At 43.3% G+C, this 72089-nt stretch overlaps 2 protein-coding genes across 18 annotated transcripts; both read left to right on the plus strand.

Annotated features, from left to right (window-relative positions):
* The first annotated feature begins 4540 nt into the window (after positions 1-4540).
* Positions 4541-54846, plus strand: LOC110500597 (thyroid receptor-interacting protein 6). 16 transcript variants are annotated; one of them, XM_036957998.1, is made up of 10 exons: positions 4541-4681; positions 5050-5257; positions 50068-50204; positions 50442-50555; positions 50727-51302; positions 51472-51568; positions 51723-51892; positions 52089-52267; positions 52891-53011; positions 53155-54846. In XM_036957998.1, exons 2-10 carry the CDS (start codon positions 5059-5061, stop codon positions 53284-53286), a joined length of 1725 nt encoding a protein of 574 aa, XP_036813893.1. In that variant the 5' UTR covers positions 4541-4681; positions 5050-5058; the 3' UTR covers positions 53287-54846. The 16 variants fall into 16 exon arrangements, with proteins under 16 accessions (XP_036813893.1, XP_036813890.1, XP_036813891.1 ...); XM_036957995.1 differs by having other exon boundaries at positions 4583-4755; XM_036957996.1 differs by having other exon boundaries at positions 4583-4755; positions 51475-51568.
* On the plus strand, positions 6473-10115 carry LOC118936379 (thyroid receptor-interacting protein 6-like). 2 transcript variants are annotated; one of them, XM_036958008.1, is made up of 6 exons: positions 6473-6812; positions 6973-7063; positions 7217-7386; positions 7581-7759; positions 8404-8524; positions 8669-10115. In XM_036958008.1, the coding sequence occupies exons 2-6, from the start codon at positions 7033-7035 to the stop codon at positions 8798-8800; spliced, it is 633 nt and encodes a 210-aa protein (XP_036813903.1). In that variant the 5' UTR covers positions 6473-6812; positions 6973-7032; the 3' UTR covers positions 8801-10115. The 2 variants fall into 2 exon arrangements, with proteins under 2 accessions (XP_036813903.1, XP_036813902.1); XM_036958007.1 differs by having other exon boundaries at positions 6517-6812; positions 6970-7063.
* Positions 54847-72089: the final 17243 nt, after the last annotated feature.

Here is a 72089-nt window from a genome sequence, read left to right on the forward strand (position 1 = left end):
ATTTGTTTCCTCGTCCATCCATTATTGGAAAATTGCAACTCTGTGTTGTGGTCTGTCTATATATGCTTGCCAATTGATTCTTCATGAGATGCACCTTTGAGCAATTTAGACAACTGGTTGATTGTTGGTTGAACTAACACTTTACATTCCTTCATGAGTGAGGGTCAATTTCACCTGCACAATTCATCAATTCAAGTTTTTGTACAAAAGGTCTACTAGAAATGTGTAAAACTATGCTTGACAGTTTATGACAAATAGTTCAACAATTTTGCATGTAATGGCTTATGCAAGGAACTAATGCCTAGATGTTTTGAGGGGTAAGACTATTCAACAGAGAACCATCTACTATATTTTGATCAACATGACATGAGCAATTGATAATGTGGAAAAAATCTGACACTTGTACATTATATATTGCAATTTGTTCAAAGGAATAAGAAATTTGCTTTAATGGTGTGCACAAGTGACTAGATGATTTGGAATTTGTACAAGTAGTATAAAGAATTGCACTTTTTTGATCTAAGAAATGCACCAAAGCGACTGAGAAAAACTGTAAAAACCTCAAGGCTCCAACCCTTTTTTTCAATTTTCACCTAAAATGACATACCCAAATCTAACTGCCTGTAGCAAGGATATGCATATTCTTAATACAACTTCAAAGTAAACACTTTGAAGTTGGTGGAATTGTGAAATTAATGCAGGAGAATATAACAAATTAGATTTTTAAAAAATCTAAAAAAAAACTTTATAGTCTTTATATATATTTTTGGTTCCATCTTTGAAATGCAAGAGAAAGCCCAAAAAGTATTATTCCAGTTTAGGCAACATTTAGATTTTGGCCACGAGATAGCAGGAATGTATGTGCAAAGTTTTAGACTGATCCAATGAACCATTGCATTTCTGTATTTAAAAATAAAATACAAATTCAGGTCTGCCCAAATGTGCCTATTTGGTTTATTGATACATTTTCATAACTGTGCACTCTCCTCAAACAATAGCATGGTATTCTTTCACTAATAGCTACTGTAAATTGGACAGTGCAGCTAGATTAACAAGAAGTTAAGCTTTCTGCCCATATCAGATATGTCTATGTCCTGGGAAATGTTCTTGTTACTTACAACCTCATGCTAATCACATTAGCGCACGTTATCTCAACCGTCCTGTTGAGGGGGTCACCGATCCCGTGGAGGTTAATGAGAAACCGGCATCTCCATGCTTGCCACTTGGGCTGAGAACATCCTCTTGTGTTCATCATGGGTTTTTGTTTAAGTTTAGCCTTAGGACTTTGATTTGTGTCCAATCCCTGCCCTCATAGCACCATAAAAACTGGTAGTATGATTTTACGGTTTTGAAGCTTCTCTTCCAATTACAGGACCCTTAAAATACCAATTGTTTCTTTTGTCCAGAATCATGTTTTGTTTCAGTATTTGATTATTCTCAGAGTATAGGTCAATGAGCACAATGATATGAAGGTCCCTGTTTTGAGCCCTGTGAGTTGAATTTTCCACTTTATTTATTTCAACTCATGTTGTACTGCTATTGTCACCAAGTCTATGTTTATCTGTGATATTGAGATTAACTGTGTGTAATTGTTTTATGTTCCACAGCATCGTACAGATAAGTGCAGAATAATCTTATTTGTCCTTGAGCGGAATAGACTGAGCAGGTGTTTGTACAATTTGACTCGAGTTTGAAGTAGGTGTGTGTAAATGATTAGCTTTCTTCTCGAATGCCGATTGTAGTATGTGATCAATTCAATAAACCATCCTTTTTTCCAGCATACTATGCCATGTGTACAGTTGAAGTCGGAAGTTTACATACACTTACATTGAAGTCATTAAAGCTAGTTTTTCAAACACTTCACAAATTTCTTGTTAATTAACAAGCTATAGTTTTGGCAAGTCGGTTAGCACATCTACTTTGTGCATGACACAAGTAATTTTTCCAACCATTGTTTACAGACAGGTTATTTCACTTATAATTCACTGTATCACAATCCCAGTGGGTCAGAAGTTTACAAACACTAAGTTGACTGCCTTCAAACAGCTTGGAAAATTCCAGAAAATGATATCATGGCTTTAGAAGCTTCTAGTAGGCTAATTGACAATATTTCAATCAATTGGAGGTGTATCTGTGGATGTATTTCAAGGCCTGCCTTCAAACTCAGTGCCTCTTTGCTTGACATGATGGGAAAATCAAAAGAAATCAGCCAAGACTTCAGAAAAACAATTGTAGACCTCCACAGGTCTGGTTCATCCTTGGGAGCAATTTCCAAAAGCCTGAATGTACCACATTCATCTGTACGAACAATAGCACGAAGTATAAACACCATGGTAACACGCTGCCGTCATACCGCTCAGGAAGGAGACGCGTTCTGTCTCCTAGAGATGAATGTACTTTGGTGCGTAAAGTGCAAATCAATCCCAGAACAACAGCAAAGGACCTTGTGAAGATGCTGGAGGAAACTGGTACAAAAGTATATCCACAGTAAAACGAGTCCTGTATCAATATAACCTGAAAGGCTGCTCAGCAAGGAAGAAGCCTCGGCTCCAAAATCGCCATAGAAATGCCAGACTACGCTTTGCAACTGCACATGGGGACAAAGATCGTACTTTTTGGAGAAATGTCCTCTGGTCTGATGAAACAAAGTTGGAACTGTTTTGCCATAATGACCATCGTTATGTTTGGAGGAAAAAGGGGGAGGCTTGCAAACCTAAGAACACCATCCCAACCGTGAAGCACGGGGGTGGCAGCATCATGTTGTGGGGGTGCTTTGCTGCAGGAGGGACTGGTACACTTCACAAAGTAGATGGCAACATGAGGATGGAAAATTATGTGGATATGTTGAAACAACATCTCAAGACATCAGTCAGGAAGTTAAAGCTTGGTCGCAAATGTGTCTTCCAAATGGTGAATGACCCCAAGCATACTTCCAAAGTTCTGGCAAAATGGCTTAAGGACAGCAAAGTCAAGGTATTGGAGTGGCCATCACAAAGCCCTGACCTCAATCCTATAGAGAATTTGTGGGCAGAACTGAAAAAGTGTGTGTGAGCAAGGAGGCCTACAAACCTCACTCAGTTACACCAGCTCTGTCAGGAGGGACGAGCCGAAATTCACCCAACTTATTGTGGGAAGCTTGTAGAAGGCTACCCGAAACGTTTGACCCAAGTTAAACAATTTAAAGGCAATGCTACCAAATACTAATTGATTGTACTGTATGTAAACTTATGACCCACTGGGAATGTGATGAAAGATTTAAAAGCTGAAATAAATCATTCTCTACTATTTTTCTGCATGTTTCACATTCTTAAAATAACGTGGTGATCCTAACTGACCTAAGAAAGGGAATTTTTACTTAGATTAAATGTCAGGAATTGTGAAAAACTGAATTTAAATGTAGGTGTATGTAAACATCCGACTTCAACTATATGTCTTTTGATAGACTGCTGTACTAGACCCCAACCTTAAACCTGTTCAGTATTATTTCACATGACAACCTATGAGAAAGCGACATACTTTGAACATTACAATAAGTTTATTTGATTTTTGATGTCAACATTCCAGACCTTAATCAATGCAAAAAATTAAGTAGCTATCATTTTACAGTACATGTGTGACATTGTAAGAAATAGGTCTTTAAATGATCCAACAGGAAGAAGAGGGGCTGCTTGGTGATGGTGAGGAGGCGGGCTAACATGATGTGAAGGTCTTCCAATAGAAGTTCCGGCATCCTGCCTTGCGTTCCCGTTGGTTGAGGGGTAGCTGGCGCACCACCTCCGACCTCACCCAGAGTGCTGCCTCCAGGTCTGGTAGAACCTCGTTTTCCCCTGCTACTGTGGTCATCAGGTCCAACATCTTCAGCAGGAGGATGTGGGAGAGGTCCTGTAGAGTAGAAAACAATAGAATAAAAAACAACTACAGAAACCACTACCTGACTGGCACCATGGATATGGCCATGTATATTTGATCTTCTTTGTTGCTAGACTCCATAACATGATGGTTTTCTTGGGACCACTTATTCTGTCAGTTATTCAAGGACCAAAACATTATCAGAAGCTTCATCAAATCATTTAACAAGTACAAGTTATGGTCATTTAATCTGACCAGTCCTCTTGAAATGGTATCACTTTTGAGCTGACTATATTACAGAATATCTTTCAAGAATGAATAAAAACACTATGCACATTTACCCTGTTTATACCTGGTTCAAACATGCATCCTTTTTTGTTGTGGGACAAGCCATAGATCTCGCACCTGTGGTATCGTGCACGTGTTTTGTTCTTTGAGTGTGTGTGTTGGTGCACTCTGTGGAACATAGTGGTATACTACATAGCTGGATCAATGAGTTAGCCAGCCAAATGTAATGAACATCCAGAAATAACTTGATTTTCTGGTTCATTAAGGGAGTTAAACTTTGATGTGTTTTTTTCTGTTGCTGAGTCAATTAGACCAGGGTTTCCCAAACACGGTCATGCCCCGCCCCCAGGTGAATGGTTTGGCTTTTGCCCTAGTACTACACAGCTGATTCAAATAACCAGCTCATCAAGCTTTAATTATTTGAATCAGCTGTGTATTGCTAGGGCAAAAAGAAAAACATGCACCCAGGGCAACCCTGAATCAGGCCACGCACATTTCAAGTTTCTTTCCTGAGAATACAGTTCTTTCTGAATAATTATTCAAGGTAGCTGGCTAACTCCTTGATCCTGCTTTGTGGTATACCCCTCTTGTGTCTTTGTCTGCTGGAATTCCCTTATGGTTGGTAATGGTACTCTCTTGCTGCTTCTCAACTATAAGACTATTGTTAATCTGCGTATGTGAGTTGACACAGGACATCCAGGTTGAAGCATCATTGGGTCCCCAGTGCTTACCTGTGACCTAAATAAGGCACCTGTTTAAAAAAAAAAAAAAAAAAAAATATATATATATATATATATATATATATATATATATATATATATATATATATATATATATGAGAAACTTATTAATACCAACATATTTTAAAACACCTGCACAACAGTTTAATCACGACAACCTATTTTTTTTCAGAACCCTGACATGTCTGGTCCTACCTGGCCGACTCCAAAGACTCCTGGTAGTCCGGAGAGACCCGTCCCCCAGATGTCCGACTCTGAACCAGCCGTGTACAGACAGCCGCCCAAGAAGGTCTCCTCGGACGCCAGGTCCAAGTATGTGGTCCATGACCAGAACAGAGGAGGAGGAATGGCCACTAGGTACTTGGCTACTGGACCCACAGGTAAGAACATGGTGATGGGCCTTACATTACACTGGGCTTGTCTTGTGTGAAACCTTGCTATAATGAGAACTTGTGATGGATTTTTGTGAAAATCAGAAGTCCGTTATTCTGTAGCTCAAGCCTTGGAGTAGAACGTTGGACCTGACACACTACTGAGTACATCAACCCCTTTGGTGATTAGTTCTTGATGTAAATAAACATCTTGAAGTAAATGTTTGTCATGTGATTAATGTTAAGTGTGTACCCTGTGGTTATTAAGTCTTGTTTGTAAATGTAAAGTGCACTGTTTTGTATGTGTTCTACAGCTGGGCCCATGCAGCACCTCCACCAAGAGGACCCAGGGTTTCACCCTAAATCTAATGACCACTACTACCAACCACCTCCCCACCGGCTTGAAGAAGACCAATCCTTGAACCTTCACATGGACCGCTACCAGCTGATGGTAGGTTGTAATTGCTTCTGTAGCCTGGAATTCCCACTGACTATTAGTCCATTTCACCATAGTGTTTAGTGTAGTTTCTAGGCAAAGATTTGTAGTCATTTAATTTTGTTATAAAGCCAGAAATTACTCATAATATTAAAATGTATTTGGACAATGGACAAACACATCTGGCCATTATTTCTTTTTTGTATACCTATTCATCTCCTTCTGTTGACATTTTATTAAGGAATCCATCTTATGTGATCCTGCTCAATTTTTTTTTAAAGCAACTTGCACCTCCTGAGAAGCTGATTGGACACCACTCCAACATTGAGGGAGAGATTGACTCGCTCACCTGCATGCTGGCTGATCTGGACAGCTATTCACTAAACAGCACACAGGTAGGCTACCTGACTACATGGGACTGTGAGGAATAAAGGATTCCTTTTGAGACTTAATACAGAAGCATAAGACTTTGTTTACGCTTTCAGACAGCTATGAAAACTGTATCACTGGTTCCTCTGGATATTTAGGCCTCGGTTGTTAGTTACATTGTAAGTACTGGATTAAAAAATATATGTATTTATGGTCTCTTTCCATTCTTTTGCAGCTGTACGACAACGTGCCTTACAACAAAACCTCAGCCCAGCCAGGAGCCCCATCTCAGGGATGGCCGTCTATGGGTTTCCCTCCTCAGTCCACGGACCATCCTGCACCCCCAAACCCCAGTGATCCCCACCAGGGTCTCCAGTACTTCCCCCAGCCAGACTACACTGACGCCCAGGTCTCCAAACCCTACCCCCAGCATGTCCCTGCCTCCTACACTACCGCCTCCACCCCTACTGGCCCGAGGTTCAGTGTCCAGGTCAAAACAGCCCAGCCTATCACCTACTCCCAGACTGGTAGGCAAGCCGAGCAGGGTTACACCCCTCCCCCACACCGCCAGCACATGTTGCGGAACTCGCTCCAGAATCTCGCTTCCGAAGCCCAGGCGCAGGACTCCGACAGGAGCTTCAAGGGGAGTGTCGCAGGGTCTGGCGTGAAAGCCTCCAGAGTCCCACTCCCAAAAGAGGCCCAGAGACTCATCAATCAGGGTCAGGCTCGGCACCAAGCTCCGCCTATCAGCCCAGTAAGGTACTACTGTTTGTGGTTTCTCCAAGATAAACTATGGTCTTTTTTGAATACTTGTATCTCCAGTCTTTTGGTTTCACTGATCTAAATGGGAAAGGGAAATCTACATGCTGAATGTTATTTTTTATATTTCCTGGAAAATGTTCATCTATTTGTTCAGCAGGGGACAGCAGCTCTGAGACAAGAGGAGTTGGATGGGCTCACAAAGAAGTTGGTGTATGACATGAATCATCCCCCTACAGAGGAATACCTTGGTACGTTCCTCTTTCTAATAAAATTGTATGTCCTTTGTCAATAACAGTCCAGTCAACACATCTTAATTTCCCCTTGGGCGACACAGTTCATTTCAATTCCACAATATGTCCCTCCCATTTTCCTCATCTCTTCTCCCCTTTCAATACTACCAGGTAGCTGTGCATGTTGCGGTGGCAACGTCCTTGGCGACGTTAGCGGCTGTATCGCCATGGAGCAGGTGTTCCACGTGGAGTGTTTCACTTGCATCACCTGCCACGCCCCTTTCCGGGGGCAACCGTTCTACGACCTGGACAAGCAGAGCTACTGCAAGAGCTGTTACATTGTGAGTGGCTGTCACTGACAGTCCTCTTTATGTATTGAGAAGTCTCTTCTCCCTCTTTTGTTCTACATTTCTTTTTTTGCAGTAATCTCTCAATTCATCAGATGCTCTTTTGTTCTTTCTCCGTATCTATTGGATTCTCACACACACACACTATTCTGTCTGAACCTGTGCTGCCCCTCTCCCTCCCCCCTCAGAGTGTCCTAGAGCGCTGCTTTATGTGCTCCAAGCCCATCCTGGACCGTATCCTGCGGTCCATGGGCAATGCCTACCACCCGCGCTGCTTCAACTGTGTGGTGTGTGGCTGCTGCCTGGACGGTGTGCCCTTCACCGTGGACGCCACCTCCCAGATCCACTGCCTAGACGACTTCCACAGGTCAGCAACATGGATAGGAAACGCTTACTCGGCGCCAGATACTGACTGTACTTTATTTTTTATTTTTACCCAATTTCATGATATCCAATTGGCAGTTTTGTCCCATCGCTGCAACTCCCGTACGGACTCGGGAGAGGCGAAATCACAACCCCGCCAAGCCCCACAGATTCTTGACACACTGCTCACGTAATCCTGAAGCAAGCTGCACCAATGTGTCAGATGAAACGCTGTAGAACTGGCGAGGGTGTCGGCGTGTATGCTCCCGGCCTGCCACATCCTTATCCCATCGCTAGATCGCGATTGGATAAGGACATCCCGGCAAGCAAAACCCTCCCCTAACCCTGGGTTGGACGCTGGGCCAATTGTGTGCCTCCTCACGGATGTCGAACCCGAGGCTGTAGTGACATCTCAAGCAGTGCCTTAAACTGCTGCACCACTCAATCAACTCATGTCTAAACCCTGAACTCAAAGCATAATTCAAAGTTTAATTGATCAAGTCTCCCATTGATCAATTAATTTCTGAATGACACTTTACGAGTAATGCGTCTATTGGACAGATTATTATATCTGATTTTAAGTTTTCCACCCTCGGAGCTCTAATGTTAGCGTTGACATGGGTACTTCCTGCATCCTGTCCCACACAGGAAGTTTGCCCCTCGCTGCTCAGTGTGTGGCCAGGTCATCATCCCCGAGCCGGGCCAGGAGGAGACGGTCAGTATAGTGGCGCTGGGCCGCAACTTCCACGTCAAGTGCTATGTGTGTGAGGTGAGAGGTCACTGTGTTAGTAAAACGGTCACTCAAGTTGAATGATATTTACAGTTTGGAAGGCCATGTTAAATGTTCACAGCCCCCTCAATTGAACCGAATCCAGTGTTCCTGGATTGACCCTGTGTGATATGTCTCCTCCAGGAGTGTGGTCTGCTCCTGTCCTCTGAGGGTGAGGAGCGAGGCTGTTACCCCCTGGACGGTCACATCCTGTGTAAGGGCTGCAGCGCCCAGCACATCCAGAACCCCTCCGCCAACATCTCCACTGACCGCTAACCAACTATGGAAAATCCCCTCTTACCTTTAATTGATGACCCGCCAACCCTTCCATTACTTTCACCTGCTCTGGGGTAAAAGTTGCCCTAAGGAACAGATCTGGGATCAGTTCTACCCCCTCTGATACATAACCTTAACCACAAGGAGGAAATGTTAACCTGACTTGAAATCAGTCTCGTAGGGCAACTTCATCCTCATAGTTGTTCGTTATTCTTCAGATGCCCAAAGCTGTGGAATTAGTAGTAGGCCTACTACTGAATCTCAACCTGACAGTCTTCAATGTCAAGTAAAATTAAATAATGACTTCATAAGGTTTATAGGTACAGGGTATTGAAACGTGGATGGACGTAAGTTCAACCCATTTTCCTTATCTTCTGCTTTACACTATCCTCTATCCCTACTCCCCTCAGTCCCATACCAGTACTGTATAGAGCCCCTGACCTGCAGGCAGCAGGGGTTGCACCACTGCTTCTCACCCACACGATCCTGCGTGTTGCACACTCTCTCACACACACACACACGATCCTGCGTGTTTCACACTCTCACACACACACACACGATCCTGCGTGATGCACTGTTTCACACACACACACACACACTGTCCTGCCCAACAAAGGTGGGACATTGAAGGAGCTCTATGTAAAATGATTGTGGAGGATGATAAGGAGGTGATATTGAGGAATACAAAGTCTTCCTGGCTGTGAGGTAACTGACCAGTCCAGATAATGGAACACATATGGAGACCAAGTGGGTGTGGTGCAGTGAATAGAGTTTTTAGAAAGTAGACGGAAGGAAAGATTGACTTGACTCAACTTGTTCTTTTCCCAATGCTTTGATCTCATTGGATGTTAACACAGCCTACATACTGTCTTATAATATCTTGCACCACATGTCAGAACAGAACATCAATATTTTATTCCACAGGACAGTGATTAGTATAATGATAATTGGTACTGCATTTTAGGGAATGTTATGCTAGTCCAAACCCCCTCTTTTAAAATGTGAATGTGCTTTTTAGATATTTTTCCTTGTTTAACATTTGGGTTGATTTGTTACTTTACAATGAAGAGGAATAAGGCACAATGAAGTATGCTTGCCATTGTCTTACTGAGAAACCGGGTTCTCCATACTGGCCACATGGGCTGAGAATGTCCTCTTGTGTTCACTTTGGGTTTTTGTTTAAGCTTAGCCTTAGGAGTTTGATTTATGGTTTGCACGATTTGAGTTTGAAGTGTATGATTAGCTATTTTTCATCCCTAATGACAATTGTAGTATGTGATCAATACAATAAACCATCCTTTTTTTCAGCAAACTACATCATGTGTATGTCTTTTGATAGATCGCTGTACCTATTCAGTATTATTACACAGGACAACCTGTCACAAACCTACCAGATGAGCTAAATTACTTCTATGATTGCTTCAAGGCAAGTAACACTGAAACATGCATGAGAGCACCAGCTGTTCCGGACAATTTTGATCCCGTTCTCTGTAACTGATGTGAGTAAGACCTTTTAAACAAGTCAATATTCACAAGGCTGCAGTGTCAGATGGCTTACCAGGATGTGTGCTCCGAGCATGCGCTAACCAACTGGCAAGTGTCCTCACTGACATTTTCAAACGGTCTATGTTTGAGTGTGTAATACCAACATGTTTTAAGCAGACCACCATGTACCCCATACACTAAGATAACCTGCCTAAATGACTACTGACCGTAGCGCTCACATCTGTAGCCGTGAAATGCTTTGCAAGGCTGGTCGTGGCTCACATCAACACCATTATCCCAGATACCCTAGACCCACTCCTAATTTGCATACCGCACCAACAGATCCACAGGTGACGCAATCCCTATTGTACTCAACACTGCCCTTTCCCACCAGAACAAAAGGAACACATATGTGAGAATGCTGTTCATTGATTACAGCTCAGCGTTCAACACCATAGTGCCCTCATAGCTCAACACCAAGATAAGGACCCTGGGACTAATTACCTCCCTCTGCAACTGGATCCTGAACTTTCTGACGGGCCGCCCCCAGGTGGTAAGGGTAGGGAACACCACATCCACCACGCTGGTCCACAACACTAGGGGCCCTCAGGTGTGCGTGCTCAGTCCCGTCCTGTACTCCCTGTTCACTCATAACTGCATGACCAGGCACGTCTCCAAATCCAAGTGTACCAATGACAGTGATCACCGACATTGAGACAGCCTATAAGGAGGATGTCAGAGACCTGACCGTGTGGTGCAAGGACAACAACCTCTCCCTCAATGTGATCAAAACAAAGGAGATGATTGTGAACTACAGGAAAAGGAGGACCGAGCACGTCCCCATTCTCATCGACAGGCTTTAGTGGAACAGGTTGAGAGCTTCAAGTTCCTTGGTATCCACATCACCAACGAACTGTCATGGTCCAAACACAGTCTTGAAGAGGGCACGACAAATCCTATTCCCCCTCGAGCCTGTAAAGATTTGGCATCGGCCCTCAGATCCTCAATGTTCTACAGCTGCATCATCGATAGCATCCTGACTGGTTGCACCACTGCCTGGTATGGCAACTGCTCGGCCTCCGACTGTAAGGCACTACAGAGGGTAGTGCGTACGGCCCAGTACATCACTGGGGCCAAGCTTCCTGCCATTCAGGACCTCTATAACAGGTGGTGTCAGAGGAATTCCCTAAAAACTGTCAGAATCCAGCCACCCTAGTCATAGACTGTTCTCTCTGCTACTGCACGGCAAGCGGTACCAGAGCGCCAAGTCGATGTCCAAAAGGCTTCTTAACAGCTTCTATCCCCAAGCTATAAGACTCCTGAACAGCTAATCAAAGGGCTACCCAGACTCCTCTTTTACGCTGCTGCTACTCTCTGTTTATAATCTATGCATAGTCACTTTAACTCTACCTACATGTACAAATTACCTTAACTTACCAGTGCCCCTGCACATTGACTCTGTACCGGTACTACCTGTTTACAGCCTTGCTTGTTATTTAATGCTGCTGTTGAATTATTTGTTAATTTTATTTAACTTTTTTTCTTAAAGCATTGTTGGTTATGGGCTTCTAAGTATGCATTTCACTTCAAGGTCTACACTTGTATTTGGCACGTGACAAATAAAAAGTTTGATTTGAAAAGCAGGACATTAAGTTTATTTGATTTGACGTCAAGCATACACCAACAATCTAGACCTTAAACAACACAACAAATTAAGTAGCTGTCATTTACAGTCCCTGTGTGACACTAAGAAATAGGTCTTTGAGTGATCCAACAGGAAGAAGAGGGGCTGCTTGGTGATGGTGAGGAGGCGGGCTAACATGATGTGAAGGTCTTCCAATAAAAGTTCTGGCATCCTGCCTTGCATTCCCGTTGGTTGAGGGGTAGCTGGCGCACCACCTCCGACCTCACCCAGAGTGCCTCCTCCAGGTCCGGTAGTACCTCGTTCTCTCCCGCGGCTGTGGTCATCAGGTCCAACATCTTCAGCAGGAGGATGTGGGAGAGGTCCTGTAGGGAACGAGTAGAAAACAATATAATGTAAATTAAACTGCAGAAACAACTACCTGACTGGGAACATGGCAATTACCTTGGATATTTGAACTTCTTTGTTGCTAGACTCCATAACATGTTTTTCATGGGATCCCTAATTCTGTCAGTAATTCAAGGATCAAAACATTAGAAGCTTCATCAAATCATTTAACAAGTAGAAGATATGGTCTTTTAATCTGACCAGTCCTCTTGAAATGGTATAATTTTTGAGGAAAAAGCCCATCCAGCCAAACAACTACCTACCTCATCTTTGTTTTCTGCTCTTTCGCACCCCTGTATTTCTACTTGAACATCCTCATCTGCACATATATCACTCCAGTGTAAATTGTTAAATTGTAATTACTTTGCCACTTTTGGCCTATTTATTGCCTTACCTCCTTAATTCATTTGCACACACTGTATACAAATCTTTCGATTGTGTTCGTGACTACGTATGTTTATCCCATGTGAAACTCTGGGGTGTTTTTGTCTCACTGCTTTGCTTTATCTTGGCCAGGTCACAGTTGTAAATGAGAACTTGTTCTCAACTGGCCTACCTGGTTAAATGTGAAAAAATATATATACATATATTACAGAATATCTTTCTTTTTTTTAAATATTTTTTTCCCCAATTGGTAGTGTCTACTGTCTTATCACTGCAACTCCCGTACGGACTCAGGAGAGGCGAAGGTCGAGAGCCATGCATCCTCCGAAACACAACGCAATCTAGCCACACTGCTTCTTGACACAACACACATCCAACCCGGAAGCCAGCCGCACCAATGTGTCGGAGGAAACGCCATGCACCTAGCGACCTGGTCAGCGTGCACTGCGCCTGGCCCACCACAGGAGTCACTAGTGAGTGGTGAGACAAGGATATCCCTGCTGGCCAAACCCTCCCGAACGACGCTGGGTCAATTGTGCGCCTCCCTATGGGCCTCCCGGTCGCGGCCGGCTGAGGCAGAGCCTGGGATCAAACCCAGAATATCTGGTGTCACAGCCTTAGACCACTGCGCCACCTGGGAGGCCTTTACAGAATATATTTCAAGAATGAATAAAAACGCTATACACATTAGCCCTGTTTATACCTGGTTCTAACAATCATCCTTTGTCCTTGTGGGACAAGCCATAGGTCTCACATATGAGGAATTTGTGCGTGTGTTTTATTTTTTGAGTGTCTGTGTTGGCGCACTCTATGTAACAGAGTGGTAAACTACATAGCTGGATCAATGAGTTAGCCAGCTAACTTTGATAAACAACCAGAAATAACTATTCATTTTCTGGTTCATTACAATTAAGGACCTTAAACTTAGATGTTTCTTGTTGAGTCAATTAGACCAGGGTTTCCCAAACACGTTCATGCCCCGCCCCCAGGTGTATGTTTTGGCTTTTGCCCTAGCACTACACAGCTGATTCAAATAACCAACTCATCAAGCTTTGATTATTTGTATCAGATGTGCATTGCTAGGGCAAAAACAAATAAAAAAAAAAGGGAAACCGTGAATCAGGTCATGTCCATTTTTAAGTTTCTTTCCAAAGCACACAGTTCTTTCTGAATATTTAGGCAAGTTAGCCGGCTAACTCATTGATCCTTCTTTGTTGTATACCCCTCTGGTGTCTCTGCATAATGGAATTCCCTTATGGTTGGGAATGGTGATATCTTCCCAAACCTATTGTTAAAAAAGTATGTGAGTTGACATAGGAAATCCAGGTTGAAGCCTCTCTGGGTTTACAGTGCTTACCTGTGATGTAAATATCCAAACAGCAAGTATGTTGGTGTGGCAGTGACAAATCTTCTTTCCAAAATAGGACAGTCCAGCATTTTTATTTTTATAAGAACCTTATTAATACCAACATGTAAGTGTTTTGTTATAGTTTTAAATTGTAACAGTTTAATCACTGCAACCTTTTTTTCAGAACCCTGACATGTCTGGTCCTACCTGGCCGCCTCCGAAGACTCCGGGTAGCCCGGAGAGACCCGTCCCCCAGATGTCCGACTCTGGACCAGCCGTGTACAGACAGCCGCCCAAGAAGGTCTCCTCGGACACCCGGCCCAAGTATGTGGTCCATGACCAGAACAGAGGAGGAGGCGGAATGGCCACTAGGTACTTGGCTAAAAGATCCACAGGTAGGAACACGGTGGTGGGCTTTACATTACACTGGGCTTGTCTTGTGTGAAACCTTGCTATTATGAACTTGTGATGGACTATTGTGAAAATCAGAAGTCCGTTCTTCTGTAGCTCAAGCCTTGTAGTAGAGCGTTGGACCTGACACACTACTGAGTACATCAACAGCTTTGGTGATTAGTTCTTGATGTAAATGTTCGTCATGTGGTTCATGTTAAGGATGGACCCTGTGGTTATTAAGTATTGTTTGTAAATGTAAAGTGCACGGTTTTGTATATGTTCCACAGCCGGGCCCATGCAGCACCACCACCAAAAGGACCCAGGGTTTCACCCTAAATCTATTGACCACTACTACCAACCACCTCCCCACCAGCTCAAAGAAGACCAATCCTTGAACCCTCACATGGACCGCTACCAGCTGATGGTAGGTTGTAATTGCTTCTGTATCCTGGATTTCCCACTGACTATTGGTCCATTTCACCATGGTGTTTAGTGCTGTTTCCAGGCAAAAATTTGTAGTAATTTTGTTATGAAGCCATAAATCGCTCATCCCATATTCAAATGTATGCGGACAAACACATTTTCAGATTTCTATATTTTCTATCTATCCATCTCTTGCTGTTGTGACATTTTATAAACTCACCCATCTTCATGTGATCCTGCCCAAAAAAAATCAGCACCAGGGACGTCCTGAGAAGCTGATTGGACACCATTCCATCATCGATGACGAGATTGACTCGCTCACCTGCATGCTGGATGATCTGGACAGCTATTCACAAAACAGCACACAGGTAGGCTACCTGACTGACGACATGGGACTGAGAGGAATGCATAGAGAATATATATATTAATGGTCCCTTTCCTTTCTTTTGCAGCTGTACGACAATGTGCCTTACAACAAACACATCACAGGGGACCGCTACAAACCCTCAGCCCAGCCAGGAGCACCCTCTCAGGGCAGGTTGTTCATGGGTCTCCCACCTCACCCCCAACACCAGTATCGTCCTACACCCCCATTCCCCAGAGATCCCCTGTACTTCACCCAGCCAGACTACGCCGATGCCCAGGACTCCAAACCTTACCCCCAGCCTGTCACTTCCTCCTACACTACAGCCTCCACCACTACTCGCCCGAGGATTAGCGTCCAGGACAAAACAGCCCATCAGACTGTCCCTCATGGCTGGTACCCTTCCAACCCTGCTTCCCAAGCCCAGGAGCTGCACTCTGAGAGGGGTTACAAAGGGAGTGCCGCAGGGTCTGGAGGGAGAGTCACCAAGTGCCCCATGTCCAATAGAGGCACAGAGACTAAAAAATCAGGGTCATGCTCGGTACCAAGCTCCGCCTGTCAGCCCAGTAAGGTGAGTGTCTGGAGTTCAAACGTCAACTGTTTGTGGTGCCTCTAAGATAAATTATGATCCTTTTTGAGTACTTGTATCTCCAGTCTCTTGGTTTCACTGATCTAAATGGGAAAGTAAAATTCTCTATGCTGATTTTTCTGGAAAATGTGCATTTATTTGTCCAGCAGGGGACAGCAGCTTTGAGACCAGATGAGGAGTTGGACCAGCTCACTAAGAAGTTGGTGTATGACATGAATCATCCCCCTACAGAAGAATACTTTGGTACGTTCCGCTTTCTTTCTAATAAAATTGTATGTCCTTGGTAAATAACAGTCCAGTCAACACATCTGAATGTCGCCTTGGGCGACAAAGTTAATTTCAATGCCACAATATGTCCCTCCCATTTGCATCATGTCTTCTCCCCTTTCCCTCCATACTACCAGGTCGCTGTGCACGTTGCGGTGACGACGTCCTTGGCGACGTTAGCGGCTGTATCGCCATGGAGCAGGTGTTCCACGTGGAGTGTTTCACTTGCGTCACCTGCCACGCCTGTCTCAGGTGGAAACCGTTCTATGCCCTGGTCAAGCAGAGCTACTGCGAGAGCTGTTACATTGTGAGTGGCTGTCACTGACTGTCCTCTCTAGGTATTGAGAAGGCTCTTCCTCTTCTTGTTCTACATTTCTTTTTAGCAGTAGTCTCAATTCATCAGTTGATCTCTTTTGCTCTTTTTCACCGTCACCTCCATCGATTGGATTCTCTCTAGCGCACACTATTCTGTCTGAACTTGTGCTGCCCCTCTCCCTCCCCCCTCAGACTACCCTAGAGCGCTGCTCCAAGTGCTCCAAACCCATCCGGGACCATATCCTGCAGTTCATGGGCAAGGCCTACCACCCGTGCTGCTTCAACTGCGTGGTCTGTGGCTGCTGCCTGGACGGTGTGCCCTTCACCCTGGACGCCACCTCTCAGATCCACTGCCTAGACGACTTCCACAGGTCAGCAACACAGATTGAACACACTTCCTCTGTGCCAGATACTGACTGTATTTTAATTTTTTCACCCCCAATTTCATGATATCCGATTGGTAGTTAGTCTTGTCCCATTGCTGCAACTCCCATACAGATTTTTTTAGACCTTATTACTGGACCAGCTAATTATCTACTAGCTATTTAGTCATTGTTAGCTACTGCTAGCTGTCTTTACCTTTTTTAGCTCAGACACCAGCCGCTTCATCCTGGATAGCACGGATAATACCTGCCAGTCTGCACAGCGCGATATCAGCCCTGAGCATATCGAACTGCTTTTTTACCCTCACTACATCACTGGATTCCTGCTGCAAGCTCTGGACCATTACACCAGATCATCGCAGGTAGCTAGCTTTTACCGATTTGTTATTGTGGCTAACGCCCTTGTCCAGAAGCTGCACGAGCTAGGCCCATCTCCCGGCTAGCAAACGAAGTACACCAACTACAATACCTCTCTTGCCATTTGGCCTGGACCCTTTATCGACACGGAGCACCGCCGATCCATCACGGCTGGTCTGCTGAAGTAATTAGGCCGATGTGCCTCTGCGTCGTGGATGTTGAAGACCCATCTGCTATCCCCAGCCCGCTAGCTTCCTCTAAACCTTGTCTCCCGCTCGCCTAGTGTAGTAACGACTACCGAACGGCTCCCTGTTTCGTCTATTGCTGCTCATTGGACCCTATGATCACTCGGCTACACAATTGATGCCTGCTGGACTGTTCATTAACACGGTACTTCATTTTGTTTACCAGCCTAGAACTCAGGCCCTGTGTGTAGCTAACTGACCGTCTTTGCCCCTTCATCGCCATTTACCCTTTGTCTTACCTGTTGTCTTTGCTCTCCTGTGATTGCTTTATGCCTCATGTCAATATGCCTTGTATACAATTTAGGGCAGCTCTCATCGTTTTATCTTCTTAGGGCTATGCTCCTTTTCCCCCAGAATTACATGCCCAAAGTAAATTGCCTGTTGCTCAGACCCTGAAGCCAGGATATGTATATAATTGGTACCATTGGAAAGAAAACACTTTGAAGTTTGTAGAAATTATAAAATAATGTAGGAGAATTTGTCTTTTTGAGACCATGGTCTTACAAAGGCAAGTATAAGGGCATACTCAATTCTAGCTCCCAGTATGCAATTCCTATGGCTTCCATTGGGTGTCAGCAGTCTATTTTCAAGGATTCAGACTTGTAACTTCCAAAATGAATAAGAAATATCAGTTGTACTACAGGGACAGTTTTGGAAATTTGTGTTTGGGCATGCCATGAAGACAAGACGCACCTGCTAAAATCGGTTTGGACATACTACTTTCCGTAAGAAATATTATAGTTTACATTTTAAGGTATCTGAGTAGTAAATAAATGTATTTTGACTTGTTGAAACAAAGTTTAGGGGTAGATTTTCAGATTCCTTTCTCTGCAGTTGAACGAGTGGGTTACTCAAATCGATGGCGCCAGCTAAACTGACCTTTTTGGGATATACGTTATATCTGGCACCCTTTGGATGACAAATCAGAGGAAGATTTTCAAAAAGTAAGTGAATATGTAATCACTATTTGTGAATTTATGAAACCGATCTAAAATATTTAGATGTGGGGCGCCGTCCTCAAGCAATGGCATGCTATCGCTGTAATAGCTACTGTAAATCGGACAGTGCAGTTAGATTACCAAGAATTTAAGCTTTCAACCGATATAAGACACTTGTATGTACCTAAATGTTTAATCAGAATTACGGATATTACATTTTGAATTGCACGCCATCCAGTTTCACTGGAAGTTTTCCTGCTAAGCGGGATGCCTAGCCCTTTACTGCGGAGCCCCTATTCCCTCAACATGTCAGATAGCCCTTTTGTCCCATCCCCCACACATGTGGAGACCGCACCTAGCTTAAAACCTGTTATGCCACCCCCCCCCCTCCCGTTCAGCTGAAAAGGTGGCGCAGGGAATTCAAAAATATTCTTTAGAAATATTTAACTTTCACACTAATAAGTCCAATACCTCAAATGAAAGATAAACATCTTGTTCATCTACCCATGTCCGATTTGTAAAATGTTGTACAGCAAAAACACAAATATTTATGTTAGACCACCACCAAATCAAAGGGAAAACGCAGCCATTTTTTCCAGCCAAAGATAGTCACAAAAGCAGGATTGGAGATAAAATGAATCACTAACCTTTTGAAAATCTTCATCAGATGACATTCATATAACATGTTACACAATACATTTATGTTTTGTTCGATAATATGCATATTTATATCCACAAATCTCGGTTTACATTGACGCCATGTTCAGAACTGCCTCCAAAATATCTGGAGGAAGTATAGAAAGCTACGCCAGATAAGAGATACTCATCATACATTTTGACTATGTTCTACATATAATTAAAGATACACTGGTTCTTAATGCAACCGCTGTGTCAGATTTTTTTAAATAACGTTACGGAAAAAGCCTAACATTGCAATAATCTGAGACAGCGCTCAGACGTAGAAGTATTTCTCCGCCATGTTGGAGTCAACAGAAATACGAAATTACAACATAAATATTCCCTTACCTTTGCTCTTTCTTCAGAATGTAGTGCAAGGAGTCCTAGTTCCACAATAAATCGTTGTTTTGTTCCATAATGTCCAATACTAGTGTCCAAGTAGCTGCATTCACTATCACTTTCAGCTCACGTGCCCAAAAACGGACTGCTGGTCCAGGATAACTTGCACGAAAACTTCAAGGAAATATTCCAGGTCGAATAAACTGATTCTCTACTTAGTTTGACCAATCTTCAGGATGTTATTATAATATATATATATATATATATATATATATATATATAATAATCTTCCAACCGGATCATACGTTTTCAGCTGGAGCCAAATGGAACGGCGGTAGCACCCACAGAGAAATGCGCCACAGGAAAATGGCATTCTGTCGGGACACTTACTATTTCCTCTCCCATTCGGTCAAAGTTCACAGCAAATGCTCCATTCCACTTTCTACTGAATGAGGACATCTAGTGGAAGGCGTAGGAAGTGCTACCAGATCCATATATTTTTGGGAAAGGAGGGGGCGATGACGTCAATGTTGCCCCACATTCAGAATTTCACTTCTTGATTGGAAGATTGCCTGCCCTATGAGTTGTTATACTCACAGACATAATTCAAACAGTTTTAGAAACTTCAGTGTTTTCTATCCAATAGTAATAATAATATGCATATATTACAATTTAGGACAGAGTAGGATGCAGTTCAATATGGGCACGCAATTCATCCAAAGTGAAAATACTGCCCCCTATCCTCAACACGTTTTAACTGGCGCCTGCAACCTCATCTTCACTCAATGCCTAGGTTTACTTCCATACCCTTGCCTGTACACTATGCCCTGACTCCATCCTACCACACCCAGAAATATGCTCCTTTTAATTCTGTTCCCAAAGCACTAGACGACTAGTTCAAATAGCCTTTAGCCGTACCCTCATCCTATTCCTCCTCTGTTCCTCTGGTGAAGTAGAGGTTAACCCAGCCCTGCGTGTCCCCAGTCGCTCATTTGTTGACCTTCTGTAACCTTCAAAACCATGGGGTAATTCGGGTTAATTCATGTTTTTCATCAAAGCCTCCTCCCTAAGTTTGCTTTATTCACTGCTTTAGCACACTCCTCTAACCCTGATGTCCTAGCCTTGTCTGAATCCTGGCATAGGAAGGCCACAAACTTCTGAAATTTCCTTCCCCAATTATCGTCAAGATAGAACTGCTAAAGGGGGTGGAATTGCAATCTACTTTAGATATGCAGAGTTCTGTCATTCTTTCCAGGTCTATGCCCAAACAGCGTCTACTTTAACATTTATTTATTTGACCTTTTTAAAAAAAATAAAAAAAATAAAAACTTTTTAGCTAGTCAAGTCAGTTAAGAACAAATTCTTATCTTCAATGACGGCCTCGGAACAGTGGGTTAACTGCCTTGTTCAGGGGCAGAAGGAGAGATTTGTACCTTGTCAGCTCAGGGATTCGATTTTGCTACCTAAGTCCCACACTGTTGCCGCTTGTTATAGACCCCCCCCCCCATCCTCCTCCGCTCTAAGTTGTGCTTGGGCACTATATGTGAAATGATTGCCCCCCCCCCCCCCCCCCCCCCATCCATCGTCAGAGTACGTACTGCTAGGTGACCTAAACTGGGATATGCTCATCTAAGCTAGATGCCCTCAATCTCACACAAATGATCAAGGAACCTACCTTGATATAAGGGTACCCTCATAGATATCATCATGACCAACTTGCCCTCTAAATACAGCTCTGCTGTTTTCAACCAGGATCTCAGCGATCACTGCCTCACTGTTATGGGTCCGTGGTCAAATGACCACCCCTCATCACTGTCAAACACTTCAGCGAGTAGGCCTTTCTAATCGACCTGGCCCGGGTATCCTGGAAGGATTTTGACCTCATCCCATCAGTAGATGATGCCTGTTTGTTCTTTAGAAATGCTTTCCTCACCATCTTAAATAAGCATGCCCCTTTCAAAAATTGTAGAACTAAGAACAGATAAAGCCCTTGGTTCACTCCAGACTTGACTGCCCTTGACCAGCACAAAAACATCCTGTGGCGTACTGCACTAGCATCGAATAGTCCCCGCGATATGCTACTTTTCAGGGAAGTCAGGAACCAATATATAGTCAGATAGGAAAGCAAAGGCTTGTTTTTCAAACAATTGCATCCTGTAACACTAATTCCCCCAAATATTGGGACACCAGTCTATGGCGAATAAGAGCACATCCCACCTGCCCACTTCACTGAGGCTAGGAAACACTGTCACCACTGATAAATCCACGATAATCGATAATTTCAATAAGCATATCTCTATGGCTGGCCATGCTCTCCACCTCGCCACCCCGACCAACAGCTCTGCAGCAGCCCAAGCCCCCCCCCCTGCTTCTCCTTCACAAAAAATCCATACAGCTGATGTTTTGAAGACCTGAAAAATCTGGACCCCTACAAATCAGCTGGGCTAGACAATCTGGACCCTCTCTTCCTAAAATTATCCGCTGCCATTGTTGCAACCCCTATTACTAGTCTGTTCAACGTATCTTTGGTATTGTCTGAGATTCCTAAAGATTGGAAAGTGGCCACGGTCATCCCCCTCTTCAATGGGGAGACACTAGACCCAAACTGCTACGGACCTATATCCATCCTCCCCTGCCTTTCTGTAGTCTTCGGAAGCCAAGTGAACAAACAGATCACCGACCATTTCGAATCCCACTGGACATTCTCTGCTATGCAATCCGGTATCCGAGCTGGTCATGGGTGCACCTCAAGGTACTAAACAATATCATAACCACCATCGATAAAAGACAGTACTGTGCAGCCGTCTTCATCGACCTGGCTAAGGCTTTCGACTCTGTCAATCACAGCATTCTTATCAGCAGACTCTAATGACTGCCTCGCCTGGTTTACCAACTACTCAGAGTTCAGTGTGTCAAATCGGAGGGCCTGTTGTCCGTACCTCTGGCAGTTTCTATGGGGGTGCCACAGGGTTCAATCTCGGGCCGACTCTTCTCGGTGTATGATGTCATTCTTGCTGCTGGTGATTCTTAGATCCACCTCTATGCAGACGACACCATTCTGTATACATCTGGCCCTTCTTTGGACACTGTGTAAACAAACCTCCAAACGAGCTTCAACGCCATACAACACTCCTTCCGTGGCCTCCAACTTCTCTTTAATGCTAGTAAAACTAAATGCATGCTCTTCAACTGATAGCTACTCGCCCAACTAGCATCACTACTCTGGACTGGTTCTGACTTAGAATGTGGACAACTATAAATACGTAGGTGTCTGGCTAGACTGTAAACTCTCGAGACTCATAATCATCTCCAATCTAGAATCGACTTCCTATTTTGCAACAAAGGCTACTTCACTCATGCTGCCAAACATACTCTCGCAAAACTGACTATCCTACCGATCCTTGACTTCGGCAACGTCTTTTACAAAAGTCTCCAACAACCTACTCAGCAAATTGGATGCAATCTATCACAGTGCCATCCGTTTTGTCACCAAAGCCCCATATACTAGCCACCACTGCGATCTGTATGCATTCGTTGGCTGACCCTCGCTTCATATTCGTCGCCAAATCCACTGGCTCCAGGTCATCTAACTCTTGGCTAGGTAAAGCCCAGCCTTATCTCAGCTCACAGGTCACCATACCAACACCCACCCCTAGCACGGAATCCAGCAGAATTATTGCACTGGTTATCCCCAAAGCCAACACTTCCTTTGGCTGCCTTTCCGTCCAGTTCTCTGCTGCCAATGACTGGAATGAATTGTCAAAAATCACTGAAGCTGGAGACTTATCTCCCTCACTAACTTCAAGCGTCAGCTGTCAGAGCAGCTTACCGATCGCTGCAGCTTTACACAGCCCATATGTAAATGGCCCATCCAACTACCTACCTCATCCCCATATTTGTTTTTGTTTTTCTGCTCGCACATCCTCATCTGCACATCAATCACTCCAGTGTAAATTGTAATTACTTCGCCACTATGGGCTATTTATTGGCTTACCTCCTTACTTCATTTGCGCACACATTATACAGATTTTTCTATTGCGTTATTGACTGTACGTTTATTTACCCCATGTGCAACTCTGTTGCTTTTGCCTCACTCCTTTTCTTTATCTTGTTCAGGTCGCAGTTGTAAATGAAAACATGTTCTCAACTGGCCTACCTGGTTAAATAAAAAACCCGGACGACACTGGGCCAATTGTGTGCCGCGTCATGGGTTTCGAACCCGGGTCTGTAGTGACGCCTCAAGCTGTGCCTTAGACCTCTGCGCTACTCGGGAGGCCACTGACTATACTTCAGGCATGCAATCAACTAGAACACTAGCACAACAATCAGATATAATCATCTGTCCAGTAGACCCATGTCTAAAACTTAGTGTAATTCAGAGATGAATTGATCAATGGGAGACTTGATCAATTCAACTTTGAATTATGCTTTGAGTTTATAAGTTCTAGACATGAGTCTATTGGATAGATTATTATATCTGATTGTTGTTTTCCACCCTCTGAACTCTGTTAGTGTTGACGCTGGTGTTTCCTGTCCCACACAGGAAGTTTGCCCCTTGCTGCTCAGTGTGTGGCCAGGCCATCATGCCTGAGCCGGGCCAGGATGCGGCGGTCCGTATAGTGGCACTGGACCGCAGCTTCCACGTCAACTGCTATGTGTGTGAGGTGAGCGGTCACGTGTGTGAGTTAAACAGGTCACTCAAGTTGAATGATGTTTACAGTTGTACACAGCCCCCTCAGTTGAACCTAATCCAGTGTTCCTGGATTGACTCTGTTTTCTTTGTCCCCTCCAGGAGTGTGGTCTGCGCCTGTCGTCTGAGGTTAAGGGGCGAGGCTGTTACCCCTTCGACGGTCACATCCTGTGTAAGGGCTGCAGCGCCCAGCGCATCCAGGACCTCTCTGCCAATATCTCCACTGACTGCTAACCAACTATAGGAAGTCACCTCGTACCTTTAACCTATGACCCCTCAACCCTCCCATTACTTTCACCTGCTCTGGGGTAGATGTTAGAGATCTGGAATCAGTCCTACTCCTCTGATACATAACCTTAACCACAAGGGGGAAATGTTAACCTGACTGTGTCTAAGGGCATCTTCACCCCCCTTCACGTTCATCCTCTCAGCCTTTCTTTATGCTTCAGATGCCCAAAGCTGAGGAATCAGTAGTAGTTGGCCTACTATTGAACCTCAATCTGACAGTCTCCAATATGAAGTCATTATTTAATTTCCCTTGACCAGGTTTATTGGTACAGGATTACAGGTTATTGAAACATGGATTGACAATAAGTTTGACCCCTATGCCTTATCCTCTGCATCATACGATCACATTCTCTCTTCCTACTCCCGTCCCACTACACCGTATTCCCTACCCCTCAGTCCCATACAAGTACTGGATAGAGCCCCTAATCTGCACCCCCACCCCCCACCCCATCCCAAACCCTTGACGGCACCACTGCTCAACTCACACACTATCCTTCATGTTGCACACTGTCTCACGCACACTATCCTTCATGTTGCACACTCTCACATACACACTATCATGCTAGACACAGGTGGGACATAGAAGGAGCTCTATGGAAAATAATGATTAATTGATATTGACAATGTGGAGGATCATAAGTAGGAAAATGAGGTGATATTGAGGAAGAGGATAATGGCGAGGAATACAATATCTTCCTGGCTGTGGGGTAACTGACCATTCCAGTTAATGGAACATTATATTTTGTATACCACTAAAGTCAATAACAGTGCTGACCTGCCTCAAAGTGCACATATGCAAGGTGTTTCTGACTGAGTTTATATTGCAGGTGGTTTTGGTTGTGGTGTGAATGTGTTTGGAGACCTTTCATTGGAGAGCAAGTGGGTGTAGTCAGTGTGTTGTGCAGTGAATAAGAGTTTTTAGAAAGTAGATGGAAAAAGAGATCACTAAAGTTGATGCTTTATTGGATGTTAATACAATATGTAGGCCATCATATAATGATATCTTGCACTGTATGTCAGAACTTAACATGAATATTTTATTCCACTGGACAGCAATTTGTGTACTGCATTTTAGATAATGTTACTTGTATACCAGTTCAAACCCCCTCTTTTAAAATGTTCATGTGGTTTTCAGATGTTTTTCCTTTTTAACATTTTGGTTGATTTGATACGTTACAATGAAGATGAATAAGGTGCAATGAAATGTTTGCCCTTAAATCACTGAGAAACTGCGATCTCCATGCTGGCCACGTGGGCTGAGAACATCCTAATATGGGTTTTTGTGTAAGCTTAGCCTTAGGAGTTAGATTTGTTAGCAATGTTTAAGTAACTCTGACGGAGTTATTCCCAAATTGTAATTTGGCCATTTAGTTTGTCTTGCTGTCCTCATTTTGTCTTGTAATTTAAAAACTGCTAGTATGGTTTGATAGGTTTGAAGCTTCTCTTCCAACTACAAGACCCTTAGAATATCAATTTATATTGTTTTCTTTGTCCAGAAATGTTTTTTTTCAGTATTTGATTCTAAGAGTATAGGTCAATGAGCACAATGATATGAAGGTTCTTGTTTTGAGCCCTATAAGTTGCATTTTTCACTTATTTATTTCAACTCCTGTTGTGCTGCTATTGTCACAAAGTTGATGTTTATCTGTGATTATGAGGGTAAGGGTCATCACTGTTTTTTCACTGTGTAATTTTGTTCCACAGCATCCTATGATTATTCTGCAGTGCTTATCAATATTTATCCATGAGAGGAATAGACTGAGCAGGTGGTTTGTACAATTTGACTCAAGTTAGAAGTAGGCGTGTGAATGATTAGCTTATTTTTCCCCTCTAATGCCGATTGATCAGTAGTATGCTACGAAGACAATAAACCATCCTTTTTTTCCGGCAAACTACACCATGTGTATGTCTTGATAGACCGCTGTACTAGACCCCAACCTATGGAAAGGCACCATACTTAGAACCTTAAATTAAAGTTTATTTGATTTGAGGTCAAGCATAACCAACATTCTAGACCTTAAACAATGCCACAAATTAAGTAGCTGTCATTTACAGTACCTGTGTGACAATGTAAAAAATGGGTCTTTAAATGATCCAAGGAGAAGAGGGGCTGCTTGGTGCTGGCACGCTAACATGATGTGAAAGTCATTCAAAAGAAGTTCCGGCATCCTGCCTGTATTCCCGTTGGGTGAGGGGTAGCTGGTGTACCACCTCCGACCTCACCCCGAGTGCCTCGTTTTCCCCTGCTACTGTGGTCATCAGGTCCAACATCTTCAGCAGGACGATGTGGGAGAGGTCCTGTAGAGTACAGTACAATAGAATAAAATACAACTACAGAAACCACTACCTGACTGGCACCATGGATATGGCCATGTATATTTGATCTTCTTTGTTGCTAGACTCCGTAACATGACGGGTTTTCATGGGACCACTTATTCTGCCAGTTATTCAAGGACCAAGACATTATCAGAAGCTTCATGAAGTCATTTAACATACTTGTAGAAGTTACGATCATTTAATCTGATCAGTCCTCTAGAAATGTTTTGAGTTGACCAGTTCACCATCTTTTCAAGAATGAATAAAAACACACACATTTGTCCTGTTTATACCTGGTTCTAACATGAATCGTTTGTCCTGATTTTTCTCCACATTTTTAGAGTAGACGATTAAAGGACTTATCTGATTGAGTTCTTCCTGAACACCTTCAGAGGAAGTAGGTACCCATCGTATCTGGATATGTTACAAGTGTAGATGGATTTAGACAATGAAACCTTTGAGTCTTGACATCAATATTTTACTTGAAAGAATGTAAAATAATTTGATTGCAGGGAGGGACGGGGACATTTGTTCACAACGCGGACATACTGGATGGATGAGACACATTTTACCACCATGTGTCGTTGGAACGGCTACAATGTGGGCACTATCAGAATGTGGATAAGAAATGGACAAAGGACTCATGTAAGAACTAGGTATAAATGAGACTATTGACACAAGTTAGTCAACCACTTACATTGTCCTTGGTTGTGTCTGCTCTCTGTAGTGCATTTAGCACATCTCTGTGTGGAGCGATGCTGACCCTCGCTAGCAACACTGAAGCAGAGCCACCAGTAACACCTGTAGCTGAGAACACAGCATCTACCCTGTCCGTATGTTTGGCTATTGATTCAAATGTATATCGATTGTGTCCTTCAATGCTATATTCAGCAGCAATAATCTTAGACTGGATGTCCAACAATAACCAGCCTAGAGTGGAGAACAAAACAAATGGCTGGATCTGAGAGAAGGAAGGTTGTTTGGTCCACATACAAAACACAGCCCCGTTGAAGTTGCACGTAACATTGGCGCCACCAATATATAGATTTCTTCATCTTTGGATCACCCTCCCTCGGACGAATACAGGGATGTGATTGGTTCCCTGTACAGTGCACTACTTTTGACCAGGGCCCTGTCTGAAATGGCACCCTATTGGGAATAGTAAAGGCACCCCATCTGAGACTCATTCACAGTCTAGTGTTGGTCCAGTGTAAGGTGTTAACAGAGGAGTTTGAAGGTTGACGTCCTTCTCAGCCAGTCCCAGTGGTGGTGTGCGTCAGTTGAGATCAGCCCCACCAGCACAGATGCGTGTATCTAGAATGATGTGTGCACAGAGCTGCTAATTATATGAAGAGACTCAAATGTTGATTGGAAGGTCTGCCTACTGTCCGCTCAACCCCCCCATAGTCTCTAGCTTCTCCTTCCCCCCCATCATGTTCGCAGAAGAAGTAAGCATTCATCTCGCCAGGTACATATTCAAACAAATAAATGTGGAAGTCGTTACCTTGTTTCAACACATGCTTTCTGTTTCATAGTTGTAACTTAAACACTCCACAAATAAAATTGAACACTTTTTTGATTTACATTTTTATTTTTGGGGGGGTTTTACATCTAGCCTACATAAACTAATGAAAATGCTATTTTGTTATTTGACATATATTTTTTCAATATTCTAATGTTATCTAAGACCTTCAAGTTATTATTTTTCCGATAGCATATAGTGTATGGCATTTATTAATTACGTTGTTAAATTGTGGATCAATCCACCAGAGAGGAGGAGCGTAGTCAAATAAAACCAAATCAAATGTATTTATATAGCCCTTCTTACATCAGCTGATATCTCAAAGTGCAGTGCAGAAACCCATTCTAAAACCCCAAACAGCAAGAAATGCATGTGTAGAAGCACGGTGGCTAGGAAAAACTCCCTAGAAAGGCCAAAACCTTGGAAGAAACCTAGAGAGGAACCAGGCTATGAGTGGTGGCCAGTCCTCTTCTGGCTGTGCCAGGTGGAGATTATAACAGAACATGGCCAAGATGTTCAAATGTTCATAAATTACCAGCACGGTCAAATAATAATAATCACAGTAGTTGTGAAGGGTGCAGCAAGTCAGCACCTCAGGAGTAAATGTCAGTTGGCTTTTCATAGCCGATCATTAAGAGTATCTCTACCGCTCCTGCTGTCTCTAGAGAGTTGAAAACAGCAGGTCTGGGACAGGTAGCACGTCCGGTGAACAGGTCAGGTTTCCATAGCCGCAGGCAGAACAGTTAAAACTGGAGCAGCAGCACGGCCAGGTGGACTGGGGACAGCAAGGAGTCATCATGCCAGGTAGTCCTGAGGCATGGTCCTAGGGCTCAGGTCCTCCTAGAGAGAGAAAGAAAGAGAAAGAGAGAATTAGAGAGAGCATACTTAAATTCACACAGGACACCGGATAAGACAGGAGAAGTACTCCAGATATAACAAACTGACCCTAGCCCCCCGACACATAAACTACTGCAGCATAAATACTGGAGGCTGAGACAGGAGGGGTCAGGAGACAATGTGGCCCCATCCGATGATACCCCCGGACAGGGCCAAACAGGAAGAATATAACCCCACCCACTTTGCCAGAGCACAGCCCCCACACCACTAGAGGGATATCTTCAACTACCAACTTACCATCCTGAGACAAGGCCGAGTATAGCCCACAAAGATCTCCTCCATGGCACAACCCAAGGGGGGGCGCCAACCCAGACAGGAAGATCACGTCAGTGACTCAACCCACTCAAGTGACACACCCCTCCTAGGGACGGCATGAAAGAGCACCAGTAAGCCAGTGACTCAGCCCCTGTAATAGGGTTAGAGGCAGAGAATCCAAGTGGAAAGAGGGGAACCGGCCAGGCAGAGACAGCAAGGGCGGTTCGTTGCTCCAGAGCCTTTCCGTTCACCTTCACACTCCTGGGCCAGACTACACTCAATCATATGACCCACTGAAGAGATGAGTCTTCAGTAAAGACTTAAAGGTTGTGACCGAGTCTGCGTCTCTCACATGGGTAGGCAGACCATTCCATAAAAATTGAGCTCTATAGGAGCTGCTTGCTTAGAAATTCTAGGGACAATTAGGAGGCCTGCGTCTTGTGATCGTAGCATATGTGTAGGTATGTACGGCAGGACCAAATCGGAAAGATAGGTAGGAGCAAGCCCATGTAATGCTTTGTAGATTAGCAGTAAAACCTTGAAATCAGCCCTTGCCTTAACAGGAAGCCAGTGTAGGCTTGCACTGGAGTAATATGATCAAATATTTTGGTTCTAGTCAGGATTCTAGCAGCCGTATTTAGCACTAACTGAAGTTTATTTGAGTGCTTTGTCCGGGTAGCCAGAAAGTAGAGCATTGCAGTAGTCTAACCTAGTAACAAAAGCATACATAAATTTTTCTGCATCATTTTTGGACAGAAAGTTTCTGATTTTTGCAATGTTACGTAGATGGAAAACAAAGCTGTCCTTGAAACAGTCTTGATATGTTCATCAAAAGAGAGATTAGGGTCCAGAGTAACGCAGAGGTCCTTCACAGTTTTATTTGAGACGACTGTACAACCATCAAGATTAATTGTCAGATTCAACAGAAGATCTCTTTGTTTCTTGGGACCTAGAACAAACATCTCTGTTTTGTCCGAGTTTAAAAGTAGAACGTTTGCAGCCATCCACTTCCTTATGTCTGAAACACAGGCTTCTAGCGAGGGCAATTTCGGGGCTTCACCATGTTTCATTGAAATGTACAGCTGTGTGTCATCCGCATAGCAGTGAAAGTTAACATTATGTTTTCGAATGACATCCCCAAGAGGTTAAATACATAGTGAAAACAATAGTGGTCCTAAAACGAAACCTTGAAGAACACCGAAATGTACAGTTGATTTGTCAGATGACAAACCATTCACAGAGACAAACTGATATCTAATGAGTTCTGTGGTTGCCATGGCACCGTGAGGTCGTCTAGGCAGAGAGCTGCAGTACATTTTCGAATATAATATAATTTTTGGATAGCTAGCTAGCTAATGTTAGCTGGCTAGCATCGTTTTGATTTGATTATGCCAACTGTCCGGAAGATGAGCATGGAGAGAAGCCTGAAGGCAGAGGTGTAAAGAGATGACAGATGACTATTATCGTATGGAATCATGTAATAAGTTATAAGGCTACTCCTGAATTACTATTGTGTGGTGTGGTTTCTGGCACCTTGTGGGTGCTGCATTTTGGTAGTAGGGAAGAGTAGCTAGCTAGCTAGTCCAGTGGCTAGTACGGAACTGTAACTTCATCTGACTGAGTCCTACTACGAAGTCACGTCTACTCCGGCTCCTCCCCTCCGGCAGGCAACCAGTCCTGGGATTCATCATTATGCACACCTGGCACTCATCATGATTCACACCTGGACTTAATTACCTCCACTTTATAGGTCCCTCCCTTTATTAATTCCTCTTTTGTTATTATCCCGGTGTTCATGTATCCCCGGCGCTGTTATGCTGGCTCGGTATTTGGTTGTTGTTTTAGTAAATGTTTCACCTGCGCCTGCTTCTCGACTCATAGCGGCTTCATTACAGCCACAGATGGCATGGATGGCGAGACACCATGATGACAACGTTCTGACTGCTGCCAGCCTGCTCTCAAGCCATTGGCACAGTGTAATTGGGGGCTAGGGGACACCTATACAAAAACTAATGTAGATCACTTTGGATAAGTGTCTGCTAAATGACATTGTATTGTAACACTTTCTTCATATTGACTGAAAGTGTACTTGGAATGTGTTACAAGTGTACTTTAGGTATCCTGTAAGTGTATTACAAGTATTCTTCTAGTATTATTTTAAGTATACTTTATGCATATCGCAAGTGTACTTAGTATGCTTTTAGTATAGTGTAAGTGTATTTTATACCTTAGTGTATACAAAGTGTTCACAACAGAAGTGCAAAATGCCACTGGTTCACAGTTACATTAAAGTTGCCACTCCAGCCACAAGTGCTTTGTGAAAGGCCTGTTGTAACAATGGCTGAGAGGAAGCCTTGTTTTGTCAAGGTAACCTTAGTGACATTCATTTCAATGGCCAATGTGGTTCATAAGTAAGAAGTGTACTTTTAAGGACAATATAGAAAAGACAATGGGTGTGAAAATGTTTACCAATTACATTTCAGAGAGCCTTTAAAGGAGCCATTGGGTTGACTTGTCACCAACAGATTTGGAAAATGTGACAGTTTCCTGTCATGCCAAATAGTGCAAACTTCCAAATAGTGTTTCCCCCCTGTGTCACAATGGACTAAAACATGGTCACACAGGTTTCATTTTGGTAGTCTTACATACAGTGCCTTGCGAAAGTATTCGGCCCCCTTGAACTTTGCGACCTTTTGCTACATTTCAGGCTTCAAACATAAAGATATAAAACTGTATTTTTTTGTGAAGAATCAACAACAAGTGGGACACAATCATGAAGTGGAACGACATTTATTGGATATTTCAAACTTGTTTAACAAATCAAAAACTGAAAAATTGGGCGTGCAAAATTATTCAGCCCCTTTACTTTCAGTGCAGCAAACTCTCTCCAGAAGTTCAGTGAGGATCTCTGAATGATCCAATGTTGACCTAAATGACTAATGATGATAAATACAATCCACCTGTGTGTAATCAAGTCTCCGTATAAATGCACCTGCACTGTGATAGTCTCAGAGGTCCGTTAAAAGCGCAGAGAGCATCATGAAGAACAAGGAACACACCAGGCAGGTCCGAGATACTGTTGTGAAGAAGTTTAAAGCCGGATTTGGATACAAAAAGATTTCCCAAGCTTTAAACATCCCAAGGTAATATTGAAATGGAAGGAGTATCAGACCACTGCAAATCTACCAAGACCTGGCCGTCCCTCTAAACTTTCAGCTCATACAAGGAGAAGACTGATCAGAGATGCAGCCAAGAGGCCCATGATCACTCTGGATGAACTGCAGAGATCTACAGCTGAGGTGGGAGACTCTGTCCATAGGACAACAATCAGTTGTATATTGCACAAATCTGGCCTTTATGGAAGAGTGGCAAGAAGAAAGCCATTTCTTAAAGATACCGATAAAAAGTGTTGTTTAAAGTATGCCACAAGCCACCTGGGAGACACACCAAACATGTGGAAGAAGGTGCTCTGGTCAGATGAAACCAAAATTGAACTTTTTGGCAACAATGCAAAACGTTATGTTTGGTGTAAAAGCAACACAGCTCATCACCCTGAACACACCATACCCACTGTCAAACATGGTGGTGGCAGCATCATGGTTTGGGCCTGCTTTTCTTCAGCAGGGACAGGGAAGATGGTTAAAATTGATGGGAAGATGGATGGAGCCAAATACAGGACCATTCTGGAAGAAAACCTGATGGAGTCTGCAAAAGACCTGAGACTGGGACGGAGATTTGTCTTCCAACAAGACAATGATCCAAAACATAAAGCAAAATCTACATTGGAATGGTTCAAAAATAAACATATCCAGGTGTTAGAATGGCCAAGTCAAAGTCCAGACCTGAATCCAATCGAGAATATGTGGAAAGAACTGAAAACTGCTGTTCACAAATGCTCTCCATCCAACCTCACTGAGCTCGAGCTGTTTTGCAAGGAGGAATGGGAAAAAATGTCAGTCTCTCACAGATGTAATCGCAGCAAAAGGTGGCGCTACAAAGTATTAACTTAAGGGGGCTGAATAATTTTGCACGCCCAATTTTTCAGTTTTTGATTTGTTAAAAAAGTTTGAAATATCCAATAAATGTCGTTCCACTTCATGATTGTGTCCCACTTGTTGTTGATTCTTCACAAAAAAATACAGTTTTATATCTTTATGTTTGAAGCCTGAAATGTGGCAAAAGGTCGCAAAGTTCAAGGGGGCCGAATACTTTCGCAAGGCACTGTATCTTCAAGGTATCAAAAGTATACACCTCACACATATACGGTTATTGGCTCAAATTGAATAAGACCCCTGTACCATGTCAGATATTTAGTTGAACTGTATTTAAGTGTCTGTTTACGTCCCAATATTGCATGTTATTTACAGCACAGAAAATTAAAACATAACCTTGTTTTTTTAGTTGTAAATTAAGAGGACTATTCAATGATGCTCTGTTGGTCAATATTCCCCTTCGATGACTCCCTATCATCTTGTCAAGCAGATATCTTACACCAATATGTTTGTAATTACTCTCATCCATATCATGGCCCAGGCTTTCATTAAGTAAGTAAGTCTTGTAGCAGACAGAACAGTCCATAGTGGCAGGAGCCTATCTTCTGTTTCTGTGGCATGAAGCCACTTGATGTACAAGTACACCCATTGGCCAGGACGCTAGTCTGACGCAGGGTCTTACCACCAATCTATCTCCTTCATGCTGAGTGCCAAACAGAGGCATCGGGTTACATTTATAGTCTTTGGTAGGACTCAGGGGATCGAACTCCCAACTTTTAATGACAAGGCCATTGTGTTGGTTCCAGGTGTCTTGTATGTGTCAAATTTCAAACTGTAAAATATTTTTATCCATTTCTATAAGTTATTTGAAAGCATTTTAGGAGATAATCGTGGACTTCAGAAAACAGCAGATGGAGCACCCCCCTATCCACATCGATGGGACAGCAGTGGAGAAGGTGGAAAGTTCCTCTGTGTACACATCATGGACAAACTGAAATGGTCCACCCACACAGACAGTGTGGTGAACAGCGCCTCTTCAACCTCAGGAGGCTGAAGACGTGGTTTGTCACCCAAAACCCTCACAAACTTTTACAGATGCACAATTGAGAGCATCCTGTCGGGCTGCATCACCGCCTGGTACGGCAATTGCACCGCCCTTAACCGCAGGGCTCTCCAGAGGGTAGTGAGGTCTGCACAACACATCACCGGGAGCAAACTACCTGCCCTCCAGGACACCTACAGCACCCGATGTCACAGGAAGGCCAAAAAGATCAACAAGGACAACAACCACCCGAGCCACTGTCTGTTTACCCCGCTACCATCCAGAAGGCGAGGTCAGTACAGGTCCATCAAAGCTGGGACCGAGAGACTGAAAAAAACGTATATCTCAAGGCCATCAGACTGGTTAACAGACATCACTAACACAGTGAGGCTGCTGCCTACATACATACTTGAAATCATTGGCTGCTTTAATAAATGGATCACTAGTCACTTTAATAATGCCACTTTAATAATGTTTGCATTATCTTGCATCACTCTCATATCACTCTCATATCTATATACTGTATTTTATACCATCTATTGCATCTTGCCTATGCCGCTCTGTCATTGTTCATCCAAGTATTTATCTGTACATATTCTTATTCCTTTCCTTTACTTCGATTTGTGTGGAATTGTTGTGGAATTGTTAGATATTTCTACACTGTCGGAACTAGACAGTGTAGAAATAATTTCAATAACATCTGCTAACCATGTGTATGTGACCAGTAACATTTGATTTCATTTATATGGCCAAATTGACATTCTGTGTGTCTGCATAATGCTTTTAAATGCGTTTTTGCCACAGTCCTTTCTAACCTGTCATGCGCGGCTTGTGAGAGTAGTAGAGGGAAACAGAAGACATGGGTGTTCAGGGATGGGGCCATAATAGCAAATGATAGCTCCAACCGTCCAATAGTTAGGGCCAAAGAGAACTGGACCTGCTCAGTTTGACACAACTGCATTTAGCGGCTATCAGAGTTTACTCGTGTAACACGGTTCTATGAACTAAGTGGCGCAAGTTGATTGAGAGTGATTAATTTGCCCACTGCACCTATACATTCAGTGTAATGTATAGAACAGACATGATTCCCTTTTCTATCTCACAGACACTCATATTTGATCTACACAATACCTTTCTATCTGAACATTCTGAACATTCTGTAACTTAACATCCTCCTGAACAGGCCCGTGGAGACTCCATCTGCTGTCGGTATGACTGTGTTACTGTAACTGAGGTGGTTTGGTGACTGACCACGCTTGTGTGATGCGTAACCTTGCCTGAGACCTGAAGGGTTGTTTTGTAGTTGATGCCTGTAGGTTTTGGCTTGGCAGGCAAGTGAAGTGCTAATAATCAGGTTATACTCAGTTAACAATGACTACAAAAAAACAAACAATGACTACTGTAAGATCTCCAGTGTCTGTTGCGCCTTCTTCACCACACCGTCTGTGTGGGTGGACCATTTCAGTTTGTCCTTGATGTGTACGCCAAGGAACTTAAAACTGCCCACTTTCTCCACTTCTGTCCCTTCGATGTGGATAGAGGGGATGCCCTGTGGATAGGGGATGCCCTGTCATCATGGTCTGTTATGATTTCCTACAATCGCAATGAATATGATCATGTCTCTACTCTTGCGTACTCTAAAAATAGCCTATCACCTTTGGACAGCAATTTAGAAATACAATTCTCCAACAGAATGGAGAAGACAAAATATTTGGATAATTTAGAAATAATATCAAGAAAATAAATGAAATCTATCTTTTGGATGTCTGTGATAAACTTTTACATGGAAATTTTATTTTTCAGTCTGTAGGACTCCACTATTTCTGACAGTACAATCACATACTGTTTTTCTAATTGAGGCCGGAACATGATCAACACCCATATCCTGTAGGTAGGCAGGGTCGCCATGGTGTAAGGACTTGTGTCTTGCCATCTGGTAGTCCTTGTTTCCTAAAGGGACATTTTTGGATTTACAAACTCCTGGCCACTAGGTAGCATACCCTATTTTAAATTAATAAAGTGATTTCTCACCATTCCTGTAGTCTTAGTCATCCATTTGCTGTCGTCTAGTGAACATATTTCCTTGTTGTCCTCCTGCTATGTTTTATCTACTGCGTAGTCCTTGTTTGCTGCCATCTAGTGTTCTCCTGCTCTCAATTTTTGACCACTGCTATTGTCTTTTCTAAAAATAATTGTTTATTTATTTATTTTTTATTCCTCCTTTATTTAACCAGGTAGGCCAGTTGAGAACAAGTTCTCATTTACAACTGCGATCTGGCCAAGATAAAGCAATGCAGTGCGACAAAAACAACAGTTTCACATGGGATAAACAAATGTACAGTCAATAACACAATATAGAAATCTAGGCAATAGATAGGCCGTAGAGGCGAAATAATTACAATTTGGCATTAACACTGGAGTGATACATGTGCAGATGATGATGTGCAAGTAGCCTAGTGGTTAGAGCATTGGACTTGTAACCGAAAGGTTGCAAAATCAAATCCCCGAGCTGACAAGGTAAAACTCTGTCATTCTGCCCCTGAACAAGGCAGTTAACCCACTGTTCCTAGGCCATCATTGAAAATAAGAATTTGTTCTTAACTGACTTGCCTAGTTAAATAAAGGTAAAATAAAAATAAATAAATTAAAGTAGAGATACTGGGGTGCAAAATAGCAAAAGGATAAATTATATGGGGATGATGTAGTTGGGTGGCTATTTACGGATGGGCTGTGTACAAGTACAGTGATCGGTAAGCTGCTCTGACAGCTGATGCTTAAAGTTAGAGAGGAAGATAAAAGACTCCAGCTTCAGTGATTTTCGTACTTCGTTCCAGTCATTGGCAGCAGAGAACTGGACGGAAAGGCGGCCAAACGAAGTGTTGGCTTTGGTAATGACCAGTGAAATATTCCTGCTGGAGCACGTGCTACGGGTGGGTGTTGCTATGGTGACCAGTGAGCTGAGATAAGACGAGGCTTTACCTAGCAAAGACTTTTATAGATGACCTGGAGCCAGTGGATTTGGCGACGAATATGTAGTGAGGGCCAGCCAACGAGAGCATACAGGTCGCGGTGGTGGGTAGTATATGGGGATATGGTGACAAAACGGATGGCGCTGTGATGGACTACATCCAGTTTGCTGAGTAGAGTGTTGGAGGCTATTTTGTAAACGACATCGCCGAAGTCAAGGATCGGTAGGATAGTCAGTTTTATGAGGGTATGTTTAGCAGCATGCAGGTTGTGTTTTGGAGGACTCATATGGCTTTCGATCTTTGTCTCCCCCGAGCCCGTACGGGAGTTGTAGCGATGAGACAAGATAGTAACTACTAACAATTGGATACCACGAAATTGGGGAGATAAGGGGGTAAAATGTAAAAAAATTATACAAATCTGATTGATGCGTACAGTTCGATTCACAGATGTTAATTTACAAAACAGGGGAGCGCAAACGACAGTTCAAGGGCAGTCAGCGGTCAGTAATCCAGGGCAGTGTCAGTAAGGTACAAAACAGCAGGCTAAGAGCAAGCAGAGGTCAGTAATCCAGGGCGGTGTCAGAAAGGTAGAGAACGGCAGGCAACCTCAGGGTCAGGGCAGGCAGAATGGTCAAAACCGGGAGGACTAGAAAACAGCAACTACAGCAACTAGAAAATGGGAAAATACAAGGGTGGGACTTCACGGGACAAGACAAACTGGCAACAGACTAACAGAAAACGCAGGTATAAATACACGCTCATCCAGAGGCGGCGCTCCTCGTAAAACTTAAATCAGTTTTACCTAACTTCTATCAGCATGTTAAATGTGTAGCCAGAGGGAAAAAACTCAAGACCAATCTTTACACCACACACAGAGACGTGTACAAAGCTCTCCCTAACCCTCCATTTGGCAAATCTGACCATAATTCTGTCCTCCTGATTCCTGCTTACAAGCAAAAATTAAATCAGGAGCACCAGTGTCTCAGTCTATTAAAAAGTGGTCCGATGAAGCAGATGCTAATCTACAGGACTGTTTTGCTATCACAGACTGGAATATGTTCCGGGATTCTTCCGATGGCATTGAGGAATACACCACATCAGTCACTGGCTTTATCAATAAGTGCATCTAGGACGTCGTACCCGCAGTGACTGTATGTACATACCTCAACCAGAAGCTATGGATTACATGCAACATTTGCACTGGGCTAAAGGGTAGAGCTGCCGCTTTCAAAGATCCCGGGAAGCTTATAAGATATTCTGCAATGCCCTCCAACGAACCATCAAACAGGCATAGCGTCAATACAGGACTAAGATCAAATTGTACTTCACGGGCTCTGACGCTCGTCGGATGTCGCAGGACTTGCAAACTATTACAGTCTACAAAGGGAATCACAGCCGAGAGCTGCCCAGTGTATCAGACAAGCTAAAAACTTCTATGCTCGCTTCGAGGCAAATAACACTGCATGAGAGCATCAGCTGTTCGGGACAACTGTGTGATCACGCTCTCCGCAGCCGATGTGAGTAAGACCTTTAAACAGGTCAACATTCACAAGGCTGCAGGGCAAGATGGATTACCAGGACGTGCACTCCGAGCATGAGGTGACAACCTGGCAAGTGTCTTCACTGACATTTTCAACATCTCCCTGTCTGAGTCTGTAATATAAACATGTTTCAAACAGACCAACATAGTCCCTGTGCTTGTAGCACGTCTGTAACCGTGAATTTCTTTGAAAGGCTGGTCATGGCTCACATCAACACCATTATCCCAGAAACCCTAGACCCACTCCAATTTGCATACCGCACCAACATATCCACAGATGATGCAATCTCAATTGCACTCAACACTGCCCTTTCACACCTGAACATAAGGAACACCTATGTGAGAATGCTGTTCATTGACTACAGCTCAGTGTTCAACACCATAGTGCCCCCAAAGCTCAACACCAAGATAAGGACCCTGGGACTAAACACCTGAACTTCCTGACGGGCCGCCCGCAGGTTGTAAGGGTAGGGAACACCACATCCACCACGCTGATCCTCAACATTGGTGCCCCTCAGGGCTGAGTGCTCAGTCCCCTCCTGTACTCCATGTTCACGCATGACTGCACGGCCAGGTACGACTCCAACACCATCATTATGTTTGCCGATGACACAGTGTTAGGCCTGATCACCGACAATGATGAGACAGCCTATAGGGAGGAGGTCAGAGACCTGACCATGTGGTGCAAGGACAACACCCTCTCCCTCAATGTGATCAAGACAAAGGTGATAATTGTGGACTACAGGAAAAGGAGGACTGAGGATGCCCCCATTCTCATCGACGGGGCTGTAGTGAAGCAGGTTGAGAGCTTCAAGTTCCTTGGCGTCCACATCACCAACAAACTAACATGGTCCAAGCACACCAAGACAGTTGTGAAGAGGGCACGACAATACCTATTTCCCCTCAGAAGAGTGAAAAGATTTGGCATGGGTCCTCAGATCCTCAAAAGGTTTTACAGCTGCACCATCGAGAGCATTCTGACAGGTTGCACCGCTGCCTAGTGTGGCAACTTCTCGGCCTCTGACCGCAAGGCACTACAGGGTAGTGCGCACGGCCCAGTACATCACCGGGGCCAAGCTTCCTGCCATCCAGGACATCTATACCAGGCGGTGTCATAGGAATGCCCTAAAAATTGTCAAAGACTCCAGCAACCCTAGTCATAGACTGTTCTGTCTGCTACCACACTGCAAGTGGTACCGGAGCGCCAAGTCTAGGTCCAAGAGGTTTCTAAACAGCGTCTATCCCCTAAGCCATAAGACTCCGGAACAGCTAATGAAAGGGCTACCAAGACTATTTGCATTGCCCCCACACCCTGCTGCTACTCTGTTATTATCTATGCATAGTCACATTAATAAATCTACCTACATGTACTCATTACCTCAATTACCTCGACACCGGTGCCCCCACACATTGACTATGTCCCGGTAACCCCTGTATATAGCACCGATATTGTCATTTACTGCTGCTCTTTAATTATTTGTTATTCTTATCTCTTACCTTTTTTATAGCTATTTTCTTTTACATTTTGGGCTTGTAAGTAAGCATTTCACTGTAAGGTCTACTACACCTGTTGTATTCAGCGCATGTGACAAATACAATTTGATTTGATTTGACAAGATTACTGTTGTTTATTATAGACTATATTACTTGATCTTGTTCCTCTATCGCCAAAAGGAAACAATGTGAACAGCAGCTGACAGTGTCAAAATAACCATTGTTAGGCTACATTTGCTCATGAATTATAGGAAAACCATATACACCTTTAAAATGTTTAGCCTGCTGCTACCAACGTCAGGTTTGTCAGACTGAAAGACTTAACATCTCACAATGCTTTCATATACGATACACTACAACTTAATTTGGGATCATTTAGAGTTGATCGTAAATGTCAGAGACAATAACTATTGTAGTGGATACAGACCCATGGGTAATAGTGGGACAAGCAATAAGTCTCACACCTGTGGGATTTTGTTTTTTGAGTGTGTGTGTGTGTGTTGGCGTACTCTGTGGAACAGAGTGGTATACTACATAGCTGGATCAATGAGTTAGCCAGCTAACTTTGATAAACAACCAGAAATAACTGTAGATTTTCTGGTTCATTAAGAAAATTAAAATTAGATATGTTTTTTTTTCGGTTGTTAAGTCAAATAGACTAGGGTTTCCCAAACTCAGTCCTGGCCCCCTGCCCAGGTGCATGTTTTGGCTTTTGCCCTAGCACAACACAGCTGATTCAAATAACCGACTCATCAAGCTTTGATTATTTGAATCAGCTGTGTATTGCCAGGGCAAAAAGAAAAGAAGTGCACCCAGGGGGCCTCAGGACAGAGTTTGGGAAGCCCTGAATCAGGCCATACCTTTTTAAAGTTTCTTTCTGACTTTTTGGGCAAGTTCGTTGGCAAACTCATTGATCCTGCTTTCTAGTATACCCCTCTTTTGTCTCTGTCTGCTGAAATTCCCTTATGGTTGGGAATGGAGCTGTCTTCCTGCTTCTCAAATATAAGTCTATTGTTACACTGTGAATGTGTGTTGACATAAGAAATCCAGGTTGAAGCATCTCTGGGTTCCAGTGCTTACCTGTGACAAATATGCAAACAGCAAGTTGGTGTGGCAGTGACAAATCTTCTTGCCAAAATAGGACAGTCCAGCTGTTTTCTTTTTATTATAAGAACCTTATTAATACCAGCATGTAAGTGTTTTTTGTTATAGTTTTAAATTGTAACAGTTTAATCACGACAACCTTTTTTTCAGAACCCTGATATGTCTGGTCCTACCTGGCCGCCTCAGAAGACTCCGGGTAGCCCGGAGAGACCCGTCCCCCAGATGTCCGACTCTGGACCAGCCGGGTACAGACAGCCGCCCAAGAAGGTCTCCTCGGACGCCCGGCCCAAGTATGTGGTCCATGACCAGAACAGAGGAGGAGGAATGGCCACTAGGTACTTGGCTACAAGATCCACAGGTAAGAACATGGTGGTGGGCCTTACATTACACTGGGCTTGTCTTGTGTGAAACCTTGCTATTATGAACTTGTGATGGACTATTGTGAAAATCAGAAGTCCGTTATTCTGTAGCTCAAGCCTTGGAGTAGAGCGTTGGACCTGACACACTACTGAGTACATCAACGCCTTTGGTGATTAGTTCTTGACGTAAATAAACATCTGGATGTAAATAAATGTTTGTCATGTGATTAATGTTAAGTGTGTACCCTGTGGTTACTAAGTCTTGTTTGTAAATGTAAAGTGCACTGTTTTGTATGTGTTCTACAGCTGGGCCCATGCAGTACCACCACCAAGAGGACCCAGGGTTTCACCCTAAATCTATTGACCACTACTACCAACCACCTCCCCAAGGGCTTGAAGAAGACCAATCATTGAACCCTCACATGGAGCTCTACCAGCTGATGGTAGGTTGTAATTGCTTCTGTATCCTGGAATTCCCACTGATTATTGGTCCATTTCACCATGGTGTTTATTTTAGTTTCTAAGCAAAGATTTGTAGTAATGTAAAATTGTTATGAAGCCAGATATTGCTCATAATGTCCAATACTAAAATGTATTGGGACACATTTTCCCATTTATACATTTTCTACCTATCCATCTTTTTCTGTTGTGACCCTGTTACATTAAAGCACCAGGGACCTCCTAAGAAGTTGATTGGACACCACTCCAACAGTGATGCAGAGATTGACTCGCTCACATGCATGCTGGCCGATCTGGACAGCCATCCACAAAACAGTGCACAGGTAGGGTACCTGACTGAATCTTAATACAGAAACCTTTGACGTTGTTTATTATTTTCATATCTGTCTGAAAGTGTTCCTGGCTCCTGTGGATATTTAGGCCTCGGTCATTAGTTGCATTGTAAGGAATGCATAATAAAATATATATTTATGGTCCCTTTCCATTCTTTCGTAGCTTAATGACACTGACCACATCTCAGGGGATCGCTACAAAGCCTCAGCCCAGCCAGGAGCATCCGCTCAGGGCAGGCCGTCCATGGGTTTCCCCCCTCACCCCCAACCCCAGTACCGTCGTACACCCCCATACCCCAGTGATCCCCAACAGGGTCTCCAGTACTTCCCCCAGCCACACTACACCGATGCCCAGGTCTCCAAACGGTACCCCCAGCCTGTCCCCGCCTCCTACACTACCGCCCTTACTGGCCCGAGGTTCAGTGTCCAGGTCAAAACAGCCCAGCCTGTCACCTACTCCCAGACTGGTAGGCAAGCCGTGCATGCTTACACCCCTCCCTCACCCCGCCAGCACGTGTTGCGGTCCCCACCCAAGAATCAGACTGGCCCCCAGGGCTGGTTCCCTCCCCACCCTGCATCCCAAGTCCAGGAGCTGCAATTTGAGAGGGGTTACAAGGGGAGTGTCGCAGGGTCTGGAGGGATAGTCACCCAGTGGCCCATGTCCAATAGAGGCCCAGAGACTCATCAATCAGGGTCAGGCTCGGCACCAAGCTCCGCCTATCAGCCCAGTAAGGTGAGTGTCTGGAGTTTTTTTTCTTTCCTTTAGGGGCGGATAAGCTTAATTTTGCAGCAAGATGCTTCCATCAATGTAAACGTCTACTGTTTTTGGAGCCTCTTAAGGTAAACTATGGTCCTTTTTGAATACTTGTATCTTCAGTCTCTTGGTTTCACTGATCTAAATGGGAAAGTAAAATCTCTATGCTGACTTTTCTGGAAAATGTTCATATATTTGTCCAGCAGGGGACAGCAGCTCCGAGGCCAGAGGAGGAGTTGGTCCAGCTCACTAAGAAGTTTGTGTATGACATGAATCATCCCCTTACAGAGGAAGACTTTGGTATGTTCCAATTTCTTTCTAATAAAATTGTATGTCCTTTGTGTTGACTGGACTGTTATTTACATCATCATTTCCCCTTTTGTGACAGTTAATTTCAATGCCACAATATGTCCCTTTTCTCCCCTTTCTATTCATACTACCAGGTCGCTGTGCACGTTGCGGCAACGACGTCCTTGGCGACGGCAGTGGCTGTATCGCCATGGAGCAGGTGTTCCACCTGGAGTGTATAACTTGCATCACCTGCCACACCCATCTCCGGGGGAAAACGTTCTACGCCCTGGACAAGCAGAGCTACTGCGAGAGCTGTTATATTGTGAGTGGCTGTCACTGACTGTTATCTTTCTGTATTGAGAAGGCTCTTCTCCCTCTTTTGTTCTACATTTATTTTTAAGCAGTATTCTCTCAATTCATCAGTGTATCTCCATCTTTTTTGTTCTTTCTTGCCATCTATATCCGTAGCTATTGGATTCTCACTCGCACTATTCTGTCTGAACCTGTGCCAACCCTCTCCCTCTCCCCTCAGAGTATCCTAGAGCGCTGCTTTATGTGCTCCAAGCCCATCCTGGACCGTGTCCTGCGGTCCATGGGCAAGGCCTACCATGCGCGCTGCTTCAACTGCGTGGCGTGTGGCTGCTCCCTGGATGGTGTGCCCTTCACAGTGGACGCCACCTACCAGATCCACTGCATGGACGACTTTTACAGGTCAGCAACACGGATAGACCACACTTACTCAGCGCCAGATACTGACTTTACTTTTAGTTTTTTTTTACCCTCAATTTCAATATCCACTTGGTAGTTAGTCTTGTCATATCCTGCAACTCCTAAACTGTCTCGGGAGAGGCGACGATTGAGAGCCGTGCGTCATCCGGAACGACCCCGCCAAGCCGCACTGCTTCTTGACACACTGCTCATGTATCCCGGAAGACCGCTGCACCAATGTGTCGGAGGAAACACCGTAGAACTGGCGACGGTGTCAGCGTGCATGCTCCCAGCCTGCAGCTGGAGTCGTTAGAGTGCGATGGGATAAGGACATCCATGCCAGCCAAACCCTCCCCTAGCCCGGACGACGCTGGGCCAATTGTGCTCCACCTCTCTGGTCTCGAACCCTAGTTTTAGTGACGCCTCAAGCAGTGCCTTAGACTGCTGCTCCACTCAGGAGACCACTGACTGTACATTAGGAATGTAATCAAATGGAACACTAGCACAACAATCAGATATAATAATCTGTCCAATAGACCCATGTCTAAAACTTAAACTCGTTAAGTGTAATTCAGAGATTACTTGATCAATTAATCTCTGAATTACACTTTGAGATTTCAAGTTTTACACATGTCTATTGGACAGATTTATTATATCTGATTGTTGTTAGTTTTCCACCCTCTGAGCTCTGTTATTGTTGACGCTGGTGCTTCCTGTCCCACACAGGAAGTTTGCCCCTCGCTGCTCAGTGTGTCGCCATGTCATCGTGCCTGAGCCGGGCCAGGATGCGGCGGTCAGTATAGTGGCGCTGGGCCGCAGCTTCCACGTCAACTGCTATGTGTGTGAGGTGAGTGGTCACTGTGTGTTACTAGAATAGGTCACTCAAGTTGAATGATGTTCACAGTTTGGCAGGCCTTCACATCAAATGTACACAGCCCCCTCAGTTGATCCTAATCCAGTGTTCCTGGATTGACCTTGTTTTCTCTGTCCCCTCCAGGAGTGTGGTCTGCTCCTGTCCTCTGAGGGTGAGGAGCGAGTCTGTTACCTCCTGGATGGTCACATCCTATGTCAGGGCTGCAGTGCCCGGCACATCCAGATCCCCTCACCCAAAAATCTCCACTGACTGATAACCAACTAGGAAGTCACCTCTGACTTTTAACCAATGACTTTTCCATTACTTTAATCTGCACTGCGGTAGAAGTTGCCCTAAGTAATAGATCTGGAATCAGTTATACTCTTATTCATAACCACAAGTGGGAAATATTAATCTGACTTGAGATCAGTGTCGAAGGGTAACGTCATCCCAGTTCACTTTTATCCTCTCATAGCCTTTCTTTATACTTCAGATGCCCAAAGCTGAGGAATCAGTAGTAGTTGGCCTACTATTGAACCTCAATCTGACAGTCGTCATTATTTAATTTCCCTTGACCAGGTTTATTTGTACAGGTTCAAGACAGGGTATTGAAACATGGATTGACAAATAGTTCGACCCCTTTCTTTATCCTCTGCTTTACACTATCACATATATATTCTCGACCCCCTGCTCCCTTTCTACTACGCCCTATCCCCTACCCCTCAGTCCCATAGCAGTACTGTATAGAGCCCCTGACCTGCTGGCAGCAGGGGCTGCACTACCCCAAACCCTTGGTTGCATCACTGCTCATCTCTCACGCACTATCCTACATGTTGCACACTGTCTGTCACGCACTATCCTACATGTTGCACACTGTCTGTCACGCACTATCCTACATGTTGCACACTGTCTGTCACGCACTATCCTACATGTTGCACACTGTCTGTCACGCACTATCCTACATGTTGCACACTGTCTGTCACGCACTATCCTACATGTTGCACACTGTCTGTCACGCACTATCCTACATGTTGCACACTGTCTGTCACGCACTATCCGACATGTTGCACACTGTCTGTCACGCACTATCCTACATGTTGCACACTGTCTGTCACGCACTATCCTACATGTTGCACACTGTCTGTCACGCACTATCCTGCCAGACCCAGGTGGGACATGGAAGGAGCTCCATGGAAAATAAAGATTGATAGATATTCACAATGTGGAGGATCATAAGTAGGAAAATGAGGTGATATTGAGGAAGAGGATAATGAGGAATACAATGTCTTCCTGGCTGTTGGGTAACAGTCCAGATAATGGAACATATATTTTGTATACCACTAAAGTTAATAACCGTGCTGATCTGCCTCATAAGCAAAGTGCACATATGCAAAATATTTCTGTGACCTGCGTTTATATTGCAGGTGGTTTTGGTTGTGGAGTGAATGTGTTTGGAGACCAAGTGGGTGTAGTCAGTGTTGTGCAGTGAAGAGTTTTTAGAAAATAGATGGTAAGAAAGATTGGTTAGAGAACGAGATCACTGAAGTTAATGCTTTGATCTTAACAGTTTTGATTTTCAATGCAACCTTTTTTATTTTACTAGTTAACCACACTAATTTAGAATGACGGCCTTCCCCAGCCGAACCCGGATGACGCTGGGCCAATTGTGCGCTGCCCTATGGGACTCCCAATCACGGCCGGATGTGATACAGCCTGAAAATGAACCAGGGACTGTAGTGACGCCTCTTGCACTGATATGCAGTGCATTAGACCGCTGCACCACTCGAGAGCCCTTATGCAGGCTTTCATATAATGATATCTGGCACCACATGTCATAACATCATATTTTATTCCACAGGACAGTGATTTCCATAATGATATTTGGTACTGCATTTTAGAGTATACGTTACTTGTATACCAGTCCAAACTCCCTCTTTTTTAAAAAATGTGAATGCGCTTTTTAAATATTTTTCCTTGTTTAACATTTGGGTTGATTTTTGATACTTTACAATGATGACTAAGGCACAATGAAGTCTGCTTGCCATTGTCTTACTGAGAAACCGGGTTCTCCATACTGGCCACGTGGGCTGAGAATGTCCTCTTGTGTTCATTATGGGTTTTTGCTTAAGCTTAGCCTTAGGAGTATGATTTGTGCTGCTAATCCCCGTCAAAGCACTATCGGCCATGTTTGAGTAACTCTGACATTTGAATTATTCACACATTGTGTTGAAAGTGTCTTAGAGATTCTTCATCCCGCTGTCATCTGTTTTGAATGTGAAAACTGCTAGTATGATTTGATGGTTTTGAAGCTTCCCTTCTGACTACAAGACCCTTTAAAATATCAATTATATTGTTTTCTTTGTCCAGAATCATGTTTTGTTTCTGTATTTGATTCTTCTAAGAGTATAGGTCAATGAGCACAATGATACGAAGGTCCTTGTTTTGAGCCCTATAAGTTGCATTTTTCACTTATTTATTTCAACTCCTGTTGTGCTGCTATTGTCACAAAGTTGATGTGTATCTGTGATTATGAGGGTAAGGGTCATCACTTTGTTTTTCACTGTGTAAATTTGTTCCACAACATTTTATTGATAAGTACTGCAGAATAATCATATTTATGCATGAGAGGAATAGACTGAGCAGGTGGTTTGTACAATTTGACTCAAGTTAGAAGTAGGTGTGTGAATTATTAGCTTTTTTCCCCCCCTTTAATGCCAATTGATCATACTACATAGACAATAAACCATCATTTTTCATCAAACTACACCATGTGTATGTCTTTTGATAGACCGCTGTACTAGACCCCAACCTATTCAGTATTATTACACATGACAACCTATGGAAAGGCACCATACTTAGCTTAATGTTCTCCAAAGTTTATTTGATTTTGAGTTCAAGCATAACCAACATTCTAGGTCTTAAACAATGCAACAAAATAAGTAGTGGTCATTTACAGTACCTGTGTGACATTGTAAGAAATAGGTCTTTAAATGATCCAACGGGAAGAAGAGGGGCTGCTTGGTGATGGTGAGGAGGCGGGCTAACATGATGTGAAGGTCTTCCAATAGAAGTTCCGGCATCCTGCCTTGCGTTCCCGTTGGTTGAGGGGTAGCTGGCGCACCACCTCCGACCTCACCCAGAGTGCTGCCTCCAGGTCTGGTAGAACCTCGTTTTCCCCTGCTACTGTGGTCATCAGGTCCAACATCTTCAGCAGGAGGATGTGGGAGAGGTCCTGTAGAGTACAATAGAATAAAATACAACTACAGAAACCACTGGCACCATGGATATGGCCATATATATTTGATCTTCTTTGTTGCCAGACTCCATAACATGATGGGTTTTCATGGGACCACTTCTGTCAGTTATTCAAGGACCAAGACATTAGAAGCTTCATGAAATCATTTAACAAGTACAAGTTACGGTCATTTAATCTGACCAGTCCTCTTGAAATGGTATCACTTTTGAGTTGACAATATTACAGAAAATCTTTCAAGAATGAATAAAAAACAATATACACACTTTCTGTGGAATACCTGGTTCTAACATGTTTAAACCTGGTTCTAACATGCATCCTTTGTCCTTGTGGCACAAGCCATAGATCTCGCACTTGTGGGATTATGCGGTTTTTTTGAGTGTGTGTTGGTTCACTCTGTGGAACATAGTGGTATACTACATAGCTGGATCAATGAGATAGCTAACTTTGATAAACAATCAGACATTTCTGGTTCATTAAGGAAGTTAAACTTAGATATGTTTCAGTTATTGAGTCAATTGACCAGGGTTTCCCAAACACGGTCATGCCCCGCCCCCAGGTGAATGTTTTGGCTTTTGCCCTAGCACTACACAGCTGATTCCAATAACTGACTCATCAAGCTTTGATTATTTGTATCAGCTGTGTAATGCTAGGGTAAAAATAAAAAACTTGCACCCAGGGAAGCTCTGAATCAGCCCATTACCCATTTCAAGGTTCTTTCCAAAGAATAACCATTCTTTCTGACTATTTAGGCAAGTTAGCTGCTTAACTCATTGAACCTGCTTTGTGGTATACTCTTGTCTCTGTCTGCTGGAATTCCCTGATGGTTGGGAGTGTCGCTGTCTTCCTGCTTCTCAACTATAAGCCTATTGTTAATCTGCGTATGTGAGTTGACACAGGACATCCAGGTTGAAGCATCTTTGGATTTTCAGTGCTTACCTGTGACCTAAATATGCAATCAGCAAGTATGTTGGTGTGGCAGTGACAGGAAATCTTCTTGCCAAAATATTAGTGCATCTTTTAAAAAAAAATTCTTATGAGAATCTTATTATTACCAACATGCAAGTGTTTTGTTATCGTGTAACTGTTTAATCACGACAACCTTTTTTTCAGAACCCTGACATGTCTGGTCCTAGCCGGCTGCCTCCGAAGACTCCTGGTAGCCCGGAGAGACCCGTCCCCCAGATGTCCGACTCTGGACCAGCCGTGTACAGACAGCCGCCCAAAAAGGTCTCCTCAGACACCCGGCCCAAGTATGTGGTCTATGACCAGACCGAAGGAGGAATGGCTACTGGACCCACAGGTAAGAACACAGTGGTGGGCCTTACATTACACTGGGCTTGTCTTGTGTGAATCCTTGCTATAATGAGAACTTGTGATGGACTATTGTGAAAATCAGCGGTCCGTTATTCTGTAGCTAAAGCCTTGTAGTAGAGCGTTGGACCTGACACACTACTGAGTACATCAACAGCTTTGATGATTCGTTCTTGACGTAAATAAACATCTTGATGTAAATAAATGTTTGTCATGTGATTAATGTTAAGTGTGTACCCTGTGGTTACTAAGTCTTGTTTGTAAATGTAAAGTGCACTGTTTTGTATGTGTTCTACAGCTGGGCCCATGCAGCACCACCACCAAGAGGACCCAGGGTTTCACCCTAAATCTAATGACCACTACTACCAACCACCTCCCCAAGGTCTCGATGAAGACCAATCCTTGAACCTTCACATGGAACGCTACCAGCTGATGGTAGGTTGTAATTGCATCTGTAGCCTGGAATTCTCACTGTCTTGGTCCAGTTCTCTGGTGTTTGGTGTAGTTTCCAGGCAAAGATTTGTAGTAATGTAATTTTGTTATGGAGCCTGAAATTGCTCAGAATATTCAAATAAAAATGTATTGGGACAAACACTTTTCTACACTTCCTCTACCTATCCATCTCCTCCTGTTCTGACATTATTTATGAAGGCACCCATCTTTTTTTTCCAGCACTGGGTAACTCCTGAGAAGCTGATTGGACACCACTCCAGCAGTGATGCAGAGATTGACTCACTCGCCTGCATGCTGGCTGATCAGGACAGCCATACACTAAACGGCACACAGGTAGTCTACCTGACTGACTACATTGGACTGTGGAGTAAACGATTCCTCCAAAACATAAACATGTGACTTTGTGTATTTTCCTATCTGTCTGAAAGTGTTTCACTGGGTCCTCTGGATATTTATGCCTTGGTTTGTAAGGAATGCATAAAATTATTATCCATTATTTCGCAGCTGTACCACAATGTGCCTTACAACAAATACATCTTGGGGGACCACTACAGACCCTCAGCCCAGCCAGGAGCCCCATCTCAGGGAGAGCCGTTTATGGGTTTCCCACCTCAGTCCACGGACCATTCTACACCCCCGAACCCCAGTGATCCCCACCAGGGTCTCCAGTACTTCCCCCAGCCAGATGACAACGACACCCAGGTCTCCAAATCCTACCCCCAGCCTGTCCCTGCCTCCTACAATACCGCCTCCACCCATACTGGCCCAAGGTTCAGTTTTCAGGTCAAAACAGCCCAAACTGTCACCTACTTCCAGACTGGTAGGCAAGCTGGGCAGGCTTACACCCCTCCCCCACACCGCCAGCATGCATTGTGGTCCCCGCCCGAGAATCAGACTGGCCCCCAGGGCTGGTTCCCTCCCCACCCTGCATCCCAAGTCCAGGAGCTGCACTCTGAGAGGGGTTACAAGGGGCGTGCCGCAGGGTTTGGAGGGAGAGCTAACCAGTGCCCCACATCCAATGGAGTCACAGAAACTCACCAGTCAGGCTCGGCACCAAGCTCCACCTATCAGCCCAGCAAGGTGAGTGTCTGGAGTTCAGACATCTAATGTTTGTGGTGTCTTTTTTTTTTTTTAAGGTAAACTATGGTCCTTTTTTGAATACTTGTATCTTCAGTCTCTTGGTTTCACGGATCTAAATGGGAAAGTAAAATCTCTATGATTTTTCTGGAAAATATTCATATTTGTCCAGCAGGGGACAGCAGCTTCGAGGCCAGAGGAAGAGTTGGGCCAGCCCACTAAGAAGTTTGTGTATGACATGAATCATCCCCCGACAGAGGAAGACTTTAGTATGTTCCGATTTCTTTCTAATAAAATTGCATGTCCTTTGTTGCCTCGGCTGTTATTTACATCATAATTTCCCCTTGGGCGACTCAGTTGAATTCCACAATATGTCCCTCCCATTTGTCTCCTCGCTTCTCCCCTTTCCCACCATACTTCCAGGTTGCTGTGCACGTTGCGGCGACAAAGTCCTTGATGACGGCAGCGACTGTATCACCATGGAGCAGGTGTTTCATGTGGATTGTTTCACCTGTGTCACCTGCCAGGCTCATCTCCGGGGGCAACCTTTCTACGCTATTGACAAGCAGAGCCACTGCAGGAGCTGTTACATTGTGAGTGGCTGTCACTGACTGTCCTCTTTTTGTATTGAGAAGGCTTGTCTCTTTATGTTCTACAGTTCCTTTTAGTAGTGTTCTCTCAATTCATCAGTTGATCTCTTTTGCTCTCTTGCAGTCTATCCTTATCTATTGGATTTTCATTCACACTATTCTGTCTGAACCTGTGCCAACCCTCTCCCTCCCCCCTCAGAGTGTCCTAGAGCGCTGCTGCATGTGCTCCAAGCCCATCCTGGACCGTGTCCTGTGGTCCATGGGCAATGCCTACCACCCGCGCTGCTTCAACTGTGTTGTGTGTGGCTGCTGCCTGGATGGCGTGCCCTTCACCGTGGACGCCACCTCCCAGATCCACTGTATAGACGACTTCCACAGGTCAGAAACACGGATAGACCACACTGACAGTACTCGGTGGCAGATACTGACTATTTTTTTTTTTACCCCTATTTTCATGATATCCAATTGGCAGTTAGTCTTGTCCCATCACTGCAACTCCCGTACGGACTCGGGATAGGCGAGAGCCGTGCGTCCTCCGAAACCCGGCCCTTCCAAGCCGTGCTGCTTCTTGACACACTGCTCGCTTAACCTGGAAGCACGCCACACCAATGTGTCGGTGGAAACACCGTAGAACTGGTGACCGTGTCAGCGTGCATGCTCCCGGCCTTCCACAGGAGTCGTTAGAGCACTATGGGATAAGGACATCCGTGCCAGCCAAACCCTCCGCTAACCCGGATGATGCTGGGCCAATTGTGTGCCGCCTCACAGATCTCGAACCCTGGTCTTCAGTGACGCCTAAAGCAGTGCCTTATACTGCTGCGCCACTGATTTACTTTAGGCAGGCAATCAACTGAAACACTAGCACAACAATCCGATATCTGTCCAATACTCATGACTAAAACTTAATTGCACTTTACGAGTTTAAGTTTTAGACATGAGTCTTTTGGAACGATTATCTGTTTATTGTTAGTGTTGACACTGGTGCTTCCTGTCCTACACAGGAAGTTTGCCCCTCGCTGCTCAGTGTGTGGCCAGGCCATCATTCCCGGACCGGGCCAGGATGAGACTATCAGTATAGTGGCGCTGGACCGCAACTTCCACGTCAACTGCTATGTGTGTGAGGTGAGTGGTCACTGTTAGTTAAACAGGTCACTCAAGTTGAATGATGTTGGCAGGCTATCACATCAAATGTACACAAACCCCCTCAGTTGCACCTAATCCAGTGTTCCTGGATTGACCCTGTGGATTTTCTTTGTCCCCTCCAGGAGTGTGGTCTGCTCCTGTCCTCTGAGGGTGAGGAGCGATGCTGTTACCCCCTGGACGGTCACATCTTGTGTAAGGGCTGCAGCGCCCAGCACATCCTGAACCCCTCAGCCAAAATCTCAACTGACTGCTAACCAACTAGGAAGTCACCTCTGACCTTTAACCGATGACCCCCACTCAACCCTTCCATTACTTTCACCTCCTCTGGGGTAAAAGTTGGCCTAAAAAAACAGATCTGGAATGAACCTTAACAAGGGGAGATGTTAAACTGACTTGAGATCAGTGTCAAAGAACAACTTCATCCCCCTTCACTTTTATCAGCTCATGGCTTATCTTTGGGCATCTGAAGAATAAAGCTGAGGGCTGCACTACCCCCCCCCCTCCCTGTTCAAACCTTTGATTGCACCACTGCTCATCTCACACTATCCTGCATGTTGCACATTGTCTCACACACACTTTCCTGCATGTTGCGCACCCTCACACACACCATCCTGCCAGACACAGATATGGGATTGACATTGTGGAGATATTGATGTTGTGGAGGATAAGTAGGAAAATGAGGTGATATTGAGGATGAGGAATACTGTGTCTTCCTGGCTGTGGGGTAACTGACCAGTCCAGGTATTGGAACATATATTTTGTATACCACTAAAGTCAATAACCGTCCTGAACTGCCTCATAAACAAAGTGCACATATGCAAAGTATTTCTGTGACTGAGTTTATATTGCAGGTGTTTTTGGTTGTGGAGTGAATGTGTTTGGAGACCTTTCATTGAAGACCAAGTGGGTGTAGTCAGTGTGTTGTGCAGTGAATTGAGTTTTTAGGAAGATTGATTAGAGCGAACAAGATCACTGACGTCATTGCTTTGATCTCATTGGATGTTACTACGTAACTTAATCTGTCAATATAATTAAATCTTGAACCACATGTCAGAACGTAACACATTTTATTCTGCAGGACAGTGATTTGTAAACACAACTGGTACTGCGTTTCAGCGAATGTTGCTTGTATACCAGTCCAAACCCTATCTTTTAATATGTGAAAGTGCTTTTTAGATATTTTTCCTTTTAACACTTGGGTTGATTTTCTACTTTAATATGAAGATGAATGCGGCGCAGTAAAGTATGCTCTTCTTACTGAGAAAGGGGAATCTCCATGCTTGTCACGTGTAAGCTTAGCATTAGGAGTTTGCTTTGTTGGCCGTGTTTAAGTAACTCTGCGACATTGTAGTTATTCACACATTGTGTTGTAATTTCTCCTTGAGATTCTCCATCCCGCTGTCTTTGTTTTAATGTAGAAACTGCTAGTATGTTTTGAAGCCTCTCTTCTGACTAAAATACCCTTAAAATCAATTATATTGTTTTCTTTGTCCAGAATCATGTGTTTCAGTATTTGATTCTTCTCAGCGTATAGGTCAATGAGCACATTATGGTCCCTGTGTTGAACAGCATTTTTCACTTTAACTGCTATTGTCACTAAGATGTTTGTGATTATGAGGGTAATGGTCATCACTTTAACTGTTTAATTTTATGTTCCACTGCAGAATAATGATAATTGTCTGAGGAATGGACTGGGCAGGCTTGTACAATTTGACTTGCGTATGAAGTAGGTGTGTGAATAATTTGCTTTTTTTTTTTCTTTAATGCCGGTTTGTAGTATTATCAAAGACAATAAACCATATTTTATTAAACTACACCATGTGTATGTCTTTTGATAGCCCACTGTATTAGTCCCCAACCAATTCAGTGTTATTACACATGACAACCTATGGAAAGGCGACATACTTAGTAGAACATTGAACTAAGTTCATTTGAGGTCGAGCACAACCAATCTAGGTCTTCAACATTGCAACCAATTAAGTAGCTGTCATTTTCAGTACCTGTGACATTGTAAGAAATAGGTCTTTAACCTCAAGGCTCAGACCCCTTTGACCCCCACCCCATCCACTAGATGGCAGCAGTGTGTGTGTAGAATTTAAGTCTGATCCAATGACCCATTGTATTTCTGTTCAATGTATCAAGACTGCCCAAATGTGTATTAACTTTTCATGTTTAACTGTGCACAAACAATAGCGTTATAGTGCAGTTAGATTAACAAGAATGTAATCTTTCGGCCAATATCAGATGTCTATGTACTGGGAAATGTTCTTGTTACTTACAACTTCAGGCTAATGCGATTAGCATGATGTTAGTTCAACCGTCCTGCAGGGGACCCACCAATCCTAAAGAAGTTTAAATTAAATGATCCAACATGGAGGGGTTTGAAAGAATGCCAAATCATTTGAATGCAGGGAGGGCCAGGGACATTTGTTCACAATGCAGACATATTGGATGGATGAGACACATTTTACCATGTGTCGTTAGCACGGCTACAATGTGGGCACTATCAATGTGGAGAAGATCTGGACAAAGGACTCATGTAAGAACTAGGAATAAATTAGGCTATTGACAAGTTATTCAGCGACTCACCTTGTCCTTGGTTGTGTCTGCTCTCTGTAGTGCATTTAGCACATCTCTGTGTGGAGCGATGCTGACCCTCGCTAGCAACACTGAAGCAGAGCCACCAGTAACACCTGTAGCTGAGAACACAGCATCTACCCTGTCCGTATGTTTGGCTATTGATTCAAATGTATATCGATTGTGTCCTTCAATGCTATATTCAGCAGCAATAATCTTAGACTGGATGTCCAACAATAACCAGCCTAGAGTGGAGAACAAAACAAATGGCTGGATCTGAGAGAAGGAAGCTTGTTTGGTCCACATACAAAACACAGCCCCGTTGAAGTTGCACGTAACATTGGCGCCCTCAAAATATAGATTTCTTCATCCTTGGATCACCCTCCCTTGGACCAATACAGGGATGTGATTGGTTCCCTGTACAGTGCACTACTTTTGACCAGGGCCCTGTCTGAAATGGCACCCTATTGGGAATAGTAAAGGCACCCCCATCTGAGACTCATTCACAGTCTATCGTTGGTCCAGTGTAAGGTGCTACCAGAGGAGGATGGAGGTTGACGTCCTTCTCAGCCAGTCCCAGTGGTGGTGTGTGTCAGTTGAGATTAGCCCCACCAGCCCAGGTGCGTGTATCTGGAATGATGTGTGGTTCGGATGCCCCACACAGAGCTGCTAATTATATGAAGTGACTCAAATGTTGATTGGAAGGTCTGCCTACTGTCCATTCAAGCCTCAATAACATAAACTAATGAAAGTGCTATTTTGTTATTTGAAATGTATATTTGTTCAATATTCTAATGTTATCTAAGAACTTCACAAACACAGCCAAGCTATTATTTTTCCGATAGCATATAGTGTATGGCATTTATTAATTGCGTTGTTGAATTGTGGATCAATCCACCAGAGAGGAGGAGCGTAATGAGTTCTGTGGTTGCCATGGCACCGTGAGGTCGTATAACATTTTCCATTACAAACGTTTTGTGTAACTAATTAGCTATTTATTTAGCTTGTTATTGTAGTCTGAATAATTTGAATCCCGCACGTTTTCAAGACAGAAGTTAGCTGGCTAGCAATGTTTTGATTTGATTATGCCAACTGTCCCGGAGGTTGAGGATGGAGAGAAGCCTGAAAGAGATGACAGATGACTATTACCGTATGGAATCATGGAATAAATTATAAGGCTACTCCTGAATTACTATTGTGTGGTGTGGTTGCTGGCACCTTGTGGGTGCTGCATTTTGGTAGTAGGGAAGAGTAGCTAGCTAGCTAGCTAGTCCAGTGACTGAGTCCTACTACGAAGCCACTGTCACGTCAACTCTGGCTCCTCGCCTCCGGCTGGCGACGTCGCTGGAATACTAACCACCGGTCCTGGGATTCATCATTGCGCGCACCTGGCACTCATCATCATAATTCACACCTGGACCTGATTACCTCCCCTTTATAGGTCCCTCCCTTTGTTCCTTCCTCAGTTGGTATTATCCCTGTGTTCATGTATTCCACTTCTGTTATCGTGGCTTGCTACTTGGTTGTTGTTTTATTAAACGTTTCACCTACACCTGCTTCTCGACTCACAGCGGCTTCATTACAGCCACAGATGGCGTGGATGGTGAGACACCATGATAAGTGTTCGGCCTGCTGGCTGCCTGCTCTCAAGCCATTAACAAAGTGTAATTGGGGGCTATTCTTTGGGTGCTGAAGTCAGTCGATTTTGATAAAACAACATTTTATGCAACGTCAGAGCTCCAGTACGACCACACTAGTCGCCACTCAACTCCGCTCAAGTTTAATTGGCTAGGAGACACCTATACATAAATGTAAATTGCTTTAGCGTCTGCTAAATTACATATATTGTGTTACACTTTCTTCATACTGACAAAGTATACTTGGAATGTGTTACAAGTATACTTTAGGTATACTGTAAGTGTATTACAAGTATACTTGTAATACATACTTAGTATGCTTTTAGTATATTTTATGTATATTTGTACCTAAGTTTATACAAAGTGTACACAACTGAAGCGCAAAATGCCACTGGTGCACAGTTACATTAAAATTGCCACTCCAGCCACAAGTGCTTTGTGAAAGGCCTGTTCTTATTCCATTCCTTTACTTTGATTGGCATGTATTAGGTAGTTGTTGTGGAATTGTGGAATGTCAGTGCTAGATCTCCAGTGTCACTTTGACCTCAAAGTGTAAAATAGTGATGCACCCTCCAGGGTCGGGTCAAATCAAATCACATTTTATTTGTCACATACACATGCTTAGCAAATGTTAATGTGAGTGTAGCGAAATGCTTGTGCTTCTGGTTCTGACAGTGCAGTAATATGTAACAAGTAATCTAACAGTTCCCCAACAACTACCTAAAACACAGAAAAGGGGTGAATGGGAATATGTACAGATAAATATATGGATGGCCGAGTGGCATAAGCAAGGTGCAATAGATGGTATAAAATACAGTATATACATATAATATGAGTACTGTAAGATAAGTAAACATGATTAAACTGGCATTATTTTAATGTGACTAGTGATCCATTTGTTAACGGGGCCAGTGATTGGGTCTCCAACTAGGCAGCAGTCTCTCTGAGTCAGTGATTGCTGTTTAGCAGTCTGATGGCCTTGAGATAGAAACTGTTATTCAGTCTCTCGGTCCCAGCTTTGATGCACCTGTACTGACCTCGCCTTCTGGATGGTAGCGGGGTAAACAGGCAGTGGCTCGGGTGGATGTTGTCTTTTAGCTTTTTTGCCTTCCTGTGACATCGGGTGTCATGGAGGGCAGGTAGTTTGCCACCGGTGATGTGTTGTGCAGACCGCACCACCCTCTGGAGAACCTTGCGGTTGAGGGAGGAGCAGTTGCCGTACCAGGCTGTGATACAGCCCAACAGGAGGCTCTCGATTGTGCATCTGTAAAAGTTAGTCAGGGTTTTGGGTGACAAGCAAAATTTTCATTTTTTAGTCTGTAGGACTCCACTATTTCTGACAGTACAATGCAGTACAATCACATACTGTTTTTCTAATTGAGGCCGGAACATGATCAACACCCATATCCTGTAGGTAGGCAGGGTCGCCATGGTGTAAGGACTTGTGTCTTGCCATCTGGTAGTCTTTGTTAGGGGAAAATGTTTGGACTTACAAACTACTGGCCACTAGGTACCCTACCCTATTTTAAATGAATTAATTGATTTCTCACCATTCCTGTAGAGTCTTAGGGGTCCCTTTGCAGTCATCTAGTGAACATATGTCCTTGTTGTCCTCCTGCTATGTTTTATGTAGTCCTTGTTTGCTGCCATCTAGTGTTCTCCTGCTCTCAATTTTTGACCACTGCTATTGTCTTTTCTAATAGAGTAACACAGTATGAGTCATAATACCCATAAAACCTAGTGGTCAAACAAGGAAATGCTTCCAATAGTTTTTCCTCCATACATTTTCCCATAGGGGATTTTAGAAACATTTAAAAGAAGAACTTTGTTTCGTGTAGGCTTACCCTGGCATGATGTTTTGATAACCGTGTAAATCTCTCTCGGACAAGGTGACTTTTATCAATGTATTTACATGCATTTACTCCCCAAAAATGAAATGCTAATTATCTGCTAATGTGGCTGTCATAAAGAACTACAAATGCCATGATGTTCTCGACGATACTGTCAAATCGAGGCAAAGGTAAGAATTGGATTGACTCTCTTAGCTAAATTCAGGAATTAATACATTGGCTATTTCTTTAAAAATGACAATTCTGTCTTGTGCAAGTTTTAAATGGACACAATACCTGTTAGCAAAGGTATCAGCGAGAGATGACGTGCAGGAGCTTGCAGGGATTTGTAGTCTTGCATGATGTCTACTTTGATGCTAATAAGCCTGTTCGAATCTGAGAGTAAATAGAGCCAAAAATATTGATAAAAGTTACCTTGGCCAAGAGATTTACATGGTTTCAAAACGTCATGCCAGGATAAGCCTACACGAAACACAGCCCTTATTTTAAGTGTTTCTAGAATTCCCGACAGGAAAAATTAATGGTAGAAAAACTTTTTTGACCTCTAGCTTTTATGGGTATTATGACACCTCCACTGTGGGGATCTATACTTCTAACCTTAAAGTGAAACTATGGAAGATTGAAAATGAAATTGTTTTTTTTAAACCTCCCGTTTTGGACTCGACGTGTCAAAATATGGCTCATACATGTACATTGATAATAAACCATCTGCAGTCCTCTCCCAGAGAATAAAGGCACATAATCCTTACATTCTAACCTGGCATCATTTAGTGCAGGAGATCTGCACGCTTGTCCCTGTTATGTGGTGAACATGCGGCTGAAGCAAAGGGGATTGCTTGGCTGCATGCGCTTACCATTAGTTATTTTTAGTTTAATGTTTATTCATTTTTTTATATTTAAAGGGAATTGTTTCACCATATTAAAATGACAGTTCAGTTCACATAAGGTTAACCTTAAAATGAGGGACAGACATAAATTAATCACTTATCACATGAAATAAATAATGCTTTTCAGAAACGGCTTTGTCAAAGCAACACAATAATTAGGGCTTTACAATGATGGTGAAACTTGGAGACATTTTGTGATTAAGTGGGTTAGAAGCTTGACTTTAGCAAGCCTTTAAGCCTTTATTCATTTAGCAAGCCTTTAATCAATCTGATTGACTGATTTCTCCTATCAGGACTCAGGATTAGACCCAAATGCATACAATTCGAATCACAGATGTGTATTTACAAAACAGGGGGCAGGCCAACAACAGGTCAAGGGCAAGCAGAGGTCACTAATCCAGGGCAGTGTCAGTATGGTACGGCAGGCAGGCAGGCTCAGGGTCAGGGCCGGCAGAGGTCAGTAAATCCAGGGCAGAGTCAGAAAGGTACAGAAGGGCAGGGCAGGACTAGAAAACAGCAACTACAGCCACTCAAAACCGATGAGACAGGGCAAGACAAATTGGCAACAGATAATGGAAAACGCAGGTATAAATACACAGGAGATAATGGGGACAAATGGGAGACACCTGTTGGGGGGTGAAGAGAAGCACAGGACAGGTGAAACAGATTTGGGTTTGACATCTCCATATGGTCTATATCAAATGGCATTTAATTTAAAATAACAGGCTTTTAAAAGTCAATATTGGTGCACAATTTCTATTTAAAATATCAAAGGGCACTCTTTTTATGGAATGACCCAAATATCAATTCATTATGTTTACTGTTGTTTCTCATAGATCTAGTATATATTCTATTATTTGAACTTGTACAATGGTAACAACAGCTGACAGTGTCAAAATAACCATTGTTAGGCTACATTTGCTCATTAATTAAAGGAAAACCATATGCACTTTTAAAATGTTTAGCCTGGTGCTACCACCAACAGGTGTCTTCATATACCATAGGATCCCCATTTATGCCCCCGGTAGCCTTGCCTTTGTTTTTGCATATGTGGGAATGGCCTTCAATGTGGTCTTGGCACCAACTGTAAATCATTCTAATTGTCTGTCCTGTCTCTATCTGAAATAAGAAGCGGAGAACGTAGCAGCCCCTTTGCCCGGGCGCCACGACGACAGCTGTCTCTGGCTAATGCATTTTCTTCTCCTGATGCCATCCGCCAAATTATGCTGAGATTTCGTTGGGACAGCTTGCATCGATCACAATCATGTCACGCTGTGTTTTCTTTGCAACATCTTCTCCTGTGTGTGTGAGTAACACGGCTGTGTGGAGCTAGCGCTGAGGAAGGGTCAAAGCATTTGGAGTCAAAGCATTTGGAATCCATGCGGTGGCGAAAACGCAATCATCAGTTGTGTGTTACAAGGGCGGCGAGTCCTGGACCATTCCCAACCACATGCTAGTTCTGTAAAGTCAGTTCATACTCTGAATGTAAGGGAGCGTCTGAGCCTGCAGTGGGATTCACACTCACCAAAGTAGGCACATACTGTAGAGAGCTTGAAAACAAACCGTGGATGTTTTTTTAAGTTAGGAACAAATTCTTATTTACATTGACGGACTATTGGAGAACAGTGGGTTAACTGCCTTGTTCAGAACAACAGATTTTTACCTCGTCAGCTCAGGGATTCAGATCCAGCAACCATTTGGTTACTTTCTCAATGCTCTAACCACTAGGCTGCTTGCCGCCCCTCATGAACTATTAACTTTACTTTAAATGCAACTAATCCCTTTGAAAACTGACTATGTGGCGTCAACCTGCAGGAGGTTTGTTTATTATGATTGAGTGGGGTCTGACAGATGGGTGTGTCTTGATGGTGGCAAGGACACACCCAAGAAACACCCACATCAAACCACACCCCCAAGCCAACTCACGCTTGGCCTCTGTCATGGCCGCCAGCAGTTCTTGAAGAGCAAGCCAAAAAAAAACGACGCCAAATCAGCTTGTGCAGTTCCCCTTTAATTTAGTCTCAAGTCTAATGCTAAGGTAAGTGTACTCCTGATGCGTCACTAGAACTCATTCAGGGTGAAAAGAAACCCAATCGAGATGTCATGGCCACCTAAGGCCCATTACAAGGTGTAAAGGCAGTAAAACAATTTAAACCCGACCAGGCCCTCACTTAGACCCTGGGCTCTTCTCTTCTGTACTGCTGCTCTGTCTCTAATCTGATGGCAGCATGCATCTACTATCCTCTGGATCAGGTGATCACTCCTGCCTCTGCCTTCAATAAAAGAACATCTTATGGAAAGAAGTTGGCTCATCTTATTACTTCAATTCTGAGAGGCATGGAGAAACAGTTTCGATGCATCAGAGGTTGGGTAATGAGAATAGGATGTTTTCATGACGGAGAAGACTAAGGGCTCTATTCAATCTGTATCGCGGACATTCAGCGTTACAGCGTGATTAAAATTGAATGGCAATGTTCCTGCTTTAGCGCAGACACAATTCACGGTAAACCCTGCATTTCTCGGCTCAATCGCAAAATCTGTAAAGCTTCAGCGACACAGATTGAATAGAGAACCAATTCATTTGAATTGTATTGCCTTTTAAATATAGTATTTATTTAAAACAGTTTCAATACTTAGTGTAGTATTTACATAATATCTAAAAATCTAAAGAGGGAAAGTGGAAACGAGGTCAATATACAAACATTGGGCACTTATAGAACATCATTGTTCAGCGTGAAACATCCATAACCACAGGCAACATGTATTGATCAGAGAACCCAGTCAAACAAGAGGGCTTTCTTGGCTTTCTCTTCCTAAAAGGGATTTTTATCTAGGACATTAGAGAGTCAAGTCAAAAATAGCCACGTTGAGAATGTCCAAGAAGAAATGCCTTCAATAAATCATTTAGGCAAGTTGGTTTAAAGTTTGACATTCCTATCTTCATATGTAATCAAAATATCCCTGGCTAATGGTGTGTGAGACCCCGTCATCTGGTAGGGGACCTACCGTAAAAGAGAAAGCCAAGAAAGCCCTCATGTTTGACTGGGTTCTCTGATCAATACATGTTGCCTGTGGTTATGGATGTTTCACGCTGAACAATGATGTTCTATAAGTGCCCAATGTTTGTATATTGACCTCGTTTCCACTTTCCCTCTGTAGCGCCACAATTTCTGTACAAGTCATCCATCCATCCCTCGCTTCATCCTTCGCTCCAACTGTCGCTCCATCCATCCATTTTCTACCACAACATGAATTCTTATTAGAGAGGTTAGGTATTTATAAACTCTCCCCTGCCAACATTTGGGACAATTTGTGAAAGGTAGCCCTTGCTGCCAACACTCCAAGCCCTCAACAGCCAAACAAGATAAGCAGACAGCCATGTTTCCCTCGTAGAAAAACTGAGCGCTGAGGCGTGGACCAGACAAGTTTAAATATAGCCGCTGATAAGATAGATCATTTGTCTCTGTTTAGGTGTTTACGATTATGTCACTTAACCTGGCATGTCACTTTGTGTCCCATAAGACAGTTTGGACCACCAAGCTATTGAAGATAATTACTTTTTGTTTGCAAGCTTGTACAGTGTCCGTACAGACACATAGTCAATAAGTGGACAAGATGGCTAAAGGATGTTCTTTCAGTGGATAAAAGAGACCAATATCCTAGTCAAAAGATGTCTCCAGTACAATGGCATGCAAGCAGGACCTTTCATGGACTCCCACAGGTTGCGGCCAACGATGGAGGCCCTCAAGGACTGCACCTCGGCCGGGGAAACAAGTCGGGATACATGGAGGTGGAAATCCTGAACCCCCAAAAGGAAAGGCCCATGTAAGTCACTGATAAGGTACAAAGAGGTGCGTGTGTGTGGGTACAGAGAAACGTGTGTGTGTGGGTACAGAGAAATGTGTGTGTGTGGGTATAGAGAAATGTGTGTGTGTATGTCTGGGTGTGTATGTGAGTGTCTGTGTGTGTATGTGAGCATGCGCTTTCTCCAGCCTCTCAATTCCAGCAAGTCGCTTTGTTCACCAACCATCTCCTGCCTGTGAAGAGTGGAGATGGTGTCTTAAAATGGAATGGGGTATACCGTTGGTGGGTAGGACTAATGCGCCGCCCCCCACCGCCTCTCCTGTTGTCAGTAGAATGCCAGTCTCAGTGCAAAGGCGAGAAAGTGAGAGAATGGGAGATATTGTGGCCCGGTGCCAATGCACCATGAGTCTCCTGTGCAGACAGTCATTTCTCATCTAGGCTGACTCAATAACAGAACCTGTGCCCCACCTTTATTGAGCGTCTGGGATCTCTACCCACATAGCACAGCCCGGTTTCTCTCTTTTGGAGAGGAATTTGCACAGGTAACGTTGCTAGAATTAACTGATTTAGAGACTGGATTAAACAGGTTTGTTGGGGTTGTCGATTTGTCTTGTTGAAGGGGCTCAGCTAATTGTCCTCTGTACATGTAGTTTTAAGTCATATTTCCCTATCAATCACACCCTACTTACCCATGGCCTAGTGAGTATGGTCAGAATCCTTTTGAACTGCACCTGGTTTGAAAGTGTTCAAGGCAACTGAATTTGTAGCAAGCAAGCAAAAATAATAATCTGAGTTTATTACACGTTTCATGGGCAGTGGTACTTAAGCAATTGTTGACAAATGCCCTTACATTTACACGTACATCATCATCATTTGTATTCACTGACATGCCAATTCATGTCAGGCAACTCATTGGTTTAGGAATAGGTGACACTATGACCCAGATTTACTAAGCGTTTGAGCACCAGTTTCTTTTCTCTGAAAGGGAATAATGAAAAATGTAAAATTAAGTCATGTTTTAGCTTTGTTTTTGTTATTTTATCCTTTACTGAAGAAAACTGGTACAAACACTTTGCATGTCAAGGGAAAAGATAGTTTGACATAATGTTGCACACGGAAATGTAGTCTCTGAATGAGCCATAATCTTCCCAACAACACTGAACGTGATGAGTCTAAACTTCATTGAAACTGAACTAACAACAGTTTAGTGCTAAACAAAAGCACAGACCCAAAGCACTACCAATGCCTCTACTCTTGGCTTTGGTTCAGGCACCTACAATACAGTACTCTCACTCCAGCACCTCTTTCTCTTTCAGGAATATTGAAACTCCTACTCTCTGAGCTGAAGACTTGTCATTGGGAGGCAGCTCGTTAGAGACTTCCCCTGTAATGTGGGAGGCAGCTCGTTAGAGACTTCCCCTGTAATGTGGGAGGCAGCTCGTTAGAGACTTCCCCTGTAATGTGGGAGGAAGCTCATTAGAGAAATGCTAAGGCGTGGAGAGGAAAGCAGGAAGGGGAGACACAAGCAGCAGAGGGGAATGGAAGTCAGAGACATTTGGATAATTAACGTTTGTCTCCTCCCAGTGGCTGACTCCTGGGAACATCGTGCTTTATCAAGCGCAAAGCCCCAAGAGTGTATTGCTGCAGCAAAGGTGTGGTGACACAGGTACTGTACATAGAAAGAGAGGAGAGGGCCGGCACCACATGACACTGCACCGCATTGTAATCTAACAATTAGTCCAATTGAGCAATCTCATCTGTTGTCCAACTGGACAGTTGTGCATTATGCAGATGCCGTTTCGACTAAATAAACCTAATTCGTAACGCTTATGTAATTCTCATGTGATCTTCTGCTGTTAAAAGTTCAATTGAAGCTTGAAGAAAGTGTTAATGAATGTCTACTGGTAAATATATCATTGGGTGTTTAAGATGTGTGGAATAAGATCTCGCCATGACAGAATGGTATATTTGATAAGCATTGTTTATAAATGATGGGATGATTTAGAAGTTGAGGATTTGGCTGGAGTGTGAGTGAACCAGGAAAAGACATTGAGGACAACCAGTTGAACATTTAATATTGTATTAGTTCTACTTGGGGTATCCTTCACATTGGCCTACATTTTTTTTCACAGTTTCACTTAATAGATTTTACATTTTTTAAACTAACCAGATTAAACTCTTAGGGCACTTCTTAATGAGAAGAAACCTAAACGGTTGAGTTAAATGATATAAAAAGCTCAATTTAATGTGATTATCTTGGTAGGGCCCCTGCTGTCATTGGTTCCCAAACCCTTTTAAGCTTCAGGACTAGGAGCTATTCTTAGAGGCGGACATTTTAGTTTGTTTTAGTGACAAGCCTTATCTATAACCATACTGTATAGTGTACGAGGACTGTAACCTTTTACCATTAATGTAACTCTCACAAGAGCTTTGAACACCCTGTTTGCATGTGTTTCTGTGTGACAGTAACTAATGTAGCACTAGGTAGCAGCCCAGGTTGATAGTGAAATGGTTAAAATAAACATTTTTACCTATGATAGATGTCTCTTTCAGACAATATATTTCAGTATAACTGCATGTCATTCTGCCCCTGAACAAAGCAGTTAACCCACTGTTCCTAGGCCGTCATTGAAAATAAGAATTTGTTCTTAACTGACTTGCCTAGTTAAATAAAGGTACAAAAAATATTTACATCAAACACGTGTAATAGCTTAATATGTTGTTCAGCATCACTGACTAGTCTAAAGTCTGTAATTACAAAAGCTTTCCAATGATGCATTGTTTCATAAAAAATACACGTGGAAATCAGATTTCCAAACACGCTAGCAGGATTAGCCTAAATCCACAACATCAAAAACCTTAGCCACAACTTCGCACCTTGTCGACAAAACCCTCACATAAAAACTAAGCCCCCCCTCCGAAAAAGGGAGCTTGACTTGCAATGTACCACGGTTCCTGGTGAACCTTTCAAGCTCCTTTGCTGCTGGAAATTCGGTTTGCCATGCGCTGCACTGCTTTACCTTACTGGGGCAGGATTTTATGAAGTCTTTTCTCCAGGGCTTTGGAGCACATCCCCAGCAGAAATCGTCTGGAGAATATCTATCCTCTGTGTACGCGATGCAGAAGAGAAAATGAAGCTATTTTTGCAGCCTGTCTATCTCATAATAAACTAGTCGAGTGGTACCAGTGATATTAATATTCCAGCTGTCATCTTTTCCTCTCTTCCGGGCTGAGCCTCTAAATTTTGCTATACGTGGAAATTGCACCAGATAAAGAGTACCAAAAGTATGTGGACACCTTCTCATCAACCATATCATTCCAAAGATCCTGGGCATTAATATGAAGTTGATCCCCCCCCTTTTCTGCTATAAGAGCCTCTAATCTTCTGGGATGCTTTTCACTAGATGTTGATACATTGCTGCGGGGACTTCCATTCAGTCACAAGCGCATTAGTGAGGCACTGATGTTGGGCGATTAGGCCTGGCTCGCAGTCGGCATTCCAATTCGTCCCAAAGTTGTTCTATGGGGTTGAGGTCAGCTCTATGCAGGCAAGTCAAGTTCTTTCACACCAATCTCGATAAAACATTTGTGTATGGACCTCGCTTTGTGCACAGGGGCATTGTCATGCATTGGCATGCTGAAACAGGAAAGGGTCTTCCCCAAACTGCCCCAAAGTTGGAAACACAGAATTGTCTGGAATGTCATTGCATGCTGATTTCCCTTCACTGGAAATAAACCCAATCCATGAAAAACATCCCAAACCATTATTTGTCCTGCACCAAACTTTACAGTTGGCACGATGCATTGGAGCAGGTAGCGTTCTAGCGGCATTCGTCAAACCCAGATTTGTCCGTCGGACTGCCAGGTGGTAACGCGTGATTCATCACTCCAGAGAACACGTTTCCACTGCTTCAGAGTCCAAGATTTACACCGCTCCAGCCAACGCTTGGCATTGCACATGTGTCACACCCTGATCTGTTTCACCTGTCCTTGTGATTGTTGACAGTTGACTGGGGCAGTTCTAGCAGGGAAGAAATGTGACGAACTGACTTATTGGAAAGGTGGCATCCTATGACGGTGCCACGTTGAAAGTCAGAGCTCTCCAGTAACGCCATTCTACTGCTAATGTTTGTCTATGGAGATTGCATTGCTGTGTGCACGATTTTATACACCTGTCAGCAACGGGTGTGGCTGAAATAGCCAAATCTACTAATTTGAAGGGGTTTTGTGTATATATAGTGTACATTTTCCTTTCGTAGGACTAGCAGTTTTTAAATGCAGAGGTGGCTGTGGGAAATCTGTATATACATCCAATGTCTGAAAGATGGTGGTGGGTGATGGAGAGAGTGGAGACGTGTGTCTGAGTAGGCAACTATAGTAGAAAGAAATGAACTAAGACAAAGTTATGTAGCTTCTTTGGAGCACAACCACCAGCTCGCTTGCAAGGTTCCCAAAAGGGTTCTGCTACACTCAGTGTGTGTGTGAGATTGGGCCTCTTCCCTCCTTTGATTCAGTAATTGAGGTCTGTGGGGTGGAGAGAGAACCGACTGACTCTTGGCCCCGGAGGACCCCAGGCTTTCAGACTTCCAGACTCATTGGACTCTAGGTCCTTACAGGAACACTTTGTACTGTTTGCAGCCCCGCACATATCCTATTTGATAGAGAGAAGACAGGAGAGCGGGATGGTGAAGGGGTGAAGTATCAGGAGTGGGTTCATCTCTACTTGGTGGTTAGGGGAATCTTCTCACAGACTACGTTTAGCACCTGGTGTTCTCTCCTTCTAAAGCAGCTTATATGTTTTGGACAAAAATCTTAGGGCACTTCATAAATGAAACATCTGAAATAGAGGTAATGGTATATGAGCAGTCTACCACATAGTAAACAACTACTCAGTTTACACCAGGACAGTCATTTGGGAGGTACTAACCTTGAGGTCCTCAGCTCTAAAAAATACAATTTTCTAAAGTAATGTTTTGAGCTAAATGATCGTCATCCATTCACAGTCAAAGATTATGGTTCAACATGGGAATCACCTGAAGCGATAGCGGCATTGTCAGACTGAAGTTCTAACTAGTGTAACTGTAATTTTGAGGGTTACTTTTTGGGGTGCTTTTTAGCGTGACACTAAATTAGCATAAAAGCTAACTCCCTTTGGTTGTTCTCTTGCCACTTCAGTGATTCAGGTATAGGCTTGAAGAACACCTGTTGAGATGACAATAAAATGTGCACAGCTTTTATTATCTGATTGATACAATGTCTTATTTGTTTGCATTCATTGCAGGCAAATTTTTGTCCCAGGTTTTAAAGTGGTAACAAAGTATTTTTGTTATTGCTAAGTAGTATACTGAATTGAAACATTCTTCTGAAGTTCTAATTTGAGAATATGTTTTAAGTTCTAGAATATGATTGAAGTTCTAGAATATGGTTATTGTTGAAGTTCTAGAATAAGGTTGAAGTTCTAGAATATAGTTAAAGTTCTAGAATATGGTTGAAATTCTAGAATATGGTTACGGTTGAAGTTCTAGAATATGGTTGAAGTTCTAGAATATGGTTGAAGTTCTAGGACCAAATGTAACACATATTCTACCTGCAGGTTATAGTACATTTAACAAAATAGGACTTTTATGTATTTTCTGAAACTCAAGCTAGCTTTACTCAATTTGGAAAACCTGCTGGAACAATATATACATTGTTTATATCAGACTATATTGCAATATATTGTTTCAATATTGTTTCAAGTTTCAAGTTTGGTTAAGAATACAGGGAGGGGGAGCCTCTCCAAAAATAGACTTTTAGTCTTGAAAGCAAATTTCAAATGAGGAAACATGCATTGATAGATCAGAATTAATCTACATCCCCTGTGGGTCCAAAGGCATCAGTAAACTGGAAATGCCATTGGGCTGGTAATAAGGAGAAAATGGATGAATCCTGTGGTGGCTAGAATATTGCTCTGAGTTGATGGGCTTTCACGACAACATTAAGTATGATTGAGAGCACCGGAAACTGACATATGAGACCTCTGGTCAGCTGAATATTGTACAATAATGAAGCCAGGGCACTGGCTCTTCTAGTCAGACCTGGGTTCCAACACTATTTGAAATCTTTCAAATACTTGGAGAGTTTGCTCTAGCCTGCCTGGAGTGACAGATGGGCAGGTTTTGCGGTTTTGGTACTGTTCTATTGGTCCATTACATCAGGCAAGCTCAATCAAGCACAGATGAGAGCAGTGCATTTGCTTAACACTGGATGTACAGTACATATGCATCTATGATACCGTGTAATTGTTCATTCAAGGGAAAGAAAATACAAAGTAAATGAATCGAATGCATTATTTATTGAAAATATTCTGTGTATAATTGTATTTTTTATTAGAAGCATAGGGAATTCATATAATTTGTTACATACACGTATGTATGTTGTAGTAGATGCTATGCTACACAACAGTAGGTGTGGTCGTTTAGATTGCAGAACAGCTCATACTATTAAACTGGCCATACTGAGCAACACAGTAATGTTCATGAGACCATCTTAATTACTGAACAAAAATATAAACGTAACATGCAACAATTTCAAAGATTCAATGAGTTACAGTTCATATAAGGAAATCAGTTAATTGATATACACGACTGGGCAAGGATGCAGCCACGAGAGAAATAACTTTTGCGCATTTGGACAATTTCTGGGATCTTTTATCTCAGCTCAAGAAACACGGGACCAACACTACATGTTGCGTTTATATTTTTGTTCTGTATAATATGCTAACATCCTGTTTGCTGTATGCAGTTAGAGTTGCATTTTGTCATCAAAACTCATCATAAGAATGCATCATCCTCTCCATAGATGGCACTGTTTCACTGCATACTAGAGAAGAGGTCTGATTTCCCAGACTCTCTACCCAGTGGTGATCATGTACAGTCAGACCTTGATCATAGAGATAACGTCATACCATATACCACGCACACACACTTCCTGGAATTGCAATGGGTTGACATGCTGCCTAAGGACAAGATGGTTGCAGGCTTAGCACATACGGATGGCAAAGTAGAAGCTACTGTAGCTTGAGTCAGACATATTCAGTGCTTGGTGGTAATAGTCTCATGCAGAGTCTGAGCACACACACGCACGCACACACACAGCCCCAGGCAATGGAGATACTGAACGGCAAATTTTATACAAGACACATACACACAAACACACACAGAGAGTCCATCTTGGCTTGGTCAAATGGACAGACTGTTGCATAAAGGTATACTGTTTTAATCTATTTTACTCAGAAGAAGAGTGTAGTTGTAAGTGGGACAAGGGATTGCTAGGCCCTGTTATTCAACTCACCTCATGGTCTTTGATTGGAGGGACTAAAAGCCTCCAATCTGAGTTAGCCAATGACTGTGAATGATAATATTTTTGTTCATATTTCCATTTGACCTTGTTTCTGTCCCAAACGGTGCGTTAATGTAAATGATTGAAAAACTGAACTTTTCGAAAACTGCCAGTCACGCTATGAATGAAGGCAGAAAGATATTAACCCTCTACTGCACACATTTTGGTTTTTCATTCAAACAAATATTCCATCCTATTTTTTGGAAGAATTAGGCTTTCTGATAATATATCACCAATGCAAATATTTACTTTTACCCCCCCACACACAGCATTTCTTTTGTTGCCTTAGGGTGAAAATACCAGGGAAAATTCATTATTTTCAGAACATACAAGTTCGTCTTAAACTAATATTTCACTTAATCTCAAACCTGATTCTTGGGTCCATTCTTCCTCGATGTCACTCTCCTCAAGCTTACTGACCTCACTGTAAGAGGGTATGATTCAAACTGCTCGTTTAGGCTCCTTTCGCCCATAGAATGTCTCTGTGAATGTCAGTGGATATGTTGGCAAAAACATTGACAAAGCAATAACTTCACATTAAAATACATTGAGCATTGAGTCTTTCCTTGAGCATGATATTGCTCTGAAAAGTAGCCGAACTGCACAACGTTGCCCTTACGTAACAAAAAATATTAAAATTGTTGAATAGAGAAACAAAATATGTAAAACAACCTATCAAATATGTTGCATGTACATGTTTTTTTTCATTTGAAAGTTCTCTATTTAAACATGCAAAACACCATGCACTCACGTCGCTCTGCTTCCTGAATGAAGGTCCCTCCCCCAATTAATACATCATACCAACTTCTGCACCTTTTTTGGATTGTTTACAGACTTGTCATTGCATATTGTCATGTGTAGGATTTTTTTGGGATGGGGCGTGAGAGGTAAAGTTTTCTGTTGCCCGAGGACAATGACATGG

This window comes from Oncorhynchus mykiss, chromosome 21, assembly GCF_013265735.2.
Source record: "Oncorhynchus mykiss isolate Arlee chromosome 21, USDA_OmykA_1.1, whole genome shotgun sequence".
NCBI lineage: Eukaryota > Metazoa > Chordata > Actinopteri > Salmoniformes > Salmonidae > Oncorhynchus > Oncorhynchus mykiss.

Coding starts and splice junctions, on each gene's coding strand:
- LOC110500597 (XM_036957995.1), top strand. Junction 51,303..51,471: donor CCACCTATCAGCCCAGCAAG/GTGAGTGTCTGG, acceptor ATATTTGTCCAG/CAGGGGACAGCAGCTTCGAG. Junction 52,268..52,890: donor TGTATAGACGACTTCCACAG/GTCAGAAACACG, acceptor TGTCCTACACAG/GAAGTTTGCCCCTCGCTGCT.
- LOC118936379 (XM_036958008.1), top strand. CDS start 7,033: ATGAATCATCCCCCTACAGAGGAATACCTTG. Junction 7,387..7,580: donor ACTGCAAGAGCTGTTACATT/GTGAGTGGCTGT, acceptor CTCCCCCCTCAG/AGTGTCCTAGAGCGCTGCTT. Junction 7,760..8,403: donor TGCCTAGACGACTTCCACAG/GTCAGCAACATG, acceptor TGTCCCACACAG/GAAGTTTGCCCCTCGCTGCT.